Source organism: Elaeis guineensis, chromosome 1 (genome assembly GCF_000442705.2).
Source record: "Elaeis guineensis isolate ETL-2024a chromosome 1, EG11, whole genome shotgun sequence".
Taxonomy (NCBI): domain Eukaryota; kingdom Viridiplantae; phylum Streptophyta; class Magnoliopsida; order Arecales; family Arecaceae; genus Elaeis; species Elaeis guineensis.
In genome coordinates, this window is record NC_025993.2 from 183,790,171 (window position 1) to 183,862,259 (window position 72,089).

The following is a 72,089-nucleotide window of genomic DNA, read 5'->3' on the forward strand; positions in this document are numbered from 1 at the left end:
GATCAAAAAAATATGCAGTCAAATCACAGTAGCCTCACTATGAATAACTGATCACCGTAGGCTAAAGGATTACTCACACCACTGCAGCGTCGAGAAGATCACTGACGAGTGAGTAAATATCTAAATAGATTTTCATATTGATCATGCTCAGCATAAGTTGTTCTCTAACAACCACCTGCACTCTCACCCCAGTGTCTCAACACCATAAACTTGAGACTCATTGTCCAAAAGAGAGATGATCCATGAATCAATCTTAAATAGATTGATTACTATCCTCCGTGATAGTCCTTCGATTGGGAGCATTTAGAAACTAACAAATAATAATGTATGTCTCAAATTTTTAACACTTTGAAAATATACAAAATCATCTTTGCTAATTTTAAGGACAAATCATGGACATATAAATATGATTGAAAATAAAAATATTTTTTATTAATAATAAATATTTTATAAGTATAAAATTAAGTTTTAAAATTATAAAATGTGTCGGCTAACAATTGGCTTCTAGGGCACACATCTAGCAATGAAAATGGTTCTAGACCGCGGCAATCCACAAGAAGCGCATGGACCATGACTCCTCCATGGGTGTATAGTGGACCGTGCATGCACCACACAGAATGCTGGGCCGCGCTCGCATTGTAGGCCCTGCTAGGTCGCGTGTGCTGTAGGCACCACTTGGGCCATGTGCATTGTAGTGGGCCTGGGCGCCCGTAGGCCAGGCCTACGAGCCACTCCTTTAGGCCGTGTTTCCAAGCCTGTGTGCCATGAGCTTCTATCTTGGGCCTGGTCTGCTAGACTTCTTTACAGTGAATCAAATTTGAGATGCCAAAACTCAAGAATCTCTGCATCGACTTGACATTCGGCCTCCACGTAGCTTTGAGAGCTTTTTGATGATCTTGCCCCCATGCCTTGGGGCATATGCCTAATTGTTCATGGATGGGCAAATATGAAAGTCGAGCCAGGCCACTCAATTCCATCTCCATCATGTGTCGTGACCCGTCTGCTCTGAAATCTGCTCGAGGTAGCCATCTGTGGTAATAGGAACTTCATCCTATGACATCATCTGTCATCCTCCCTAGTCTCTCATCTCATATCCAATCCATCTGTACCTGGAGTTCCACCTCGCTTTAAGCTTCCACTGGCTCCTGAAGCTCTATCTCACGCTGAGCTCCTTGCTAAGAGATACTATTCTACATACCTCTTTCTCTTCAACACAACCCTATTGCAATGCAAAACCTTCAAGATTCTATCCTCAGTTCTCCATCTGTACCTACTTGAATCCAGTTTGCTCAATGAAATCAGATTATTCTTAAAATTAGATATGTATTAGATCTCACTCAATTTCTTCACTGCTCCATCATGACTCTGTTAGCGAACAGTCCCAATGCCCTTGATGGCATAACTTGATTCATCTGACAAATGAACAGTTCCCCCACTGCCCTTTAGAAAGTCAAACAGTTCTTTTCTATAACAAACATAATACAAACCTGCAGAATCTAAAATCTACTATGGAGAAGAAATAGATATCTCATCAGATATCAGAAAAATATCATCACTTTCATTTATATTGCTACCTTGGATTGCTGCCATAGTAACCCTCGTCTAATCTCTGAGCTATGGGAAATCTTTAACTTGATGCTCCAACTCATCATATCAATAATATCTGATCTTACTGTAATCCCTTGACTTAGATCTGGACTGCCCACCTTACAATCCTCTACCACCACCTCCTCTAGTTACTGCTATAGCTGAGTCACCACCTAAACTTGAAGCTCGATTCTCCCATCTGAGAATCTCGTTTTGAAGAAGTACTGAAGTAACCTCATCCATCTTGATGGTGCTCTTCTTCACTAGAAGAGCAGTTACCAAAGACTCAAATGAAGGGAGAAGTGACGAAAGCAAGATCAACTTCGGATTTTCTCCTCAACCTTCTCACTAATGCTATGGAGATCAGTAAGGATATTCTGAAAGTTGCTGAGATGCTCTTACATACTCTGCCTCTCATTCTTTCGAAGCTGGAGAATTGCTTTTAGATGAAGAAAGTGTTGATGAGCGACTTTGTCATGTACATCTTTTTGAGCTTCATCTACATCACCATCGAAAAAGTCTCGCTAAGCACATGGATCACCACATCATCCATCAAGTACAAGCGGATCATACTCACATCTGCATCTAAAGCTGCCTTCAATCCTTTTCCTCCATGGTAGTCAGCTTCTCCTTGTGTACAAGAGCATCAATCAACCATTGTTAGATGAGCACAACCTTCACCCTCATTTGTCATAGGAAGAAATTACTTTTCTTATCATACTAGTTGATCTCTATCATGATTGAGCCTATCTTCTCTATCTTTTTCAATCTCGATCAACACCACCATAATCTAGACAACTGCATGCTTTGATACCACTTGTTGAGAAGGATCCTTCATGAGTATGAAATATGGATCCCCCATCCAAGATTACTAATCTGGATGATGATGTCGATACTGCAACAGAAAGAAAGAAGAGATATAAAAAAGGGCACCATCAAATACGTAGATCAGCCCAAGACTTATCTCCATAGGACATGCAAGCTTCATTATGAAAGAAAGAATAAATACAAGAAGAGATCATACCCTCTCAACTCTCATACATCTCTATCTCTCAACGAGAAGCATAATCCTTATAAAAGTTCTTACAAAAATCTCAAAGGAGACCCTCTATCACTCCACAGACTCTCTGGCCACTACCTTTGCCTCTATCTACTCTCTATGGCTTCACTATTGCCCATAGGCCATCAGGCTTCTTTTAAAGACCCTAAACCTAGTCCAAACCAAAATTAGAGTTTTAATAGGACTTAAGAAATCCCTACAACCATTAAATCAACCCCACAAGTATCCGTAGCCATCCGATCATGCAAAAATAATCCATGGATCATGCATAGATTGTGCACACTGGACCCTCACTGCACGTGCAGCATGTCGTCTTCTCGTCCATGCATGCGTGAGCTGCGTGAAAATAGTTTTGGACCATGGCGGTCCACAGGGAGCACGTGGATCGTGACTCCTCTGTGGGTGTGTGGTGGACTGCACTTGCACCATGAGGAATGCTGGGTTGCACTCGCACTGTAGGCCCCACTGGGCCACCCATGTTGCAGGCCCCGCTTGGGCTGTGCACGCTGCAGCAGGCCTAGGCACCCACAAGCCTGGCCTATAGGCCTACGGGCCATGCCTCCGGGCTACGTTTCCAAGCCTGCATGCTATGGGCTTCTGTCTTAGACCTGGTCTGTTAGGCTTCTCCACTATGGGTCGAATTTGAGATACCAAAGCTCAACAAAAAGAAAGACTCCCAATAGGAGTCTTCCTCTTCTCCAATTTCGGTTGGGAAGAGGGAACTGAGGGGCTAGGATTTTGATCTATAAAAAAGCTTCTCCTTCCTCTATCCATCACACCCCAAGACCTCATTCATCAATGGTGATAATCACTTTGATTTTCCTTGGATTCCATCGACATCCCTCAATGATTCGCCATCAATTTCTTATCGAAGATGAGGTAAGGACCACTTCTTCTCTCCTTTCTAGTTTCTAACTTGTCTCTATTGCTCATTGTCAAGGTTGGAGATCGCCGGATTTCATGGTGGATTGAGTCTCCTCTATTTTTGTTCCTTCTTTCCCTCCCACGGGACTAGCTGCCCTTGCCAAATAGCCTTGGTCACCCAAGGGTCTGAGGCTGTTGAGGGTCCACCATTATTAGAGGCCGTCACTCATCAAGGGCTACCGCTAAGGCGGTGGCTAGCCTCAAATTTCCCCCTGCCCCTATTCCAACAAAGAAAAAAGAAGAAAACCAAAAAAAAGGGAAAAAGGAAAGAAAAGAAAATGAAAGAAAAAAATAAGAGAGAGGTTTCTTTCTCTTTCCTCTCTCCTTCTCTCCACTTTCTCTTTCTATTAGTTTCTCTCTATTTTCTCTCTCTAAAATTTTCAAAAATTTCTCTCTCTAAAAATTTTATGAACTAGTAGAGGGTCTAGATACTTAGGTAATCTAGATCAATTGGTTGATCTTAAGAGAAGTCCTGGACTTATGATATATATTTAGGTATTCATCCATAATTTTTCTGCATATGATTTTTTATGTTTGATCCTGATCATGTAGAGGTGTGACCATCTGCACAAGATATCGAGCGGAACATCTTAGTTCATAGATCAAAAAATTCATCGATTTTTATGTTTGGATCAATCACCAATAGAGGTAAAGGTTCCTAGACAAAAATATTAGTATATATATATATATATTTATTTTTATATTATATGATTTGATTTCTTATGGCTGATATTTATTTTATATTTGTTAGTATGATTATTTATATATTTTGTATCATATGTTTGTATCGAATAACGATGGTTTTTTGGATGTTCTAGATTATGTTATTGGCCATTGAGAATTTTGAAAATAATATAATATAATATAATATTTTTTCTCACATAATTAAGACTTAATAAATTGGTGATCAAGAAAAGGATATTTGAACTAGCCATGTTAAATTGAGAATAGTTTCACTATGAGCAGGAACGTGGTACTTGAATTTATCATGATGAGTGAAATTGCAGATATTCTAGTTTGCCACTATAGATGGGATCGTGGATATTATGGTTTGCCAGTTATGTGCTAGAGTGTGACCATGATTAGTCTATGACCCTAAAGATAACTATTGATCGATTTAGATCATATTAATGAGATACAGATGAGAAGGCATAAAATCATAATTAAGTAAAATGAGTTTTACTTAATGATGTATGTGTGGTATATCACTTTTGAAAAATATAGTTATTCGATGGTGTATAATATATGTTTGTATATATTGATATTAAGTTATAATGGATACTTGACATGAGATTTTATGACTTATATTTTTTTTTGATACTGTTTATATGTTATTTTCAAATTATATTATTATATTGATGTGAGTGCATAGGAATTCTTACTAGGCTATAAAACTTACCTTCCTTCAATTCTCTTTTCTTTCAGAGTTCTGGAATGCATAGCTGGTTAGGTTGGGTGTGAAGTTTGAGTGCTAGATTTGCTAGTTCATTAGTTAGTTAAATTTTTGATACCATAGAATATTTGAAATAATTGTATTTGAACAAGTTGGCTTTTTACCCTCATGAAATTATTTAATTCAGATGTTTGATTTTTATTTATTAATTCTGAAAATATTAAATTTTATTTTAATTTAAGGCTTTGCATGATCTCTAGAGTGATACTCTAGGGTTCATATGGCCGTTTATGTAACCGAACCAAGTATTGGGTCCGGAATGTGACAGGTATTACATGGATTGATGGATCGATAGTCAGAGATCTACTGAGGATTAGATACTTTTGGAACAAAGGCAATAAAAGTTCATTTTCATGAATTGGGCATAGAGCAAGATGTAAAGGTATGCTTGACAGCTCGAACAACATCATTCTTGACAACCGACCTAAAAGTTTAAAAAAAGAAGAAGGAAATCCATCGAGACCCAGAGCTTTATCAGGGTTCCAAGATTGGACCATTGATTCAATTTCCTCCTCAGTAAAGGCAGCAAGCAAGACCTCATGTTGGATAGAAGAAACCTTAGTAGAAATAGGAGGCAGCCAATCAAAAAGAGATTGCTCATCAGAACATGACCAACGAAGCTTGAAGTGATCTAAAAAGAGATCCTGAATCTATGTAATATCCTCTACCTTGCATCCAGCAGGAGACTGAATGCAAGAAGTTAGCAAAGATTTTTCAATTAAAAAAAAATAAAGGAGATAAGCATATTGAAAACTAATCCATCCCCAAACACCCCAAATTGGAAAAGATTAAACCAAACCAATGTGCAACTTCATTAATCCATTTTGAAGTTTTATTCTCCAAAAATAAAAAACACGCTACACTAGTTTCACAAAATAGGCAATTATAGAATCTTACAAAAGAATTAAAACATTATCACACTAGAGCTCAATAGTTAACTAAACCAGTCCAACTAGATTTAAAAAATAAACTAGATATTAAACTAGTCCAAAGTGGACCAGGTTCGACGGACTAGCTTTATCAACTCAGCTGTGGAGGCCCACTGTACCAAACCATGCATTCGAGCGGCAGCTTGAAAAGAGGACAAACCCAAGAGAGAGACATTTAAGACAAGAAAACTCAAGATGGCCTTCCTCTCGAAGGGAAAGAAAAAAAAGAGGGAGAGTGACATTTGAGACGAGAACTCAAGATGGGGAAAGAAAAGGAAGATGAAGGGAAAATATCTCCCGATAAATGCCCCATATCCTTCTAGGGTCTCTCGGGGTCTAGATCCGTGGCTCTGGCCAATGCCACAGCTATGACAATGGAGGTGGCAACGACAATGCTGAGGCGAGAGATGCAGCAAACATGCCCCACCCAATTATTCGACCAGTGGCACTTCCTATCCATCTAGATCGATCACATGTTATCATGTCCTACATCCATCACCCAGATCAGCTATGGCTATAGCAATGCCCTAAACATGATATAAAATCTATAGGATGAACAAAATTCACAATAATAACATTAGAATAATTAAATTAATTATAAAATTTATCCATAATAGTCTAACTAAATAAATCTATCATTAGAAGAATTTATTCAATTATAAAGATTCAAATATTCAACTGGTATCAGAAAATCAATTATCTAACTCACAGCTTCGATGCTTGAACTGTACATCTAACCCATCCGAGCCTAAACGTCTGGCAACTCTAAAAGCAAAAAAAAAAGATTATATGAGCTTGTTGCGGCCAACTTTCCGTCGCCTGTCGTCAGGAACGAACACCTGCAAGACAGCATCCGCACTGACCGGATTTGTGTCCGACGAGGACCCTCCGATGCTTAAGTTAGAGAGAGAAGTTGGTGAACAGTAGATTTCAATATTCAGGGTAGCAGAGCTTTGGCCAGAAGTGGCTTACCAGTGCTGTTCTCTTACCCCTTTTTATAGATGAGGTTGTTGTAATCGTCAGATATGGTCTCACATTTTATGGTACTAAATCATCGGCCCATAATCATGTAGTGGGTCATTAATTTCCACTGATTGCACCGTGATATGCGGCTGGTAATCGTTCATGACGGTTACAGCATATTGAGCAGATTAGCCGACTATATGTCGGTAGTAGGTATGGCCGTCAGTTGATAATTCTGCTGTATCATCAGTCGGTGATATTTGTTCAATCGATTGGTGAAGAGTCGGAGTCGTCTGTCGTAGAGTCGAAGTCGGAGGTTGACCGTCGATTGAGAACTTTGAAGTACCGACGGTCGAAGTAGTTCGCTTTCAGGGTCATGTCTGTTTGTAGGACCAGAGTCGGGTGTCGGTCGGTCTGTGCTGGAGATCGATCGGTTTATGGAGGTTGGTTGGTTTATCCCAACAGTTGCCCCCCTACTTCTGAGTCCAATGGTGAGTTGCCGCGTGCATCGCCACGTGGTCAGTTGCCTTGGACGAAAAGAGTTGTTGTCTGTCATGTCGAATCCCGACTCTGCCATTATATTCTCTGAAGTATAGCCGATCAACCACTTTGTTGTCTTTGAGCTGTCGTATCGGTAGGAAGATTTGGTGTCAAGCGTCATTTGCAGAAGGTGAGCTAGGTATTATATCGAGAAGGCAAACCGACGTCGTGCGATTTGATTCTGGCATATAGATTTCCACCACATGTCGGGATGTTATTGGGTCAGAGCTGTACACGCGGATGGAGGTGACGTGGTTTAATCTGATGCAGGTGCATTGAATCGTTGGGTCGATGACGGGTCCAACTGCTACAACATGTCATCATCCGGCGTGGTCTCGATCTAATTGCTTTCATCCAGGCCGTTGGACGTTCCTTTATATAAAGGACTGCCGTTAGCCAGGTATCCATCCCTCATTTTGTCTCTTTTGGTGGGAGAGCTCTGCCAGAGAGCTGCTTTCATGCGAAAACATTTCTTGTCGTTTTCTTTTTGAGTTTCTTTGGATTTTTGATAGTTCTTCTAATGGGTGAGATTCCTGCAGGGGGTGGTTGGTCGGAGGTTTCGACCAATGACTCCCTATCGGGCTCGGGAGTTTTTTTATTCTCGGACCTGATTGTTGGTCGGTTTCGGAAGTGGCATTGCACTTTGGGCCGATGTCAGCTTTTCACTCCTGGTGCCGATGGTGGGGTCAACAACCCATTACCGTATATCCCACGTCTCCGTCTCAGCTGCACGATCAAGGTTATCTTCGGTGGTGGACAAAAATCTGAAGCCCTCCTTTAGCTCTTATACGAGGAGGGTATGGTCGTCGACCGGGTGAGACCCTCTCTGTTTTCGTATGAGTGGGTCAAGCTGTTGATGTGGTTGGCCGAGTAATGTGATCAATCAATCATCTTCACAGCTCAACTTGAGTCGTACCATCTTTCGAGCTGGAAGATGGAGTTTGTTGAAGAAGTCGATTCAAGATGGGCCTGCCGATTCTTCAGTGGAGCAAAGGGCGGCGATGAAGATTAGTCAACATTTTCTTTGGTTTCAATTTTGTAAAGAAAGATGTAATCGGACTTCGATTCAATTTTATAATCTCTCTTTTTTGATAATGAAAGAAGTACTGCTATTCTGAAATGCTCCTCTGTATCATCGAGTCTGTAATATCTATTTATAGAATAATCTTTGAATGTAGATCGTAGATCCGATCATTTTGCAGACTTTGTAGAATGTGCTAGTCACGTAGTTTCCGACATATTTAGTTAAAATAATGATGGTAAGTCGAATATCCATTACCCGAAGCTTGATCGGATTTATACGTCGTATTATTTGATAATCAGTGGCAAGTCGAATATCTCTCGACTGACCGTGGCTATGTCGGTATAATTTCAATTTGATCTTGTTCGTGTTGGCATTTTGTCTTTTTTAGTTGATACTAAGTCGACAAATTAGCCAGCTGCTTCGATGGAGAGCTGACTATGAGGGTAGCACGGCTTTTGTGGAGAAAGTCTACGTCACCAATGCTGGCCTCCAGTTGTAGTCGGTGGGTCAGTTCTGCGAGGGAATCAGAATGTAGTCGGTATCGAGATAGTCAATCTTCTGACTTTTACAGTGAAAGCTGAAGTATATTCGATGTCGATATAGTCGATCTTCTGACTTTATAATGAAAGTCGAAGTATATTCGATGTCGAGATATTTGATCCTCTGATTTTTACAGTGAAAGTCGAAGTATATTCGGTGTCGAGATAGTCGATCCTCTGACTTTTACAGTAAAAGCCGAAGTATATTCGATATCGATATAGTCGATCTTTTGGCTTTTACAGTGAAAGCCTGTATACTTGATGTCGCTTTAAAATCACAGTCAAGATGTTGATTTTTGCAAGAGGACCGAAATATAGTCGACACTAAAGCAGTTGATTCTTCGAGTAGTTGCATTCGGAAGGAAGTTGAGTAAAATAAAACATCCATCATGCTTTTATTAGCTAATTGTTGAAATAACAATAGCATCATCGTGAGGAGTTTGTATTTCCTAAACATCCTCTTTCGAGAAAGTTATTACATTGAGTTATTATCGTTTCGCCTACTTTTCTTCGAAAGTCACCCTCCAGTTCGGTCATCCGGAGATCATGTTGATCACCCCTGCGGTCGGCTGATTATTTATAGCTTCCTCAATCGGCTGAAGTCGTCGATCGATAGGAAGTTGAATTGGCAGATCTCTCCGATATTTTTTGAGGTAGTCTCATCGAATCAGGGCCTCTATCTCATCTCTGAGTTGAATGCACTGTTCGGTATCATGATCATGATCATGATAGAACCGATAGTACTTCTTTCAATCGTGGCTCCTCGATGGCACTCTCATTGGTGGAGGGTGTCATAGGTATTCTACTCCTTCGATCTCCATGAGGATCTGTGCAAGAAGAGTAGAGACTGTCATAGTTTGATCTCGGACTCCATCATCGAGGTGAAGTTCATTCATCGGTAGGTGGCCATCTTAATTCAACCGGAGCTTCTTTTTTCTGTTTCTTCTTCTTCTGACTTTTGCCTTCTATTTGGCGTCGGTTAGAAGCTCCTTCGTTTATGCACATGTATTTGTACGCGTGCTCCAAAAGTTCAGCATATACCCGAGAGAGAGTCTTATCTAGTAAATACGTAAATCGAGATCCCCTCAGACCTCTTTTCATGGCCAATATGGCCATATTTTTGTTGAGGTCCTTGGCCTCGAGCGTGGCTGCGTTGAATCAAGTCACAAAATCTCGAAGTATTTCAGTCTCTCCTTGTTTGATCAAGAAAAGACTATCCGAGGTTCGCAGCGGCCTCCAACTGATGCTGAAGTGGATCACGAAAGAATATTCTAGCTGCTCGAAAGAATATATGCTTCCCGACCGAAGCCAGAGTGTCAGGCTCGAGCAGCTTTTCAAAGAGTTGTCGGGAAGCCGATGCATAAGAGGGCATCGGTTGCCCCATGAATCGTCATGAGAGCCTTGTAGCTCTCAAGGTGGTCGATCTGTTTGGTGGATCCGTCATATGGCTCCACCTAAGGCATCTTGAATCGAGATGAGATCGGTTGGTCCAAGACGTGCTGAGAAAGTAGCTGGGCGGTGTGGAAGTCGTAGTTCTTGGAGGACTTCCGATCTTCCACTTGAAGCTAAGTGAGTTGGCGATTGATCTCTTGAAATTTACATTAATAATCATCTAATCACCATTAGAAAACTCCTGGGGTAGAACCACCCGATGAATTTGAAGGAGGTGGAGGGTGTTCGCGGTTGTTTCTCCTTCCTAATACTGTTGAGATGAGAAGGAGAGGAGGAACGTTGGGAACGATGAGTAGCACGTCGAGAGTGTCAAGACTGTCGTTGTTCATCTTGATGGGGAAGTCGAGACGGTCGCTCCGAAGAAGGAGACGGTGATCACTGTGGATGATGGCGGCTACGTCTGGATGGCACCGATTGAGCCACCGATTGCTCCGTCGGTGGCTGTTGCTCTTGGGTTTATTGCTGTTGGAGGCTTTTGGCTGCCTCCATGAGGACATTCATCTGCTGCATGAGTGCAGCGATCTGGACGTCCGTAGCGATCACAGGACGTGAGAAACTAGGCTCTGCTACCAGAGGAGGGGGAGGAACCTCTTTCCGATAGGAAGAGTGTCCTGCTGATCCGATTGCAGTCGAATGCTGTGCTCTAATTTTTGTCATGATGAATATGATCTTCCCCCTATATGGCATGCCAATCTGTTATGGCCAACTCTCCGTCGTCTGTCGTCGGAAATGAACACCTGCAAGACAGCATCCGCATTGACCAAATTTGTGTCCAGCGGGGACCCTTCGATGCTTAAGTTAGAGAAGAAAGTTGGTGAACAGTAGATTTCAATATTCAGAGTAGCAGAGCTTTGGCCAGAAGTGGCTTACCGATGCTATTCCCTTTTCCCTTTTTATAGACGAGGTTGTTGTAACCGTCGGATATGGTCCCACATTTTATGGCACTAAATCATTGGGCCATAATTATGTAGTGGGTCATTAATTTTCACTGATTGCATCGTGATATGTGGCTGATAACCGTTCATGACGGTTACGGCATGTTGTGCAGATTAGCCGACTATATGTCGGTAGTAGGCATGGTCGTCTGTTGATAATTTTGCTGTATCGTCGGTCACCGACTATAAGTCGGTGACATTTGTTCAATCAGTTGGTGAAGAGTCAGAGTCGTCCGTCGTAGAGTCGGAGTCGGAGGTTAACCATCGGCTGAGAACTCTGAAATACCGACGGTCGAAGTAGTCCACTTTCAGGGTCATGTCTGTTTGTGGGGTTAGAGTCAGATGTCGGTTGGTCTGTGCTGGAGATCGGTTGGTTTATGGGGGTCGGTCGGTTTATCCCAACAGAGCTTTATAGCCCATTGAAAATTTCCACACACCCACATCATTATAATAATAATAAAAGAGATACTATCAAATAATTGTTACTTATATAAATTTCATACCACAAAATACTATAATTATAAAACATGTGTAGCAAACATATACATTTTGTATAATATAAATTTCATACCACAAAATACTATAATTATAAAACATGTGTAGCAAACATATATATTTTGTATAATAAATTACATCAAACAATTATCTCAAATTAGTATATATTAAATCTAATAATATTTAGATCCTCAACTCTAGATTATCACAACCATATTTTCGATCCATAGTGGGGCAACAATACCACATTTCAGCTTGCGGTGGGGCATCTATGATACCCGACCTGATGGCGAGGCATCAACAAGTTCTACAATTCTGTCCGTAGTGGGGCATCAATAATATGGCTAATCCAAAATACCATAACTCATCATTCATATGTACAATTCAAGTACATGCTTTTTATATAAATATAAATCAAAAGCATACTCTTTTGCAAAACTCGATGTATGCAACCACTAAAGTCCATACAAATCAAAATCGGTAATGTATGATACACATATTTAGAAAGAATTACATATACTTAACAAATAAGTATATAATGAGCAGCTATCAAATACCACGCACAACAAAATCACTAATATATGAAAATAACTTATATATATATGGGTGATTGATATCCGAGAATTCTTATACAAATTCAACTTACTCTCCACCTGAGGATATACAATACAGACTGCACGATGCTTTCTTGCTCATATACTGCTCCCCTACAGAATTAAATTCGAATATCAAGACTATAAAAAGAATAATCGATGGCCCGATACCTTCATCAGGGTCCACCACGAAATCTCTTGAATCCTTTTCAGTCAACCGTCGAAACAATTGGAGAGAGAAAGGAAGAAAGAGAGGGAAGAGAGAGGAAACAAGAGGGCTATGAAAGCTCTCTCTTAAAATAGAAGAAGGCACGGGAAGCTCAGTCCAGGTGGCCACGGCCAAGGGTGGCCCAATCCAGGCGGCGGAGTCGCGGAATCACTAGCGATGGTGGTCGGTCAGCAAAGATGAAATGGCGGAAAACGGGCTATGAGGGGTTCGGCCGTTTTCTTTCTTTCTTTCTTTCTTTTCCATGACCGGCAGTCCACACATCGGAGCAGGCAGGGAAGCGGGGAAGGCCGGCCCAATTTGGCGGCCGACGGCAGTGGATGGAAGATAGGGGAAAGAATCCAGAAACTGGGGAGAGCCTATTTCAAAAGAAATCCGGCAGGCAAAGAATCCAGAAACAGGGGAGAACCTGTTTCGAAAGAACTCCGGCGGGCCCTTGATTGGCTTCTCCCACTGGAATCGCGAAGGAGCAAATACACTCCCTATTTACAACAAGTTCTTTTACAAGAAGAGATCATCTGGAAGCAGAGATCTCGAGTAAATTGGTTAAAGCACGAGGACAAGCATACCAAATTCTTTCAAGGATCAAGAAAAGCATATTGATAGTCAGGTTCAGATCAAAGAAGTTTTCCACAAATTTTATTCAAGTCTACCGGGCACAGAGGAGAGAACCTCTATTAAACTAGACTGGAACGATTTATTCCCAGAACCTGCTGAAAACCTTGGTGAACTTGAAGCTCGTTTCACAGAAGAAGAAATCAAAACCGCATTATTTAGTTTGGCAAAGGACAAATCGCCAGGCCTGGTGGTTTCTCAATCTCATTCTATCAACACTTTTGGAACATTATTAAGGAAGATCTGATCCAGTTCTTCTCAGACATGCCTAATAATCAACGACTCCGACACCGCGCTGGTCCCAAAAAAAGCACAAGTAAGCGATTACAGAGCCATCAGTCTTCTTCATGGAATTCTCAAGATCTTTACAAAAACTTTAGCAAATAGACTCTCAAGATTCATGGGTCGTATGGTACAGGATTCTCAATCAGCTTTTTCATCAAAGGCAGGCAAATCCCAGATTGCTTCCTTACTACCATGATGATCATCTCCCACTGCAGTAAAACAAAACAGGGGTTGATTTTGAGAAAGCTTTTGACAAGATAAAACTGGTCCTTCCTTTTCTCACTTTTAGAAGCTAGAGGCTTCGGGCAGATGTGGAGATCTTGGATCACAGAACTCCTGACATCCCGCAAAATGGCTCTACTGGTTAACGGAGAACCAACACAGTGGATACAAAAAAAGAGAGGATTAAGGCGGGGCGATCCCCTCTCCCACATGCTCTTCGTGTTAGTTACAGACACCCTTAGTCGTCTCCTCAACCTTGCAGCATCAAACAATTTGATCACGGGGATCGGATTAAATGACACAACCCAGAAAATTCTGACTTTACAATATGCGGATGACAGTCTCCTGATGTGTAATGCAAACAGGCAACATGCTTCCATCCTGAAGTTTATTCTCTACGCTTTTGACCTGTCCTCGGGCTTAAATACTAACTTCAAAAAAGTAATCTGTACACCTTGGGAATTCCAGAAGGACAAAGCAAAATCTTTGCTCAGATTATGGGCTGTAATTTGTCATCTTTACCAACAGCATACTTGGGACTTCCTCTCCTCCACCGCAAACCAACAGCAGGCGACTGGAGATTTCTTCAAGAAAAAATTGATAGGAAGTTGGCTGCATGAAAAGGCAAGGTACTCTCAATAGGAGGACGACCTACCCTTGTATACCATGTTCTTAGTTCGATTCCAATTTATTGGATATCTTTGCTGCTGATTCCTCAAGAGGTCATCAACAAAATAGATAAAAAACAATGGAACTTATCTATGGAGGGGAGAAAATCAATGCAAAGGTATCCATTGTCGGTCTTTTTTTTTTTTCTGATGAATTCAGAGGCTGAGAAATCAGCCACCTACCAATTTATTAATGCAGAATTAAAACCGAGAACACGGGAGGACTGCTAAAAAGACTGTGCTAAAGTGAGCAGAAAACACAAACAAAAGGGTAACAGATACAGTGGCATGGGTATTACAGGGAATTTCTGAAAGAAACAGGCCCGAGCAGGGTTGCAGCCTGCCAACAGAGAACAGAATCTGCAATTCAGGCACCCAAAAGGTTGTCTATTCCACTGATCTTACAGAGAATGCTAGAATGCTCCGCAATGCACCTATCCGAACAGAGCACAGACCAGTCAGAGAACAGTTGCAAAGCCTTATGTCACCGTGCCACTCTTGAGAAGGAATATCCTTGAGTTCCTCTCAAACCAACATGACCAAGAGAAGGCGGCTATTAGCATTAGACCAGGTAGTAGGGCATTTTTTCTGAAGTTTCTGAATCTCCAGTCCATGCAGAGGCCTTCAATGGAGCTGTGGGAGGGCAGAACACCTAGCAAAAGATAGATGAATTTCCAAATAGCATGGAAGAAAGGACAATCTGAGAACAGATGATCAACCGACTCAACTGAATGTTGACAGAGTACGCAACCACCCAGGTATTTAGCAATCCTACGGCCAATGAACTCTCTAGTGTTGAGCCTTTTCTTCCAAGACAACCACAAGAAGCATTTAAGCTTAAGAGGTAAAGGCGTACTCCAAAGAGATGACGCAAAACGACACCATACGCCTCTAGAGATGATGCATTGGTAGTGAGAAGCGGTAGAGAACTGATTGCTGGGGTTGGCCTTCCAAACGACTTTATCGTCATCATCACTTAATAGTAATCGAAGCCAGCAACAAGAGCAGGTGATCCCGTTTGATCTGTAGACTAGATAAAGAGGAGGAAGAGAGCTGGAGTCTCCAAGAGCGAGTAGATTGATTGAAGAACTCAGACATGGTGCCATTCTTCTTAGTGGAGTGATCAAAGAGATCTGAAAAAAATCAGATTCAGCGGAGCATCCAACAGCCAGCTGTCCTTCCAAAAGGAAGTAGATTTACCATTCCCAATATCGAACCGAATTCTGTTCTAGAAGGTAGGGAGAGAGTTAATGACATTTTTTCAAAGGTTGGAACATCTTTTGGGAGGCTTCCAGCAGCTCGACAGCTTCACTTTTTTGTGATAAACAAACTCTATTTGTCTATGCCACATACCCTTACCACTGGTGATGAATCTCCAACCCCATTTAAGTAAAAGAGCCTCATTAAGAGTAGTAATGTTAGTAATGCCAAGACCCCCTTCCTCCTTCCCCCTTCCTCAAACAAACTGTATTCCAATTTACTTTGCACGACAGGCCCGAAGGAGGGGTGGAAGAACCTGCCCAGAGGAAATCCCTTCGATGCTTATCGATTCTCTTGATCACCTAAGCTGGCAACTTGAAGAGACACATCAAGTAAAGGGGGATAGAGGCGAGGATGGAGTTTACTAAGGTGAGCCATCCCCCAAAAGAAAGACACTTCGTATTCCGAGAAGCCAAACGGAGTTCCATCTTTTAGCGTTGGCTTGTAACCTAGGCAGGGGCATGCAGATGGTGGAATGGTGGGTTCTGTTTACGGGGCCGGGTGTGGTTGTGCTCAAGTCTGGCCTGCCCTTTCCAAGTTGGGCAGTAAGTCATCTGATTCGAGAGAAGGCCCGAGTCGAATGGCTGCTGAAGTGGAGGGCACTGCATCAGGCTGGCTTCTTCTCAAAAATAAAGTCCTAACGGCAGAGACTCTGCAGAGAAGAAATGTTAGAACCATGCATGGTTGTCCAATGTGCAGCACCTTCCCTGAATCAACCAGGCACCTCTTTATCACATGTTCATATACAGCATTAATTTGGCAGAGACTGACCTCCAAGCTCGATATGCTGGTAACACCATCAACTATCGAAGATCTATGGGAAGGCCGCCGTGAACAACTACCAACTAAAGCTATTAGGGAAGCATAAGATGTTATCGCCTGAACCACCTGCTGGCTGATCTAGAAAGAAAGGAACAGAAGACTATTTAAGTTTGAAGCCCTTACAGCAAATACTCTCCATCAAGAATTAACCAAACGCTGGTTAGCTGGTCATCCGTTATCGAGGACAAATCGAAGACAGGCATTCACAGAATTATCCAAAAGCTTCAGTAAGTCTCGAATCGTCGGGTCACCCATTCTCTGTCAGCTGCATTTCTTCTGAAACTGATCTTTCCGGACCTCTTTGACCGCTCCACCAAGAAGAACCGCACTGTCTCGGAGTTTTTCACTCGATCAACTCGTTCTTGGAGACTCAGACTCTCTTCCTTCTCTTCGTCGAGTCAGCAGAATCAACAAAATTACCTACTCTCGTTGCTGGCTTCTATTACTGTAAACGATGATGATGACAAAGATGTTTGGAAGGCAAGCTCCAATAATCTGTTCTCTACCGCCTCCCATTACCATTTCATTATCTCTCGGGGAGTACGATGTGGTTTTGCATCGTCTCTGTGGAGCACAACCTTACCTCTTAAGCTTACATGCTTCCTGTGGCTGGCTTGGAAGAAAAGGCCCAACACTAGAGAGTTTATTGGCCGCAGGATTGGTAAATACCTGGGAGGTTGTGTGCTCTGCCAACATTCAATAGAGTCAGTTGATCACCTTTTCTCGGATTGCCCTTTCTTCTCTGCTATTTGGAAAGCAATCTGCCTGTCGCTAGGTGTTCTGCCTTCACATAACTCCTTTGAAGGCCTCTGCATGGATCGGAGAACTAGGAACTTCAGAAAGAATGCTCTCGAGCCTGTTCTGATGCTGATCGCCGCTGTCTCTTGGTCATGTAGGATCGACGAGGATTGTCCTTCACAAGAGTAGCTCCTTGAAGTCGGTTGGTCGTCTGGCTTTGCACCTCTTTTCCGACTGGTCCATTCTCTGATTTGACGGGTCTATTGCTGAGCATTCTAGAATTCTTTACAAAATTAGCAGAATAGACAACATTTTAGATGGCTGGAATTGAAAAACTGTTTCCTGTCGGACGGCTGCAACTCTGTTCAGGATTGGGCTTGTTCAGCATTTCTCTGTGATACCTGTGCCATTATCTCTGTCTTCCTTTGTTTGAGTTTGTGGTTGACACTGGCACGGTTTATATAGAACACCCCATTTTGTACTCTGTTTTATCTTTGCATTAACAAAATTGGTAGGTGGCTGCTTTCTCAGCCTCCGAATTCATCAAAAAACTTACCTGAAAGCTGCAAGCATCCTGTTAACCTGTTTAACTCCTGAAAACCTGAAATGAAAACCCGAAAACCTATTAACTCCCTGCTGAAACCTGAAACCTGTTAACTCCTGAAGCGGAAAACTTGAAACCTGTAACCTGTTAATTCCATGCTGAAATCCTAGGAACCTGGAAACCTGAAAATAGGTTTATCTACAACCTGCAACCTGTGAACTCGACCATTTTGCTGGTTGACCAAAGTCAACCAAACCATCTTTGTATTCAAAGGCATGGTTCTATCTTTAATAATATTTCCGGGTGGCAACACCTCCCGCTTTCATATTAAAAAAAAAAAAACTCCCTGTGCACGCGAAAATGGGCCACATGGCCGGTTCAGACCAACACCGGGCCGGACCGGCTTCTCACACACGTGCGGTCAAAACGGAATCAGGGGCAAGTGATTGTGGTCTGTTCTTTCATCAAAAAGGAAAATTGTGGTCTCTTCTTTCAGGGAACGGATCCTCCGCGGTATGTGTCCATCAAAAGATGAGTGTCCTCGCACACTTACGCGTATATATTAAAATATTAAACAAAAAAGAAATGGATGTACCTCAAGGATGCTTGAATAGACGACCAGTCACCCTTTGCTGAAAAGGATAGCTGAAGCCCTCTTTCCTTGCTTGCCGTGACTGCTCAGAACAAAGAGGAAACCGAGATTGTGCAATGGCGAGCGCTTTCCTCTCTTCCATCCTATCAAAAACCAGCCAAGTATCGCGCTCTGTTCGGAGATGGGCAGCCTCGCCGTCTTCATCATCGGATCCACGTAGCAGTATCTTGAAAGATCTGAAGAAGCTGGAGAGAACGTTGGAAAGGATCCAGACAGTGCTCCACGACGCGGAGGAGAGGGACATACGAGAAGAAGCCGTCAAGCTCTGGTTGAAAGAGCTTAAAGAAGTGGCTTATGATGCAGAAGACGTGCTGGACGAGTACCACTACGAGGAACTGCGAGCCCAAGTGGAAGCCCGAGCTTCCCGCAAGAGGAAGCGAGTGGAAGGGGACGATGAGGAAGAGGTAAGTAATTCTCTTTCCACCATAGTTGTTTCAATTCCGGTTGGCATGGGGGATAGAATCAGGGAGATCAGGGAGAGGTTCGATGAGATCTCGAAGGATCGGGAACGCCTGCGATTAAGAGAGGAAGATGGAGAGCGACGGGTCTTCGGAGCTGTGTGCCCACCATCAAGCAGCCACATGGTGGATGAGTCAAGTATTTATGGAAGGGAACATGACAAGCAGAAGGTAATTGATTTGCTGTTTTCTGAGGGTATGGGAAATGGTATCTCTGTCATTCCGATTGTCGGCAAGGGAGGACTGGGAAAAACCACCATCGCTCAGCTGGTCTACAATGACTCCAAGGTAAAAGAACGTTTTGATCTCACTGGATGGGTTTGTGTATCCGATGATTTCAATGTTCCAAGGCTAACAAAGGCCATCATCGAGTCTATTACAGAAGAATCACGTGATCTTACAGAACTCAGCCCACTTCAAAATTCTCTCAAGGAAAAGGTGGAGGGAAGGAAAGTATTGCTCGTGTTGGACGATGTCTGGAATGAGCAACAAAGCCGTTGGGAGTCCTTAAGAATCCCTTTGGTTGGAGCAGAAACAGTAAGAATTATCATGACCTGTAGGAACGATTCGGTTGCGGAGATCATGCAGACAGTGCATCCTTATCATCCTGGCTACTTGTCTGAAGACGATTCTTGGTCATTATTCGAGCATTATGCATTTGCTGGCCGAGAATCTGAAGAACAATCACGCTTGGCAGATATCGGTAAGCAGATTGTCGAGAAGTGTTCCGGTTTACCATTGGCGGTGAAGACAATGGGAAGCCTTCTAAGACACGAGATAGACGAAGACAGTTGGATGGATGTCTTACAAAGTGATCTATGGGAACTAGACAAGGACAACGAGACTTTGGCATCTCTTAGATTAAGCTACAATCGCATGCCACCACATCTAAAACCCTGTTTCATTTACTGTTCCATGTTTCCAAAGGATTATGTGTTTGACAGAGATGTTTTAGTCAGATTGTGGATGGCACAAGGTTACATCCCCCCTCAAGGTAGGAAAACAATGGAGGACATCGGAGATGAATGTTTTAATGACTTACTAAGAAGATCATTCTTTGATTCCTTTGGTCGTAGATTTAAGATGCATGATATGATACATGATCTAGCGAAATTAATTGCAGGAAATGAGTGCTACACAATTGTGGACAACTGGCTATCCTGTTTCCCCGATGGGGTTCGCCATTTATGCATACAAGGTCAAGAGGAATTAGTGAAATCACTATGCTCGCAAAATCTTAGGGCCCTACGGACCTTCTTACTATCGGCTCAGTGTGGGTGTGTGTATAATATGATAAAAGAAGTAACCCACTTTCCACTGCTTCTACTAAGGACAGAATGCTTACGGACTCTAAAATTTGTTTGGAAGAGTGAAGATGAGTTGCCCGATTCAATCAGCAACCTGAAACACCTACGCTACTTGCATATCACATCCAAATTTGTTAAGAGGCTCCCTGAATCAGTATGCCTCCTTTACCACCTACAGACATTGATTCTTGATTGTGATGGTCTTGCAAAGTTACCAGATGGCCTAGGTAACCTTATTAACCTACGATACTTTAAACTACAGACATATTGGATTAAAAGGCTCCCTGAATCAGTTTGTCAGCTGAGCAACCTGCAGACTTTGGATCTTCATTGGTGCAAGCAACTTAAAGAGTTACCCAGTGGCATAGGAAGCCTTACAAACCTCCGCTACCTAGATACTGTGCGCGCTCAAAGTCTCTGTCTGCCAGCTGGAATTAAAAAACTAACAAATCTTCAGAGATTGCATGGATGTTATGAAGTGCAGGGTGGGATAGGAGTGTTAAAGGACTTGGTGAACCTCCAAGGAGATCTCTGCATCTCAGGGCTCAGGAACTTGGTCAGCATAGGGGATGCGAAGGATGTTGGTCTTAAATATAAGCATAAACTTGAGCAGTTGTATCTATTTTGGGATGCCAACTGTGAAAATGATTGGCATTATGAGGGCGATAATATTGGACTACATCTAAAAGTTTTTCTAGAGGAAAATAAGGATGTCCCAGCTGATGAAAAAAGGGAGGAAGCGCTGCTTGAGTATCTCCAACCTCCCACTAACCTCAAAAAGTTGCTTATAAGTGGGTATGGTGGTTCCAAGTTTCCAGAATGGGTGGGAAATCTTTTATCCTTTGCATCACTTAAGGATATTGTTATTATTGATTGTGAAAAAATAAGGTCCCTTCCTCTATACATTCATGACTCTCTTGGAAAATTGGATGCATCCATATCAAAATCTATGCTTGAGAGGGTATCCATTTATGGTTGCCCAAAACTCACATCCATAGGAGGGCTGCATAATCTCCACTCACTTAAACAACTGAAGATATCCGTTTGTCCTCAGCTCCTGATATTATCAGAGGAAGGACTGCCATCCAAGCTTCAAAAGCTGCATAATGAGGAGTGCCAATGGTTGACATCATTGTCAGGGATGCAAAACCTTACTTCTTTTGGAGCATTAAATATTTATAATTGTCTTCAACTCTGGCTCTTATCAGAGCAAGGACTGCCATTCAAGCTTCAATATCTGCATATTGAGGAGTGCCAACAATTGACATCACTGCCGGGGATGCAACACCTTGCTTCTCTTAGAGCATTAACCATAACAAAATGTCCTCAACTTCGGCTTTTATCAGAGGAAGGACTGCCATCCAAGCTTGAATCACTGCATATAGAGAAGTGCCAGCAGTTGACATTGCTATCGGGGATGCAAAACCTTACTTCTCTCAGAGCATTAACTATAAAAAATTGTCCTCAACTCCGGCTCTTATCAGGGGAAGAACTTCCATCCAGTCTTCAAGATCTGCATATTGAGGAGTGCCAACAGTTGATGTCACTGCAGGGGATGCAAAACCTTGCTTCTCTTGAACTATTAACCATAACAAATTGTCCTCAACTCCAGCTCTTATCAGAGGAAGGACTGCCATCCAAGCTTCAATATCTGTATATTGAAGAATGCCAGCAGTTGACGTCACTTTCGGGGATGCAAAATCTCACTTCTCTTGGAAAATTAACCATAAGAAATTGTCCTCAACTCCTACTCTTATCAGAGGAAGGACTGCCATCCAAGCTTGAAAAACTGTATATAGAGAAGTGCCAGCAGTTGACATCGCTATCGGGGATGCAAAACCTTACTTCTCTCATAGCATTAACTATAAAAAGTTGTCCTAAACTCCGGCTCTTATCAGTGGAAGACCTACCATCCATTCTTCAAGATCTGCATATTGAGGAGTGCCAACAGTTGATATCACTGCCGGGGATGCAAAACCTCACTTCTCTTGGAGAATTAACCATAATAAATTGTCCTCAACTCCAGCTCTTATCAGAGGAAGGCCTACCAACCAATCTTCAAGATCTGCATATTGAGGAGTGCCAACAGCTGATTTCACTGCAGGGGATGCAAAACCTCACTTCTCTTGAAGCATTAACCATAATAAATTGTCCTCAACTCTGGCTCTTGTCAAAGGAAGAACTGCCATCCAAGCTTCAATATCTGTATATTGCGGACTACCAGCAGTTGACATCACTTTCGGGAGTGCAAAACCTTGCTTCTCTTAGAGCATTAACTATAACAAATTGTCCTCAACTCCGGCTCTTATCAGAGGAAGAACTGCCATTCAAGCTTCAAAGACTTTTTATTGAGAAGTGCCAACAGTTGACATCACTGTCGGGAATGCAAAACCTTACTTCTCTTGATGCATTAACTATACAAAATTGTCCTAAACTTCAGATCATAGCAGAAGAGCAGCTCTCATCTATGCCTAAATATGTGGATATTATTGATTGCCCTGGATTGGTCAAGTGGTGCGAAGTACAAAAAATCAACTGCATTCAGGTACCCTCCATCCTAAATTTGAAGTGCTCCAATTGATTACTCAGAGACTTACACAATTATACATTCTCTGATTGTATGTTTGAAGCTTCTGTATGGAACACATGTGCCAACAGAGTTCTCTTATTCTTTTTTGCTAATGCACCAGGTCGTTTCAGGCAACAAGCTGACTATATCGAACTCATGGGGGAAGATAATGCATGGGTTTGATGATTTGACATCCATTGAGCATCTTTGTTTCAGTAATTCTTGGAAATTGTTTCTGGAAACAATCTCCATAAGCATACTTGAAGAGCTGACAATATGGGGTTGCACGCACGTCCCATCTATAAGGTGCCTGCCTGAGGTCACATCTCTCCGAAGCATGGTAATAAAGGACTGTCCTGGAATCCAACACATGGCAGATCAAGCGCTTCCATGCACGCTTGATTCCTTGGTAGTTGATAGTTGCGAGGACCTAAGGTGTTTACAGCTGGCACTGCAGAACCGAGATGCACTTAAGGAGCTGCAGATTGTGAACTGCCCCAAGCTCACGATGGTGGAAGGGCTGAATTGCATTTTCTTCCTAAGATTATTAAGAATAGAACAATGCCCTAAAATCCAGCTTTCCCCAGCTGATTTGCCACCATTTAATTTTCCACGTGTCAAAATTGCATTGGTATTGCAAGAGAAGTTCAATCCTCCACAATCAGGTAGCTCCAGTTTCTAATTATTAGTCTGCAATTTTGCTTCTCTTTTAAATGAGCAACACTTGTATTTTGGCTATTTGCCAAATTAATAATTGTAGGGGTATGAACTGCTCTGTTTTTGTTTATGTGTCTTTGCAGAGGAAGCAGAGAACAGAGAAACAATTGATGATAAAACCCTGGAGAAACGAGTGATGAGGTGTGTGGTGATTGAACATTTTAACAATGCTGTATCTCCGATACTTAATGCTGCATCTGATTGCAACACGGGTCAAATCCTAGAGGGGCTTCCTTCTAGTAGCACCTCTCAGTCCCTGGTACAAATCGTTGCAGAACCATCAACATGGATCAGCATGTTGCCGATTGAATCCATTTTTAATTATTTTTGGCCGGTTGAATCTATTTTTAATTATTTTTATCTAAGCCAAAAATAACTAAGTTTTTATATTTCTTTTTTGCTTCAATACAAAATTGAACATGTGCTGGCACGACACACACACACATACTGCACAAACAAGTGTTGGGCATGGGTATGAGCAATGATATTTAAATCCTTGGTCAACATTAACCAAGTCTGATTTCTGCCATCTTCCTTGAATGTATAATGTGTCAAGAAAAAAAATAGTTTCTTGGCAGTATCCTAACTTGATTGTTTATTTTTTTGGCAGTATCCTAGCATCAATTTTTTTTTATTATTTTTTGGAAATGATCTTGGCATCAATTCCTAAATGATTTTGACTTGTAGCACATGCAAAGGGGGTGGGTTCATAAATAGTCAACAACAGTACGGTAGGTTCACACCAGAAGCATCTCTAGTTATGCTTTTCCACAGTTGTGCTTGTGTTTGCTGGGAACTAAGGTTTATAAAAAAGACTTGTAGATTCTGATCGCTACTTTCTGTGTTCTATAGCTTGCAAATTGATGATAAATCTTTTGTTTACGGCATGACACACATATACTAGGCATGAATGCACCTTGAGTTTTACATGATTATATAAAGGTCAGAAATTTTAAGCATTCTTTAAACCTATTCTGTATTTCTTTTAAATGAAATTCTTTGAACCCATTCATGAGGAACTATATTAGTACTTCTAGCACCACTGGCACCTAAATCAATTTGAGCACTTAGTTGTTCATAGTAAGTGACAGAATCCACCAATCAGTAATGGGATCTAAATTACAGGCAGTACATGAGCATGAAAGGATATAGAGAAACTTGGAATAACTTCAGAGACAGTACTAAATAAGAATACTTGAAGAATGAGAATCCATAAAGCCAACTTATAATAGTTGGGAAAAGGCTTGATGATTATAATGATTGTGGCATTTGGATAGGTGCAATAACCAATGCTACAAGAATTTACAACCTATCAAAATTTGCTAACCTACATCTACAAGTATATATTTGACAAGAATGGATCTTAGTGTGGGTCTTAAAATAACTGACATTCTAGGTGTCAACACATCATGTGCATTTAGATTTTCTATTTTTTTCCAGCATTTTGCATACCAGAATAACAATCAGGAGAAGTCAGACTTGTCTTATATTAACTAAACTTATTTAAGTATCAAGCCACTCTGCAAGATTCCTTAAACACGGAAAGAACTTAGATTCAAAGAAGAAATCAAGATTGATGCCAAGGACTGCTGCCTTCTCAGAAATCCGTGAAAAACAAGATAGAAAGGCTGGCATATGATGAATCAGAAAAAGACTCACCGCCAAATACATTTTAGGTAGAATGTCTCCGGTAATTTTTTCCAGTTCTGAACCATCCAGTGTTTCCCACAGATCATTTTGTTCTGGGGAAGATGATAGACTACTCCAGGATAGAGGGCGAACAGCATATTATGCTGCTTCTCTTCTGAACATGAAAGATGTATACTTACTGGGTCCCAGTCTGTAACAATATGTATATTTCTTCTATAACATAATAAGATGCACCACTCATCCTAAGTCACATACATGCCATAGAGCTACTGCCCCAGTTGCATAGTAAAGAAGGTAATATCTTTATTGAGGATAATTTCTGATTCTTGCATTTCATTGTTCTCCAATAGAAGTATATATAGATTACAAGGTCTAACTATTGTAGCAATTACAAGAAGAAGGAATATCTCGATTACATACTAAGTAAAGAGAAACCAAATGTAGAATAGCTAAACAAGGAGAAAGACCAAATAGGAGTGCCAGCCAAATATGAATATGTGTTGACTTGCTAAACATAGAAAACAGCCAAATAAGAGTGCAAGCCAAAATAGAATGTTGGGTTGGAATGAGTGTGTGCTGATACACCCCCTCAAGATGAAGAATTGGGAGCACGAATCTTCAGCTTGTCCCTTAGGAACCTAAAACGGGAGGTACCCAAGGGCTTGGTGAGAATATCGGCAAGCTGATCTTGGGTGGAGATGAACTGAACAGATAGTTGATGTCTTGCAACACGTTCACGAACGAAATGAAAATCAATTTCGACATGCTTCGTGCGAGCATGGAAAACAGGATTGGCCGACAGATAAGTGGCCCCAATATTGTCACACCATAGAATCGGGGGACCATGTAAGGGATGGCCAAGTTCCTGAAATAATGACTCAAGCCAGATAAGTTCAGCTGATGCATCTGCTAAGGCTTTATATTCAGACTCTGTGGACGAGCGGGCAACTGTTTTCTGTTTACGAGATGCCCAAAAAATGAGGTTGGGGCCGAGAAAGATTACATAGCCCCCAGTGGAACGCCTATCAGTCCCACTACCCACCCAATCTGCATTCGAGAAACCTTGGAGAGAGCGAGAGGTGGATCGGCGAATGTGTAACCTATGATCAGCTGTAGCTTGAAGGTACCGTAAGATGCATTTGACCATAATCCAGTGATCAGGGGAAGGCGTAGCAAATCTCAAGTTGATTGGGCAAGGCATTCTATTTGCAAGGAGTAATCTTTTTTTGTTCGGAACAATTTTTAGAAACAGGAAACCATTTTCTAAGGACCGGCAGATTTAGCAACAAGTTATAGCCCTTTTAAACATTTCATAATTTTAGCTTCAGCTTGACCTTTCAAAAAGTAACGTAGAAGGACCTAACACATCAAGAATACTACTATTTTTTTCCCCAGGCAATAAAGACTACTAAATTCTTTTTTGCGTTTGCTCAAACTATTATATTTTCAGCTTTAGAAATTCACCCAAATCTTTTCTAGTCGCTGTAGCTGGGATACAATGCATGATAAGACAAACTTATTTTGATAATACGAGGCAGTCCAGTTTTTCATATATTCTATGGTGTCGAAGCAGAACATTATACAATCAATCTCCAGAAATAAAGATAAGAGGAAATCCACATGACAACTGGTCAAATAGAAGGTAATATAGCCAACTAATTTAGCCAAGCGGCCTTTTTGATATAGCATTGTCACAATTTTTGATTACTCAAATATCAGATACAGTCACCGCAAAAAAAAAAAAAAAAGAAAGATAATTTTTAATCAGCAGGGTCATTAAGGAAAATATGAATTGATGCTCAGGACAAAGATCTAATGCAAATAAGTTGCGCATCACTTTGGGGAAAATGTTGAAATGGATGCATGTTAAATTGTGGAATAACATGACCTGAATTACTTGTAGTGTTGGGTATTAAGATTTATCAATTGAGAAACATAATTAGAGTATCTGCTTAAACAATGTGGAGGTGCATAATAATAAATTGACGATAGCATGGCAAGAAGAGGAGGTGGGGCAACTTTGAAAGACCAACTACTAAAGAGTGGCGATTGTATCACCTCTTGCAACTTGTGCTAGAGTTCAAGGGTTTGATTTCATTGGAGTCATCCCCTAAGGATGGGGGTGCGTTTGTGTTAGGAAAGGAGGGGAATAGCACCTCCCAGTGTCAAATATATATATATATATATATATATATATATATATATTATATATATATATTAAACAACCATGCCATCTTAGTAAAAATAAATGGAAGGCTCTAGTGATGTAAAAAATAAAAATGATTGTCGTCTATCAAAAGAAATAAAAACAATGTGTAACATACCTTGTAAGGTAGGGCTGGAAATGAATCAGATGGATCGGATACTAGTATATCCATATTTGTTCATATGGATCCAAATTGAGTGTGTCTATAGTCATTCCAAACAAAAATGAATATAAGTTGGATATTATTTGTATATATATTTTGATATCTTAATATAAATTTAAGTCAGATACTATTTTGGATATAAAACAGATTTTAGCAGAATTTAATGATAAAAAAATATTAATTAATATAATCAAAAAGGATAGAAATAGAATTCACCATGTAGATTGCATAGAACACACAAGTAGCTAAGAATCTAAGGCATGGTTATTAAAGCTGCACAGAGATTGACCTTGTTAGGGGTGAAAATCATCAATCTGTCTGGGATTGTATTAACATATTAAAAATAAAAAATAATCATGAATTATCTATTTTTAAAGTGCTTGTAAGAAAATTATAAATAAATACAAGAAACTCATAGAAGTTATTAATATTGTTATTTTAAACAATAAAACTTTGAAAATATCAGAAAGAACAAAAGAAAACATATTCATTTCATTTTTTCCAAAAAGAAACGGATTTTTATAAAAAAATAATGATTAAAATATGAAATGTCACAATATACATCAACGATACTTAAGGATAAACAAAATAAACTACTTATGTAAAGTAATAATCATGTTGTCGCATGGTGGTTGAAGGCTTGCCATTCAAAAGAATCAAACCAGAGAACGTTAGCTTGAATCTTGGGTTATACAATTTATTTTATAGTATTTCTTACCAGATACTTGTATCTGGATTGGAAGAATATGTAAAATCAAAATCTGTAAATGCATATCAGAATTTGGATGTGGCTTGATTGGATATTAAAATTTCTAATCTGAATCCAATCCCATTTGGATGGCCTGATTATATCTGATGTATTTCAGCCCTGCTCCAAGGCTTGTGTGTCTAGGATATTGCTTCTTGAATATGGTAGTCTAGTCTCAATGCTCTTTTCCTGATGTCCTTGGCAGTCCTTTGATGTTTCTCTAACTATTTTTTTAAATTTTTTTCCGTTATGTGAAGTTCTTTTTTTTTAGTTGTTTTCTTACAACCAAAAAGAGAAAATTCTCTAGCTTCCTATTTTAAGTAAGAGCATATAAGTAGTGAGATATAGAGACAAGCACATAACTAGAAAGAGAACCCAATGAAGGGCTCATACCTGGTGGTTCTAATTCTACAATGTTACTTTTCCAGTTGGAAGACAAGGAGATTGTGGCAATGATGATTGGCGGGATGGAAGACAATGATTGCCATCATGACAAGAACCCATTATAGGATAATTATCCATCCTCCCCATTCGATGTTGGTTAATCATCTAACAGCATGGATGGAGCCTATGGGATCAAGCAGCTCCAACCGAATAATTTACTGTGCTATATCCATTACAGACTCAGCTCCTTCAAGGCCATGGCAGCTGTGACTAGCTGAGATCCCCATGATCTGCCTTCGGCAACAGGATTTAGCCATTACCTTTCCAGATTCTCAGCCATTCAAGCCTACTTCAAGGCAGTCTGATGCTACAGTAGCATATATTGAACATGAAAACAGTGCTGTATCTCCAATATTTGATGGTGCAACTGATTGCAATATGGGTCAATTCCTACACTTGGGCTCCCTTCTGCTTGCAGATTGCAGTACCCAATACATAAAAATGCAAAACCATCAGCATGGATCAGCATAGCACTATTAGATATATTTTTAATTATTAGCTAAGTTTTTTTTTTTTTTTTTCTTTCTGTTGCTTGTATACAGAATTGAACATGTGCTGGCATGGTGCACACACTGTCTGCCAATAGGTGTTTGGAAAGGGTATGGGTACTGATATCTAAATCCTTGGTCAAGATTAACCAAATTACTGTCATCTTCCTTGAATGTATCATGCATTTAAAAATTTGGTTTCTTGTCCAACTTGATTGTTTATTTGTGGGCATTATGTTGGCATCATTTTTTTTTTTTTTTCGAAAATGATCTTGTTTCAGATTCCTAAATGATCTTACCAACTAGCACCTATAATGCAATGGATTCAGGCCAAAAGCATCTGTTAGGTATCATTTCTACACTATTTTGGATGTGTTTGTTGAAAAGTAAGGTTTATAAACCAGACTTGTAGCTTCTGAATGCTACTTGCTGTGTTTTAGAGCTTGCAAATTGATGATAACACAACCAATCTGTTTTTTGGTCATGACACATATACAAGCACATGCATGCACCTTGATTTTAACATGCTTATACAAAGATCAAAAATCTTAATTGTTCTTTTGTGTCCACTCATAAGTAAATATTGGTAGTTTAAAGCACCATTTGCATCTTATCCAATTTTAGCACCTTCCATGGTAAGTGATAGAATCTGCCAATAACTAATAGGATATGCTATATAGTTTAAGCTGAGTTTCTTTAGCTTTAAGAACAATGTACAACCATGGTAAGGATCTTCAGTTATGTCCAATATATGACTTTACCAAATAGTTGAGAAAAGGCTTGATGATTACGATAATTATGACATGAGCTTGTCAGGATACATACAGTAACCAATGCTCAAGAATTTAGAACCTGTCAAAATTGGTTAACATGCATCCACATGTGCACATTTGACAAGTGTGGATCCTAGGATTGGTCTTAGAATGACTAACATTTAGCTATCAACTCAAGATATCCCTTACCATACTGAACTAGGTGGTAGAGAGGATACCATACGATACCAGTTCAGCACCAATATATGGTACAGGGTGTGTATTAACACTCGATACATAGAACTGGCCCATACTGCACAGTACTAGGGTATATCAGTATGGGGCTGGGTAACGGAACGGCATACCTTTGTCAACTTATCATGTTGGTGCTTTAATCTTTTTCTTTTTCTCCTAACATTAGGATATTAGAATAACCAGGTTTGATCAAATTGAGACTTGTCTTACATTTATAATTAACTAAAAATTCATGTAAGTGCTGAGCTGCTCTTCAAGATTCCTTAAGCATCGAAAGAACTCAGATTAAAAGAAGAAATCAAGATTGATAACAAGAACTACCACCCTCTCCGAAATCCATGAAGAACGAGATAGACAGATGTATGATGCCAACATTGAATTGGAAAAAGATGCACTGCCAATTACATTCCATGCAGAAGAAGGTCATTGATTAAACGTGTTCCAATATTAACCCCATCTAGTGATTCCTGCAAATCATTATGTTCTAGGGATGACATAATGTGATTTTTCTGCTTCTTCTATAAACATGCGAGATGTACACTTGTTGAATCCCATTCTGTAGCAAAATGTGTTTTCTTCCTATGACATAATGCAATGCACCAGTCATCCTTACATGGTTACATAGATGCCATCTAGCTACTGCTGCAACTGCATATGAGATCTTAAGTTGATTGGATGAGGCATTTATTTGCAAGAAGGTTATTTTACTTTTGCAACAATTTTCAAAGACAAGATTCCTCATTTTTTAAGGACAGGTAGATTTAGCAAGACCGTCCAACATAGATGGACAAGAGAGAGAAATAACTTATAACCCTTTTCACTATTTCATAACTTCAGCTTCAGCTTGACCTTTCAAGAAGTTATGTAATAGGACGTAATGCATCGAGAATACTACTATTTTTCCCCAAGCAGGACAGTACTGCTAAGTTCTTTTCTGCATTTCCTCAAACTCCTATGTTTTCAACTATAGAAATCAACCCAAATCTTTTCTAGTAGCTCTAGCTGAGATGCAAGATGTGATTGGAAAAACTTATTCTGGTAATGTAAGGATCTACTTTTTCATATATTCTACGATGTTCAAGCTGAACAATGTACACAATCTCCAGAAATAAAAATAAGAGGATATACACACAAAATGTGGTCACATAAAAGGTTGCATAGCCAACTGATTTAGTTAAGTGGCCGTTTGATATAGCATGGTCACCATTTTTTATTACTCATGCTTTAGATGCAGTAGCTTCAAAAAATTGATCACATTGGATCAGCATGATCATAACTAGCTTCAAAAAATTGATCGCATTTGATCAGCATGATCATAACTAAAATATTACTTGATGCTTCATGTCCTAACCACATGACAGATTCAAAGCAAATAAGATGAGCATCTCTTCCTGGAAAAAAGTTGAAATGGATGTATGTTAAACTGTAGAATAACATGACTTGAATTCTGTGCAGTATTGGGTATACAGATTCATCAATTAAGGAACATTGTTATAGTATCTGCATAACCAATGCAAAGGCGCATGATAAAATTCTGAGGATAGCATGATAAGAAGAAGAGCTGAGACAAGTTTGAAGGATAAATTACTAAACAGTTGTAACACCAAGCGCTTGCTCGGATAGCATCATCTCTTGCCATTTGGGCAAGAGGTCAGGATTTCACTTGTGGTTGGAGTCAGCCCCCAAGGTTGGGGGTGGGTAGGGTAGAAAATGTGGGAAGTTAGCCCCTACTAGTCTTGGAAAACTAAACAGCCGCGCCATCTAAGAAAAAATAAACAGAAAGCTCCAGTGATGTAAAAGATAAAAATGATTAAATGTATAAGATACCCTCAAAAGCTTGTGTGTCCGGGATATTGCTTCTTGAAGATGAGATTCTAGTCTCCATACCCTTTTCCGGACTTCCTGAGAAGCCCTTCAATGTTTCTTTAGCTGTTTTTCCTTTTTCTTTCTTTTTTTTTTTTTTTTCTTGTGAAGTTTTCTAGTTGTTTTCTTGTGACCAAAAAAAAATTGCTCTAGCTGCTTATTTTGAGTAAAAGCACATAATTAGTGAGATACACATGCTAGAAAGCGAAACCAATGAAGGGGTCATACCCGTGGTTCTAATTCTGCAGTCTTACATTCCGAGTTGGCAGACAAGGAGCTTTAGACAATAAGAGAGGCTGATGCTGTCAATCTACAGTTACCTCCTCAAGAATGGATTTGAAGTAAAGACTTTGTTGGTGCAGTGCTGTGAGTTACGCAAGGAAAGGTTGGCAGATTCCTTACAGTTGTTTTACTGTTTATGTTAGTGGTGTTTGCATGAACTGTAAAATTTTATAAGCAAGACCCTGTATATACTCTATGATATGCCAAATATCACTGCTGCACTTTACAATCTTATAATACTAGAGTATGGCATCTCTAATGCATGTGCTCTCGGATATGCACAGAATGGAGCTTCATAAGTGCATTCCATCCATGGAGTCAGCAACTCTGACCTTTTGTAGTTAGTTGTATGAAACCTACCGTATATGCGGTTTTAAAAATGAAGTGGAGATTTCTGAGGTGGGAATTATCTATCGCATTGCTGCTGCCTTTAAGCACAACAAAGGAGCTTGAAAGCTAATATGATATGCTACATGCAGTGTATCCCAAAGGTATGTGGTTAAACCAAACATATATAGTGCGATCTTTTTATCAGTTCATTAACAATGGCGGTTTTCTTTGTCCATATTATGTTAGAACAAATACTTAAAATTTAGATGTGATTAAAGAAAACTAATAAAAATTTATATTTTATAGTAAGAAAATTATAAATAACAAGAAATATACTTGGTCAAATCAGAAGCATGCGAGACACCATCCTAAGCCATATTTCTATCATTCATACAGGAATCCCAGCAATACCATCTCAAGATACGACCGATATCCCTCTATCTGTAAGTACGATCGTGGAAAAAATTGATGAAGACTCTTTTAGCACTCAGAAAGAGAGAAAGAAAACTCAGAAAAAAAGAGAGAAAACTTTTAGAAAGAAGAAAAGGAGAGGCTTTTTGAATTGCCATTGGATTAGGTTTCAAGGAGCCTTTTTATAGCCAACCAATATGACCGTTTATAACCGTTGGGATTTTTATTGACCCATCAAGATCTTTAATAAAAAGTCCAACAGTCAGAAAATAAACACAAGAATAAATCCATATAACCATTGCTAACTCATTAGGGCTTGTAATTAAGAGTCCAACGGTCAAAAATTAAAATCATGATAATTAAAATATTTAAATAATAAAATTTTAAAAAATAAGATTAAAATATTTGGAAGAAAATCTTAAAAAAATTTTGAGTTTTTCTTTTGGATTCTCTCTAACAATTCCCCATAAACCTCAAAATTTTTTCAAAAATTATAAAATAAAATAATACAAATTTCTGGATACTTTTACTATGTAATGGGTAAGGTGACTTAACCTTACTTAGTGTGAATAGTTTCTATTCAAAGAAAATGGAGTCAATCAGATCTTGAACCATGTTCCTTGAAGCCAGACTTCAACTACCACATACATAGTACAAAGTTTTTTCATCACTAGTCTGTGCATTAGTGATCCTGCACATGTATCTTGATTTTTCATTAGAGTTACTAGAGATAGCTCAAATCTCATATCTGCGGCTATGTATGGATACTCTCATATAGATGAGCTCCCCCAGGAATGTGTGTAGAGTTACATCTCGTGAAAGTCCCATCTCCCTCAATGACTTTAGGATCTTGATCTTATTTAAACTTTTTGTAAGGTAAACAAATGAACAAGGTCTCCCCCACAATTTTTGAGATACTTAGATCATGGCATTGACTATATTCCATAGTTGTTCAGTCATATCATTAAAAGTATCCAGAAACATTACTTGAAAAACTAAGCATGGATTTCAAAATATGGACTATATAACTACTTAGGACATTAAATCGTCAAATAGAGCATGAACCAAATACATCATACATATTATATTTTTTCCTTTTATGCAAATTGTATGGTATTAAGTATTTCTACTTAATTATAAAAGTGTATTTAAATAACAAATGGAAATAATCTAATATCAAATAAATCTATAGATAAAATTTTAATGAATTTGTGTTAGCACGACAGTATTGGCATGATAACAACCAAAATTATAATACTAAAAATAAAGCTACCATTAGCATAATAATTCGGCTGTTTCGTATAACAACAATGACGAGGCATGGATTTCAGATTAAAAGAAAATTAATCTGATTCAATAAAATTTAAATTAGATACCATTGCTTATGCTAACTGCCGGTGACAACATCCAATTTATGCTATTACATATATCACTATTATCAATGGAATAAAAAATAATAATAATTTTTCATGATGCATAGAATGCTCAGAGTAAAATTTAAAATATAAGTTTAGGTTATTCTATTCTATGCAAAAGGCTCAATAAGGCTAAATATGTGACTTTAAATTAAGGCAATATTGTCATAATAAATCAGAGTAGTGTGTACAAAACTACAAACCATGCGCATTGAAGATAGCAAAAGGAGTACTATACATATAAAAAAAATAAAAGAATCATTAGGAGCTAGTAGCAGATGGCACAGAGCTGCATTCAAACCACTATAGTATCAGGAAAATCAATTAAATCAAAAAGTGAACATCTAGCTGGTCGTATTTTACTCCGTAAAAGAAGGTCATGGACTCTCGAGAATGGTTAGGGGCTTTTGCAGAAGTATGATCCTTTCAAATTTACAGTGCTACAGAGATCAAACAGAGTGTATCTCTTCTGATTTGCAAAGGCATATCTGAAAGATATTATAGGTAAATGCATCTTTTGTCTCAAACTATTTTTTCAGTAGCGTAGTCTGTGCTCTTAAAGATGATACTTGGCGCCATTATATACCTCTGATCTGATCTTCTGACAGTTCTCTTATGTGCTGCATGATGATGTTATGTTAAAGACTATCACTGCTGGATGTAAAAGGAACATGATTTACTACGCTAGTATTTGAACGAACTTCATAGATAAGGAAATGCCATTCAGGGCTACAGATATTTTGTTACGTAAAGATAAAATTAGGCATTAAGATAATGTAATACCCGACCCATTTGGGCCCTGGACCAAGCCCAAAAGCCCAAAGCCCATATAAAAAAAAAAAACAAAGAAAAAAGAACGAAGAAGACTCCCGCTGGGAGTCTTCTTCCACCCAAATCACCGGAGGAGAAGTCAAATCCGAGGGGGATTCGACCTCCCCTCCACTCCATAAGACCCCCCTCTCCCCCTCCTAAACAACCCACGATGATCACTGGTCTCTCTCTCCTTTCTCTTTGTTTTCTCCAATTGAAGTTAAGTCCTCCCGTACTCGTGCTCGCCGGAAATTGGAGCCGACGATGCTGTTAAAGCTTGAGGTAAGCCCTTCTCCTCCTTCCTCTCTTCCTTCCCCTCCTTTCCATGGCTTCGTGCACCCTCACCGGCCTTCGAAATCGTCGAAAAATCCATGAAAAGGGTGAATCCTGTTTTGCTCTGTTTCGATCGGACCCTTTCCTCTCTTTCCGGGCCACCAGCACCGTCAGTTGCGGCATCTCATCCTTAGGATAGGACCCTCATCCCTCTATCCCTCTTCCTTGAAGGTCTTGACCGTCGGTGACTGGCCAATGATCGAAAAATAAAAAGAAAAGAGACAGATCCCCTGTTTTTCAAATCCTTTAAATCTCCCATCGGCCGAACCTCATCGTCGGCCATCTTTTGCTCCATCGCCGCCTCCACCTGCTGCTGGACCTCCGACGAAGCCGTCGCCCTCGCCGAAGTCAAGCTGGAGCCCCTCGTCCATCCCCTGTTTCGGCCCAAGGGAGGTCGTGAGAAGAAAAGGAAAAAGAAAGAAGAAAAAAGAAGGAAAAGAAAAAGAAAAGAAAAAGAAAAAAAAAAGAAAGAAAAATAAAAATAAAAAAAATAAAATAGAAAAAAAAGAAGAAGAGAGAGAAATTTTCTCTCTCTCCTCTCCCTCCTTTCTCTCTCTTTCTTCTCTCCTCTCTCTACCTTCTCTCTATATTTTCTCTCTCTAAATTCTCTCTCTAGACCTTTCTCTCTTTATGAATTTTATCTCTCTAGTGTCTTCTCTCTCTGATTTCATCACGAATTTAGCATAAAATTGATATGAAAATATGATGACCTGAGATTGCTCCAAAATTCATGCAGTAGATTAGATTTCGATCCGATCTTTATTCGAAATTGATAACATCAATCATGGTTAATCCATATTGAGTCATCCTGATATGACCTCTGATGATCTCGACCATGATTGCCTCATCGAAAGGATACGAAGATTCTCTCCTCACTTTCTCTCTCTAAAATTTTTTCTATCTTCATGGATTTTCTCTCTAGAAGTCTTATGGATCAGTGGAGGATCCAGATACTTAGACAAATCCTAATTTTGGTTAATCCTGAGAGAAGTCCCAGGTTTGTGTTATTAGGATTGATTATCGGATAATTTTTTCTATATATGATTTTTATATTTGATTAGGGTTATGAAGAGATGATTGTCTACATATAATATCGAGTGGAATATTTTGTTAAAGAAATTCATAAATCAAAGAAGAACATTGATTTCTGTGCTTGGATCAGTCACCGGTAAAGGTAAGAATCTCTGTACATGATCATTATTATATATGTTATTTTATCATTGGTTTTATCTCATTGATTTTGCATCGTTAGATTTGAGATCGATGAATTTGTTATATCTGAGATACTGTTATTTATTTATGTGATTTTGAGCATGAGTATGTTATATCAATACATATGTATCAGCGATTGATGGCATGATTATATGGGTATGACATATTCATTACACTGTAAAATTTGAATTGATTAATGAAGTCAAATATTATAATTTCATGAAAATGAAAAGAAAGAGAAAAAAATATGGTTTGGACTGGTCTTATCATGTGGAATAGCCTGCCAGGAGCTTATGCCTGGGACAGCCCCCACAGGCTTATGTGTGGAAGAATCTGATTCAAGAAAGATCATGAATGATTTGATCTGAGAAAGATCATGGCCACTTTGATCCGAGAAAGATCATGAATATTTCGATTCGAGGAAGATCATAGAAATCGATCCGAATAAAAGATTGTCACATGATCCTGGTAGTCCAAAGTCAAAGCCAAAAAGAAAAGGATTAAAGACGATGTGATAATAGAAGAAAATAGAAAGATAAGACATGAAACAATCGTTGAATAAAATTATTTCACTTATTAACATATGATAATGCATCTCTTTGATAAAACATATAATCTATAAATGTTTGCAGTATTCTGGACAGTGAATATCGACTTTTATGTGTTATTGCTTATTTTTATTTTTAGATTATATTATTATATTGATATAATATGAGAATTCTTACTGGACTGTAAAGCTCACACCCCTTCATCTTTCTTTTTTTCTCAGAGTTACAAGATGTCCATGGTTGGCTATGGTATGGATTTGTGAATGAGCGAATGCATAGATAGAGTACCGTTGATACCTGATCAGAGGATTGAAGGAATATTAATTGTAATTATGCAAGTTTTATGAATTATTATTGAAGTTAAATATTATGGTTGATAAGGTTGTAATGATTTAATTTGGCCTTGCATATTCTTTAGGGCTTGCTCTAAGGAGTGTACGGCCATCACGTATCCGATCTGAATGTTGGGTTCGGGGCATGACAGAATGGTATCAGAGCTCAAGTTATGATCACTAAGGATTATAATGTAAGTGATTTGAATATTACAGAGTGATATCAGAGAATATGATAGAATAATATTAGAGCTTAGATTTAAGATCACCAGAGATTATGAAGAGATATTAAAATTTTATGTAAGATCAATAGGATGTGACAGAGTGATATCTGAACTTAGAGCTTAGGTTATGATCATTAAGGATGTAATAGAATGATATTAGAGTTTAGGTTATGATCACTATAAAATATGATTTAAGTGGTATTTGAGTTTAAGGTTATAATTATTCAAAATTATAATTTTAGTGATATCTGAACTTAGGTTATGATCATGAGGAATATGATAGAAATAAAAGAGAAGATTCAATATTTAGATTTTGAATTAATAGATATTAAGATAAAATTTATGCATAAGTGGCATATAATATCTATAATAGAATTGACGAGTTATATCTTGGATTTCAATTAGTAGGGTGGCCTGAATATAAGAAGAGTTGACCCTGGAAGAAAGTGGGAGGTATTGATATGTTATGTTGAGTATACTCAATGATTTTGGAATACTAAACTTATATGAAAGGAAATCATGATAACTTTTCTGATTTTGATGTTAATTATCTGAGCATTACAAATTTTAAATTTACCAGAAGGAAGTTAGGATATGGTCTAAGAAGAAATTTCATCGTATAAGAGAGAAATATTTTTGAGCATTGAACCAATAAGAGGATCATATATGAAACTCAATCTTAGATGAAAAAATATATTTAAATTTTATTATGAGAATATGAGATACACATCTTGGTGAAATCTTTGGTTACTCAAAATATCATATTCTGAATATGATTCCTTGATCTTTTAAGTTGAATTTCAAGTCAAAAGTTTATTTTTCTAAGTGGATCAAAAGTATTTTGATATTGTTATTAAATTAAAGAAAAAAATTTATTTTGTCAGAGTATAATATATAGGTTATGATGAAATCTTTAATAATTTGTATTACTATTTGTGGATTAGTTTTTTTTTTAAAATTTTTCTTGTGATCGTTGAAGATGGTGAAGTGTATTAATTATTTAAATCAAAGTTTGAATTTTTTTTTAAAATTGAACTAAGACATCTTGCTAGTGTTAAATTTTGAATGACTTATACAAGGGACAAGATTTTGTATGGATTTATTGATTAATATTAAGGGTTGTGATGAAGGGAGCTCTATAAGAAATAATCAAGTTGATTCTACTTAAGGATGTTGGCTTGAGTTCTTCTAGTTTGTCAAGTTAGAATTAATTTTTTTAAAAAGAAAGATTGATTTAGAAATTATCTAAATGATTGTAAGGTAAATCTAAGGTTAACTCCAATTGATTCTAGATATGTTGGATTCTTAAAGAGTGATGAAACTTATGCAATGATTTCAAACATAGGAAGTGGATCAAGATTTAATTTTTATATGCTATACCCAAAGGTAGTAAAGATAAAAAAACTTAAAATTTTGCCCTAAGTCTTATATAAAATTTAAAGGTTGGATTTATCCTGGATTGATCTAACATATAAGGATATTTTTATCTTTGATAGACTTATATAATTTGATAAATTAATATCAGAGTGTGCAGCAAAAGCATGATGGATTAAATTGATTAGAAATATTAATCTTTTAAATCAAAAGATATTATGATGAAATACATTAGTTGCAAATAAGGAAGGATTTTATTGATAATGAAAGGATGCTATAAATTTTGATCTAATCTGATCATAACTGGATAATTTTTGTCAGTAGATTGCTTCATTGTAGATAATACCAAAAAATTTTAGATATCTCAAGTTTATTAACAGCTTGATAGTTCTGATATTAGTTCAAACTTAGAATATCCTGACATAGATCTCATATTTTTTTTTAAAATTTAATATTGTTACTTGGATTATATAGAAGATTGAGGTTTTCTTAAGATGAGAGTCTACATATAAAATTTATTGGAAGGTCAAGAGAAGAAAGAAATCAATGATTGTGAAGAGTGTCCGATGTTTGACCTTTATTTATTTTTCTATCAAGGGTAGTCTGAGATAATTATGAATTTCGAGTGGAATGTATTAGACAAATAATGGTGGTATATTAATACAAGTCCAAAATGTTACAGTTCTTCAAAAAGTTGAGAAATCAATAAGAGGAGATGAATTTAAAATTTCAAATAATTTTTGTTATAACAAGATCATGAGAAATAAATAATATATAAGATATTATCGTAAGCTTGAGAATGACATAAAGAATGTATACTTTAAAATATGTATCTTGAACGACATAACTTAATTTCAAGGATAAAATTATTTGAAGGAGGGGAGAATGTAACACCCGGCCAATTTGGGCCTTGGACCAAGCCCAAAAGCCCAAAGCCCATATATATATATAAAAAAAAGAAACGAAGAAGACTCCCGCTGGGAGTCTTCTTCCACCCAAATCATCAGAGGAGAAGTCGAATCCGAGGGAGATTCGACCTCCCCTCCACTCTATAAGACCCTCCTCTCCCCTTCCTAAATAACCCACGATGATCACTAGTCTCTCTCTCTCCTTTCTCTTTATTTTCTCCAATTGAAGTCAAGTCCTCCCGTACTCGTGCTCGCCGGAAATTGGAGCCGACGATGGTGTTAAAGCTTGAGGTAAGCCCTTCTCCTCCTTCCTCTCTTCCTTCCCCTCCTTTCTATGGCTTCGTGCACCCTCGCCGGCCTTCGGGATCGTCGAAAAATTCATGAAAAGGGTGAATCCTGTTTTGCTCTGTTTCGGCCGGACCTTTTCCTCTCTTTTTCGGCCACCGGCGCCGTCAGTTGCGGCGTCTCATCTCTAGGATAGGACCCTCATCCCTCTATCCCTCTTCCTTGAAGGTCTTGGCCGTCGGTGACCGGCCAATGATCAGAAAATAAAAAGAAAAGGGGCGGATCTCCTGTTTTTCAAATCCTTTAAATCTCCTGCCGGTCGAACCTCATCGCCGGCCATCCTTTGCTCCACCGCCGCCTCCACCTGCTGCCAGACCTCCGACGAAGTCGTCTCCCTCGTCAGAGCCAAGCTAGAGCCCCTCGTCCGTCCCCTGTTTCGGCCCAAGGGAGGCCGTGGGAAGAAAAGGAAAAAGAAAGAAGAAGAAAGAAGAAGAAAGAAGGAAAAGAAAAAGAAAAAGAAAAGAAAAAGAAAAAAAAGAAGAAAGAGAAAAATAAAAATAAAGAAAATAAAAATAAAAAAAAGAAGAAGAGAAAGAAATTTTTTCTCTCTCCTCTCCCTCCTTTCTCTCTCTCTCCTCTCTCTACCTTCTCTCTATATTTTCTCTCCCTAGATTCTCTCTCTAGACCTTTCTCTCTCTTTATGGATTTTATCTCTCTAGTGTCTTCTCTCTCTGATTTCATCACGAATCCTAGGATAAAATTGATATGAAAATATGATGACCTGAGATTGCTCCGAAATTCATGCAGTAGATTAGATTCCGATCCGATCTTTATTCAAAATTGATAACATCAATCATGGTTAATCCATATTAAGTCACCCTGATATTACCTCTGATGATCTCGACCATGATTGCCTCATTGGAAGGATACGAAGATTCTCTCCTCACTTTCTCTCTCTACTTCTCTCTCTAAAATTTTTTCTCTATTCATGGATTTTCTCTCTCTAGAAGTTTTATGGATCAGTGGAGGATCCAGATACTTAGACAAATCCTAATTTTGGTTAATCCTGAGAGAGGTCCTAGATTTATGTTATTAGGATTGATTATCGGATAATTTTTTTCATATATGATTTTTATATTTGATTAGGGTTATGAAGAGATGATTGTCTGCATATGATATCGAGTGAAATATTTTGTTAAAGAAATTCATAAATCAAAGAAGAACATTGATTTCTGTGCTTGGATCAGTCACCGGTAAAGATAAGAATCCCTGTACATGATCATCATTATATATGTTATTTTATCGTTGGTTTTATCTCATTGATTTTGCATCATTGGATTTTAGATCGATGAATTTGTTATATCCGAGACACTGTTATTTATTTATATGATTTTGAGCATGAGTATGTTATATCAATACATATGTATCAGCGATTGATGGCATGATTATATGGGTATGACATATTCATTACACTGCAAAATTTGAATTAATTAATGAAGTCAAATATTATAATTTCATGAAATGAAAAGAAAGAGAAAGAAATATGGTTTGGACTGGCCTTGTCATATGGAATAGACTATCAGGAGCTTATGCCTGGGACAGCCCCCACAGGCTTATGTGTGAAAAAATCTTATCCGAGAAAGATCATGAATGATTTGATCTGAGAAAGATCATGGCCACCTTGATCCGAGAAAGATCATGAATATTTCGATCTGAGAAAGATTACAGAAATCGATCCGAATAAAAGATCGTCGCATGATCCTGGTAGTCCAAAGCCAAAGCCAAAAAGAAAAGGATTAAAGACGATGTGATAATAAAAGAAAATAGAAAGATAAGACATGAAACAATCGTTGAATAAAATTGTTTCACTTATTAACATATGATAATGCATCTCTTTTGATAAAACAGATAATCTATAAATGTTTGCAGTATTCTGGACAGTGAACATCGGCTTTTATGTGTTATTGCTTATCTTTATTTTTAGATTATATTATTATATTGGTGTAATATGAAAATTCTTACTGGGCTGTAAAGCTCACACCCCTTCATCTTTCTTTTTTTCTCAGAGTTACAAGATGTCCATGGTTGGTTATGGTATGGATTTGTGAATGAGTGGATGCATAGATAGAGTACCGTTGATACCTGATCAAAGGATTGAAGGAATGTTAATTGTAATTATGCAAGTTTTATGAATTGTTATTGAAGTTAAATATTATGGTTGATAAGATTGTAATGATTTAATTTGGCCTTGCATATTATTTAGGGCTTGCTCTAAGGAGTGTGCGGTCATCACGTATCCGATCCGGATGTTGGGTTCGAGGCGTGACAGATAAGAAGTCAAATGGTGGTTACTTTCAAGGTCTTATGGTTACATCCTGCGTTTAATGAAGTCAAATTTTGATTTCCTTGTTAATTCTATGTTCTCCCATGATGTTGGAGCAGCTATGATTGGAAAACAGAGAAAAAAATTTTACCAACGATCATTCAAAGAGGGGATGGACTCTACTGAAACAAATGCCTCCTTCATTTTATTCACTGAAATGAGGGGGAAAATGATGTTTAGCATATTCTATGAATGCATGATAATCATTGTTATTGAACAAGAATTCTGTGCTCCTCTATTCTAAGGTTATTACTGGGATATGTCATACAAATTTTTTGTTTAACATAGAAAAATATGAACTCTAGCTAGTGAATCCTTGAATTGGTTACATATGCATGCAATTTGTAACTTCTTTCTCATCCAATTGGCTTATATATAATTTTTTTTTCAATTGATCCTTGCTTTAAGACCACTAATAACTGCCAGTTGTAAATAAAACCATAGAACAGATGCATTATTATGATGATGGGCATGTCCTTTTTCAGCACCGCGTATACGCATATACTTCCAAGCCTTTTTTTTTTTTTTTTTCGTGAAGCTTTTAGTTGGGTGTGGGATGGGTCCGATGGGAAGGTGGAAAGTGGGTGTTGCCTTTACGTGGATGGTATCTGCTTTTCGCCTCATTGACTTGACCTCAACCACTGCACGGAGAACGAAAGGAAGGCAACTTAGGCAAGAATCATCAGCTGTATGATCGGCAAAGTCCAGTTAAAATTATTTTTATTTTTTAAAAAATATTTTATATTTTTTTACTTTTTTTTACTTTGATACAGAATCAAACATGTGCTTGCACGATGCCCACATGCTATGCTGGCAAGTGTTTGGCATGGATATCTAAATCGTTGATCAGCATCAGCCAAGTGTCATTGCTATCATCCGCCTTGTGAAGCGTGATGTATGTAATGCAAAATTATTTTCTTATCCCACTTTATTGCTTAATTGTTGTCATTATTTTGACATCAATTCTTTTATGATTTTTCAGAAAATGGTCCTGGCATCAATTTGTAAATGAGATCTCACCAGGTAGCACTTTGGAAGGGAATGGTTTCTCAAATAGTCAACAATACTGCACTGGCTTTAGGCTCGAAGCAACGTTAGGTAAGCTTTTTCCACCATTGTGATTGTGTTTTGTTGAGAACTAAGGTTTATATAAAAAGGGCTTGCGGCTTTGGATGGCTGCTCGCTTTGTTTGCAAAGTAATAATAATACAAGCAATTTGTTTTTTCGGTCATGATGCGCATATGCAAGCACATGCATACATCTCGATCTTTACATGCCTATATTCAGGCCAGAAATTTTAAGCATTCTTTTGAACTCATTCGTTAAGGAATTATTGGTAATTTAAACCCTCAATGTGGCTAATTCAAACTACCACAATCCACCATTATATGTACAATTCAACTACATATTTTTTATATAAATACAACTCAAGACCATACTCTTTTTCAAAATTTGATGAACGCAGCTACTAAAATCCATACAAATCTGAGTTGAAAATATATAATACATATATTTATAAAGAGTCATATATACTTAACAAATAAGAATATAATGAGTAGTTATTAAATATCATATAAAATAAAATTATTAATGTATGAAAATAATTTATTTATATAAATAATTAATATCTAAGAATTCTTACCTTCGTCAACGACAAACTTAACTTATTCTCCATCTCAATTAAAGAACTGAGGATTTCTACACGATGATTTCTTGCTCGTATACTGCTCTCCTGCAGAATTAAATCCAAATGTCAGGACTAAAGCTTTAATTGAATAAAGCTGGATGGCTCTGTTTTTCTGAGCCTTCCAATACAACATCAAAAAAAAAACGGTTCGGATGCTTTCAATTAAATTTAATGGATGCGACTTTTTTTTTTTTTTGACAGAAATAACTCAATAAACAGGCTACGGGCTCAACTCCGCCTGTCCTCGCTGGATCTCAAGATTTAAGAAACAAGCGATGGCCAAATCCAGTAATTTTTGTAGGAAAAAAAAAAAAAAAAAATCCTGATTCCACTTGGAGTTTCCCTTTTGCAAGAGGAAGCTCTTTTATGTATATAAAAGGGAGAGGGAGGTCAAGCCCGAACAGGATAAAACAGAGGCCTAATAAAACGTAGGCCCACTACGTTCCGCCATCAAGAAACATTTTAAGCATTTCAAAAATGGCATTGAAGATTTTGTCTTCAATATCCATTATCTGTTCTATAGCAAAATTTATGATATTTAGTTGGTCATTCATCATCTTATTATTCGTGTTATTATTTGGCATGTGATGCATTGTGATCCACTCAAGCAAACAATTATTTGATGGTAAGGATATTTGACAATAACATGTGAATCTCGTTGAGCCTCACTCTTTTGAAATTGTATTATAATAGTAAAAGTGAGAGGAGAACTTGAAGTATAAAGAGAAAAAGATAGATAATAGGTGTTGGGATATACCGATCGGTCCCTCTCACGCCGACTCATCCTCGATTCTGTCTAACCGGCATCCGACTCTACCGATCGACGACTGCCGACACCGTCCGACCGAAGGTATGTCGGTCGGACACACCCTTTCCGTTCCCGACTGGCCGAATGGCGAAGCTCGATGTTTGACTCCCGCAACGTGCCAGACTGACTGTCGAAGGGTCTCTGGGTCTTCACCCGACATCGCACAACCAAATGCCGACGTATGGTCGGTCGGCTCCCCCAAAACGCCGTACGACTGCTGAGGCCCGCCGTCCTGACAAAGGCATGTGGCATAATCGCTCTGGGACATTGTCCTGCCAAGTACATAGATTAATCCCAGCGATTTGACAACCCATGGTGACTTGACAGTCCGCGGTGACTCTGACAGCATCCGACGATTTGACAACTCCCCCAGTTGTCTGCACCATTAATGACGGCACCACGCCGCACTCTACTATAAAACGGGGAAGGCAACAGTGCTGCGAGGAGGTTCTTTCGAAGTCCCTAGACTCATTCTCTCTAGTTCTCACACTCTCTCTCGCTGAGTTCCCCTGATTCTTTTCTACTGTTGCCTAGTCTCCTCTCTAACTTGACCGTCGGAGGGTCCCTGCCGGAGGCATCTCTGATCAGTGTGGACTTCTCTTGCAGGTGCTCGTTCCCGACGACCAGGCGACGAGGGGATTGGCCGCAATAGATTTTGGCGCACCAGGAAGGGGCGCTGTTCGACCTCCACAGAGCTTGGAAAAATCCTTTCGAAATGATAAGAACCCGGGCTCAGCGATCAAGGGCCACCGGATCGGCGAGGCACTCTTCCTGTCGGGAAGAGACCTCTCCTCCACCCTCCATGGTGAAGCCCAGCTCTCTGTATCCTATGGTGACCACGGAGGCACAAATCGGGGCAATTGTGCGGCAGATGACTGTGCTGATGGATGCAGTCAAGAGCCTTCAACAACAACCAACTCGATTGCCGCACTCACCGGTGGGGCAACCGACGGCACACCCGATGCCCTCCAAGAGCAGCTATCGATGCCCACGTCGGTCTCCGTCTCCTCCTCAGGAGCAGCCGTCACAGCACTCCCACCGAGAGGGGGAGAGGCGGACACGGCATGATACCCATCGATCCCGACGACCCTCTCCTTCCCAATTGGAACGAGCGAAGAAGGAGAAGCGGCCGCAGACACCGTCCGCCTTCCCCTCAGATTCGTCGGGAGACTCGACCCCCAAAGTCTCCCAGCACCGACAGGCCGACGACTACGAACGCAGGTTCGAAGAAATCGACCGTCGGCTCGTCCAGCTTCAGGTGGACGGACAGAAGTCTTCGAACGATGTCGACTTCCAGACCGCCCAACCTCTCTCCTGACTCATCTTCGACGAGCCGATCCCTAGTCGGTTCAAGATGCCTCACGTGGAGCCCTACGACGGCTCCACCGACCTAGTTGACCATCTGGAGAGCTACAAGGCTCTCATGATGATTCAAGGGGCAACCGATGCCCTTCTCTGCATCGGCTTTTCCACCACACTTCGCAAGGCCGCCAGGGTCTGATACTTCGGCCTCCGCTCAGGAAGCATCCACTCCTTCGGATAGCTCGAACATGCTTTCGTGGCCCATTTCAGTACCAGTCGGAAGCCCCCACGAACTTCGGACAGCCTTTTTTTCCTCAAGCAGGGAGAAAACGAGATGCTCCGACACTTCGTGACGCGATTCAATGCGGCCACGCTCGAGATTCGGGACCTTAATGAAGACATGGCTATCTCAGCCATGAAGAGGGGGCTAAGGAGGTCCCGATTTACATACTCCTTGGACAAGACCCTCCCCCAGACATACACCGAACTGCTGGAGCGCGCGTACAAATACATGCGCACAGACGAAGGAGCTTCCGACCGGTGCCTAACTGAGGCCAAGGATCCGAAGGAGAAGCGAAGGAAAGGTCGGGCCCCTATCGAGCCCAGCAGGCCCCCGATCGACAAACAGGTCTCACCCCAGCGATGGAACCCGAGATCGCCTCGACGGTGGAGTTCGAGGTCGATGCATCCCAGGTATGACTCCTATACTCCCCTCTCTACTCCTTGTACATAGATTTTGATGGAGATCGAAGGGGAAGAATATTTATGACGGCCTCCGCCTTTGAAGGCAAAGGGCCTCGACCGGCAAAAGTACTGTCGATTTCATCGGAGTCATGGCCATAACACCGAGCAGTGTATCCAACTTAAGGATGAAATCGAGGCCCTCATACGTTGAGGGTACCTCGAAAAATTTTGAAGAAAATCGCTGACTCGACCCCTCCCCGATCGATGACCCCAACTGACTGAGGAGGCAGCGAACAATCAGCCCACGACCGGAGTCATCAACATGATCTCCAAATGACTGGATCCGGAGATGACTGCTGGAGGGGAGTCGACGAAGAAGCTACGCCAAGACGATGTAATTACTTTTACAGACGAGGATGCTCGGGGAATCCAAACTCTTCATGACAACGCTGTTGTTGTCTCAACAACAATAGCAAATTATGATGTAAGAAGGATCTTTGTTGATAATGGAAGTTTGACTAATATTTTGTTTTACTCGACCTTCTCCCGAATGCGACTGTCGGCTGATCGGCTCGAAAGAGTCTCCACGCCCCTGGTGGGTTTCCCCGGAGAAGCCGTCACGGTGGAAGGAGAAGTTACTCTTCCCGTGACATCTGGAACCGAACCACCACAAAGCACCGTCCACCTAACCTTTGCAGTCATCCAAGTACCTTCAGCCTACAACGTCATACTTGGAAGACCCGGACTAAATGCCCTCAGGGCAGTAGTCTCGACCTACCACCTGCTGGTTCGGTTTCCGACCAAGAACGGAGTCGGGGAGATGCGGGGGGATCAACAGCTCGCTCGATGATGCTTCCAAATCTCTGCTCGAAGTAATGAAGCAAAGGACTCCCTGACGGCCGACAAGTTGGACCAGCAGGGAGAGGAAGAACGGGGTGAACCGGCCGAACCGCTGGTTTCCGTCCCGATAGCGGAGAATCCCGAATGAGTGGTCTGGGTCGGATCCTAATTATCCGACCCTGAGCAATGGCAGCTAGTAGAGCTGCTGAAGGCCAATACCGACGTATTCGCTTAGTCGACAGCAGATATGTCCGGCATCCCCCCGGAGATGATGACTCACCGACTCAACATCAACCCTGGAATGAGGCCGGTGAGGCAGAAGAAGTGGTCCTTCGCCCCTGAAAGACAGAAGACCATCGACAAGAAAGTGAACAAGCTACTCGAGGTGGGCTTCATCAGGAAAACCACGTACCCCGATTGGCTCGCCAATATTGTCATGGTGAAAAAAACCAACGGAAGGTGGAGGATCTGCATTGACTATACCGACCTAAATCGTGCCTGCCCGAAGGACAGCTTCTCACTTTCAAAAATTGACCAGCTGGTAGACGCGACGTTCGGACATCGACTGCTCAGCTTCATGGATGCCTTTGCCGGATACAATCAGATCCGAATGGCGCCCGAAGACGAGGAGCACACAACCTTTGTGACCATCAAGGGCCTTTACTGCTACAGGGTAATGCCCTTCGGACTGAAAAATGCCGGGGCCACCTACCAGCGACTCGTCAATAAGGTCTTTAAAGATTAAATCGGGCACAACATGGAGGTGTACGTGGACGACATGCTGGTGAAGAGTGCGCAGGCCTCAGATCATGTCCAAGACTCGAAGAAACTTTTCGCACTCTTCGACGACATCGAATGAGGTTAAATCCGACTAAATGCGCCTTCGGGGTGACTTCAAAAAAATTTCCTGGGTTCTTCATTTCTCAACGAGGAATTAAGGCTAACCCTGAGAAGATAAAGGCAATCATCGACATGCGGCACCCGGACACCAAAAAGGAGGTACAGCAGCTTAACGAAAGGATCATCGCGCTCAGCCGATTCATCTCTCGGTCGGCAGAGAGATGCCTCTCGTTCTTCAAGACCCTGAGGCAGATGAAGGATTTTTCTTGATCGAACGAGTGCCGGCAGGCCTTCGAGGATCTGAAAAGGTACCTGGCCTCCCTGTCATTGCTTGTACAGCTGGAAGTTGGAGAAACACTGTACCTCTACTTGGCAACCTCTCCAGAGGCGGTTAGCTCGGTGCTCGTCCGGGAGAACGAGAGCCAAATTCACCAACCCATATACTACACCAGCAAAGTGCTCCACGGAGCAGAAGCTCGGTACTCAAAGATGGAGAAAATGATATTCGCCTTGATCGTGTCTGCACAACGACTCCGTCCATATTTTCAAACGCACGCTATCGTGGTCCTCACCGACCAGCCCCTGAGGGTGATCTTGCGCCGCCCCGATACATCGGGATGACTGGCGAAATAGGCAATGAAGCTGATTGAGTTCGACATTCAGTACCGACCACGACCAGCCTTGAAAGCCCAGGTCTTGGCCGACTTTATCACGGAGTGCCCGACAACCGACCAAGGATCGGAAGGTGGGAGCTTCGGAGAAGTTGCAATCTTCGAACCTGACCCCGGGTCTACCTGGGTGTTGCACATCGACGGAGCTTCCAACGCTCAAGGGAGAGGGGCCGGGTTCCTGCTCACCAACTCAGAGGGAGTGGTTACCGAGTACGCCCTCCGGTTCGACTTCAAAGCCTCCAATAATCAAGCCGAGTATGAAACGCTCCTCGCTGGCTTGAGAGTAGTGAAGGAGCTCAGGATCGGCAGCCTCAAAGTCTTCTCCGACTCCCAGCTGATCATGGGGCAAGTTAAAGGCGAATTTGAGGCGCGAGACCCGACCATGACAAAATATCTCCAGAAGGTGAGAGATCTCATGGTACACCTCAAGTATTTCGAGATCTCCCATATTTTCAGGTCGGAGAATGCTCGGGCCGATGTACTCTCCAGGCTTACGACATCAGCCTACGACGTCTTGGGTCGGACGTTGGTGGAGAGTCTCAAGCAGCCAAGCATCGATAAGGCCAAGGAGGTGCTGCAACTGACGATCGAACCAAGCTGGATGGATCCGATCGTTTGGTATCTGACCGACGGAACCAGCCCTGAAGACCCCACGAAAGCCAAATGACTCCGATGGGTGGCCTCCCAATACGTGATAATGGATGGCCGACTCTACAAAAGGTCGTTCTTCCTTCCCTTACTCAGGTGCTTGGGACCGACTAACGCAGACTATGCGCTCAGAGAAGTACATGAAAGGATCTGCAAAAATCACTTGAGGGGCAAATCTTTGGCCTACAAAGTCCTATGGCAGGGTTACTACTGGCCCACCATGAGAAAGGATGCGGCTGAGTTGGTTCGGAGGTGTGAGCCATGTCAGAAGTACGCCAACATACAACACCGACCAGCCAACCAAATCACTCCTATTGTCACCCCGTGGCCCTTCGCTCAGTGGGGAATCAACATACTCGGTCCTTTCCCTCCGACGTCCGGCCAAAGAAAGTTCATAGTCGTCGCAATCGACTACTTCACTAAGTGGGTAGAAGCCGAACCTCTGGCATAAATCACCGAACGAAAGATAGAAGACTTCGTCCAGAAGTCCATCATCTTCAGGTTCGGGCTACCGCACACTATTATTACCGACAATGGACGATAATTCAACAATCGAGACTTTCGGGAGTTCTGTGCGAGATTTCATATCACGCACAGGCTGACCTTGATCGGGCACCCACAGTCCAACGACGAGGTCGAGGTAACCAACCGGACTATTCTGCATGGACTCAAGACCCGACTGAATGAAGCCAAGGGCCTCTGGGTCGAGGAATTGAATTTCGTTCTATGGGCGTACCGAACGACTCCCCATGTCTCGACCAGAGAATCTCCTTTCAGCTTGGCCTATGGGACAGAGGCGATGATCCCGTTCGAGATCGGACTACCATCGACTAGAGTCGAGCAGTACTGCGAGCCGGACAACTCCGAATGTCGGAGAGCCGACTTAGACCTCCTACCCGAACTCCGACGGGAGGCTCAACTCCGCATGGCTTCCTATCGACAGAGAGTAGCCCGATATTATAACGCTAAGGTTAAGCCGAAGCTTTTCAGGCCTGGGGACCTGGTCTTAAGAAAGGCAGAAGTATCGAAGCCTCTAGACCAAGGAAAGTTGGCTCCAAACTGAGAAGGACCCTACAAGATAGCGGACATCTACAGGCCAGGAGCTTACCGACTGGAGACTCTAGAAGGAAGCGCCATTCTCCGAACTTGGAATGCCGATAATTTGAGGTTGTACTACCAGTAAACTCTATGTGCCCTTGTTCGGAATACAAACTCAGCTTCAAAACTTCAGAGTCTAAAATCTCAGCTCTCCAACGGTGCGTCGGTGCTCGCTAGTAGTACGAACCCCGACGCCACGATTTGGGCCCAGCATTCCATTGAAAATCTACGGTCCAATCCCCGATGGTGCGTCGGACTCTTACGACGACCGACATATCTACGTTGGTGGAAGGCCGGTGATAGCGACGAAACCCCCCCTAAGTGTAAGCCGCGCCCCTTCCACAGCCAGCTCCCGAGCAAGGTGACTGGCTAAATTGTCGACTTGGCTCCGGCCAAGAAAAGCAAAATGCTAACACGACCAACGTCGCATTCGCGACATACCGACCAAGTCACGATCGGTCGAAGGGTATTCGGCTTACCATCGTTTATCGCATGTCACGACGCATACGCCCGACAAAGAATCGGGCAATGGATGACCAACTTGTCATCAACTAAATGCGTCGGGCACTATTCAACTATCGGACTCTACAAGATGATCGGGTCGAAGAGCTATGCCCGAAGGACGAACGACGCCCGACTCGACTTAAGCTCTCGACTGTCGGGTCATACGACAGTCGGGAGGTCGATCTAAAATTGGAGCTCGCTCTGCCTTTACCATGGTGCGCGCTACCGACTATTTCAGACAATTACCTGGGATCCTACCAAACGTCCTAGCTAGGTACGTCGGGCCTACGACTTATACGCCCGAGGGTGTTTCAGCGAAACATGCATTCCAAGATACATTTCAGATACATAAAAAGAAAGAAGAGTTGAAAAATATTCAATTTCATTCAAACTTGAACTGAGTTTACAAAATTAGGCCGAAGCCCGATTACAAGTACACTAAACAAAAGCAAAAATAAAACATGCTCCGACTACTCACCGGAGTCGGCTTCCTCTATTGGGAGAAGTCCGGGGGCGGTCAGCGTATCCACTCGGGCCGAGGCAGCATCGGGGGTCGGAGCCGCCTCGCCTTCGGCAGTCTGGTCTGCATCGGCCTCCTCCACGGCAGTGCGATCTTCCGACAACGGGTCGGCCACTTCTTCCGTGACTTGATCTTCCGACCCTGGGGGAACGACGCTGCTGAGATCAAGCTCTGGATATAGACCTTGGACTGTGCTCCGGGCATCCTCGTACCCCACTCGGTACGAGAGGAAACTGCTCTCCAAGAGTTCCTCCCGATATTCGTCGGAGCCGCGGAAGTCCTCCACGGCCCGACCTATGGCCTCTTTCGCCGACTCTGCCTCCGTCCTTGCTATGTCTGCATCGGCTTGAGCGAAGGACAGATTCTCCTTGGCCTTGGCAAGATTTTCCAAGCTTATTCGGAGCTGCTTGCGTTTGGCTTTGAGTTCGCCGACGTAGTCATCCCGCTCGCGGTGCAGCCATCGAACAGTGCGAGACTTTCGCTTGGCTTCCTCGCAAGCCGACTGTAGCTCGATCCCCGAGGCGGTCAGGGCACCGGTAAGGCGGGAGACCTCCTCGGTAAGGCGGGAGATCTCCTCTTCAAGTCGGGCCTCACGGTCGACCCACTGCTTTAGCTGGTCGACCATTACCACCTTCTCGGCCTCGACGGCCATGGCCTTATCTTTTCAGGCCGCCTGGAGATCATCGAACCTCCGATATTCGACCTCCAGCTCGGATATGTTGTAAATCAGCTGCAAACAACAGACCGACCATCAGAAGACTGAATGGATAGAAAGCGACAATGAAAATGAAAGGTGAAGGGGAGAGACTTACCCGGATCATTATTGGGTAGAAGGAAGAAAGCATGTCGGATACCCGCTGATTCTTCATGACCTCATGATCGGCCGGAAGGATAACCGCCTGGCATAACCTCTTGGCCAAGTCATGGTTGGCCAGGGCAGATGCTCCTTCGGGAAGTGGGGCATCGGACGACGCACCGCGGCCGGCCGACCTCCTGTCATCGCCTGGCGCCATCGGGGCCTTCCCTCGTTCAGACACCCAGGCCCTGACATCAGAAAAAGAAAGGAGGCTCAAGCCCGACTGGGTCCCTCCCGAGGCCGCAGCGGCCACCGACGTAGGTTGTTCGAGCTCGCGTGTCTCTGCCCGAACCTCGCCAGCCAGCTGCACGACCGGCACATCTTCGACCGCTTCCTCGGTCGCTCGTCCCTCGGATGGGGTTGCTCCCTCGGTCGATCGTTCCTTGGATGGGCTTCAGAGGGCACCGTCGGCACCGACAGCACGATTATCGGCTCACGGTCCGACGCCCGTTCGGAGCCGAGCTACACTCCCGTCGCCGTCGGCTCGCTCGGTGGTGCTACTTGAGGCCTCTTGGGAGGCTGCGATGGTTCGGCTCCGTGCGCCGGCCTCTTCCGCACCGCATGTTGTCGAACGTCGGCTTCCGTCAACCTCACCCTCGGTGGCATGCCTGCAATTTCAACAGAGGATCAGCACCAGCAAAAAGAAGAAGAAGAAGAAGAAGAAGAAAAGAAAAGAGAAGAAAAATAGATCTAGACGAGGAACCGAGCTCAGACCGGCGTCATACAGGGCTTGCTTGGTGACGAGCTCCCTCTGCTTCGGCACCGAGATGTCCTTCAAACGGTGAAAGTCCTCTCGGTCTCCGTCCTCCACCTGACTGTTCTCATTTAGTTGAGTTCGGGGGTCCCCCCAGCGGGAAGGGAACCCCCAAGGAATTGGAGAAGAGACAAAGAAGAACTGGTTCTTCCATCCATGGATTTACGACGGAAGACCAGTGATGAAGGAAAGACCCTTCCGAGGGTTGAAAAACCACCACCCTTGGACTTTAGGGTGGGTCGGAGAACGAAGAAGGCTCGGAAGAGGAAAATATGAGGATTGGTCAGCAAAAGCCGACACAGCAAAGCAAAGCTGACTACCAGTCGGATCGAGTTCGGCGCAAGCTGCGTCGGACAAAATCCGTAGTAGTCCAGCACGTTCCAGACAAACTCCGAAACTGAAAAGCAAAGACCGGCCCGGAGGTCCTCGACGTAGAAAGCCACCTGGCCCGGGGATGGGTTGTTAACCCGACCGTCGGCCCCAGGGGCGAACAGCCGAAACTGCTCCGGGATGCTGTACTGCTCCCGGAGCCGATCGACGTTCGGCCCCGAAAGTGAAGAGACCTCCACTTCCGGGGTCGATCGAGAATCGTCGGTCGGGTTTCCCGACCGACTTCCTCGTGGGGAGGTTCTAGCCATGATGCGAGAACCGAGGTCGAAGAATGAAGAAGAAGAAGGAGAAAGAAAATTCCAAGGAAGCAAAGAGAAAACGAGAAGATAAAGGCGGAGACTCCTGGAAAACTTTCTAAGGAAGGAGGCGGGGACAACTACCTGAGACAAGGGACCGCTTGACCAGGGTCTCGGCAACAGGTTTGAAAAGTAGAATTTTGGATGCAGGTGACCCTATATATATAGTGCCCCTCGACGGTCAGGATGAGAGCACGCCCAACGAGGGTCTCCCATATCGTGACATGTGGCAGCATCTGGGCCTTCCCTCGATCCGATGATTCGACGCACCTACCCCAGATCAGGCTACATCGCCTCCATCCACCTGAATGAATTCGGCCCAATGGCCCCCTACCACGTGGCAGAAAAACTGTGACGGTTCGCATTCCCGAAGAGACGGTGGAAACGGCGGTTTCTATTCTCGATAGGACATCTGACATCGATGGGATGCCTGACACCCATAAGACATCTGGCGTCGGACCGATCATTGGTACGGTCGTCAGAGTCGGAGCATGATGCGGTGGATATCCACTCCTTTCGCCCGAAGCTGCCGCCCATGCGAGGACGCTGGCCAGCACGACATTCAACTCAGGAGTGGGCGGCAACTGTTGGGATATACCGATCGGTCTCTCTCACGCCGACTCACCCTCGGGCCCGCCTGACCGGCGTCCGACTCTACCGACCGCACCGACCGACGACTGCCGACACCGTCTGACCGAAGGTATGTCGGTCAGGCAGACCCTTTTCGTTCCCGACTGGCCGAACGGCGGAGCCCCATGTCCGACTCCCGCAACACGCCAGACTGACTGTCGGAGGGCCCCTGGGTCTTCACCCGACATCGCACAACCAAATACCGACGTATGGTCGATCGGCTCCCCCAAAATACCGTACGACTGCTGAGGGCCGCCGTCCTGACAAAGGCATGCGGCATAACCGTCCTGGGACATTGTCCTGCCAAGGACATAGATTAATCTCAGGGATTTGACAATCCACGGTGACTTGACAGTCCGCGGTGACTCTGACAGCCTCCGACGATTTGACAACTCTCCCAGTTGTCTACGCCATTAATAACGGCACCACGCCGCGCTCTACTATAAAACGGGGAAGGCAACAGTGCTGCGAGGAGGTTCTTTCGAAGCCTCTGGACTCACTCTCTTTAGTTCTCACACTCTCTCTCGCTGAGTTCCCCTGATTCTTTTCTACTGTTGCCTAGTCTCCTCTCTGATTTGACCGTCAGAGGGTCTCCGCCGGAGGTATCTCCGGTCAATGTGGACTTCTCTTGTAGGTGCTCGTTCCCGATGACCAGGCGACGAGGAGATTAGCCGCAACAATAGGTATCTCTGACAATTACGTTCTTTCTTTTTCCAAAAATAGGGAAGAGACCTACTTATGCCATAATTATCCAAGTTCACATTTAGCGAAGATGCACCTCTTAAGAATCAATGCAAGAACTTCTAGTTGCTCAGCAAAAGATGTTACCATTAGCACAAGCTTCAGTTCACCTACGTTGGTAAAATCTTTAGCTGGCTATTATTGATGATATTGGTATCAGTACCTTAGCAGCACGGCCTCTTCTTCAAAACATGCTATCCTCGAATAACATGATCAAACTTCCAAACATTCTTTATTCTTATCAAAAGTACTAGATTCCAATTGATAGGTTTTGCTTTTTCATATGATGCATGATCTCAAGAGGGCACAGTCTCAATGTAGTTGGCAAGGTTCTTGGATTTGATAAAGTTTAGTAGATTTTTCGCATCCTTTTAGAAGATTGTAATCTTGAAGGAAAACCAACTCACTGCTTTTTATTAAACTTGTGCTGAGCTTGTGCAATGTATGTGAGAATTAGATTGGATGACTATGGCATTCTTATAGTTCAAAATGTTCATATTAGATTGTGGATCTGTCGGCAATTTGGAGGATACAACCTCTCCTGCTTGTCTTATGCAAAAGATAAAGTTGGAAGAGAGCTTAAGCAGCTAGCCAAGCAACATGTGTTCATATGAATTCATTTGAAAAGGACACATGCATATGAGAGCTTAGCGAAGATATTTCAATTTTTAAAAAAAAAAAACAAAGGAGATGAGCATATCCAAAACTAATCCATCCTCAAGCACCACAAGTTGGAAAAGATTAAACCAAACCAATGTGCAGCTTCATTGATCCATTTTGAAATTTTATTCTCCAAAAATTAAAAAAGAAATCTCTACACTAGTTTCACAAAATAGGAAAATTGTAGAATCATTACAGAAAAATTAAAACATTATCACACTAGACCTCAATAGCTAATTCAACCAGTCCAACTAGATTTAAATAAATAAACTGGATGTTAAACTAGTCCAAAGTGGATTAGGTCCGACAGCCGTGGAGGCCCACTATACCAAACCGTGCATTCGAGCGGCAGCTTGAAAGAGGACAAACCCGGAAGAGACGTTTAAGACATAAAAACTTGAGACGGCATTTCTCTTGAAGGGAAAGAAAAGAAAGCGAGAGAGAGACGTTTGAGATGAGAAAACTCGAGATGGGAAAAGAAAAGGAGGATGGAAGAAAAATATCCCCCAACAAATTCCCTATGTCCTTCTAGGGTCTCCCAAAGTCCGGATCCACAGCCCTGGCCAGTGCCTCGGTTGCCATGACAACGAAGGTGGCAGCAACGATGTTGAGGCTGAAGATGTAGCAAGCATGCCTCACCACATTGTTCAACCAGTGACACTTCCTATCCACCTGAATCGATCACATATTATGATGACCCATATCCATCACCCACATCGGCTATGGCTATCGCAATGGTGATGCCCTAAATATCATATAAAATTTATCGGATGAACAAAATTCACAATAACAATATTAGAATAATTAAATTAGTTATAAAATTTATCCATAATAATCTAATTAAATAAATCTATCATTAAAAGAATTGATTCAATTATAAAAAGATTCAAATATTTAATTGATATTAAAAAAATTAATTATCTAATTAACAACTCCGATGCTTGAACTCTACATCTGATCCATCCGAGACTAAACGTCCTACAACTCTAAAAAAAAAGAAAAAATTATATGAGCTTTCCAGTTAGATGAAAATTTCTACTCATCCACATCATTATAATAATAATAATAATAATAAAGGAGATACTATCAAATAATCATTACTTATATAAATTCCATACCGCAAGATACCATAATTATAAAACATACATCGCAAATGCATATCTTTTGTATAATAAATTACATCAAATAATTATCTTAAATTAATATACATTAAATCTAATAATATTTGGGTTTTCAACTCTAGACTGCCACAACTATATTTTTGGTTCCTGGTGCAATACCAACAATATCATATTTTTAATTTATGGCAGGGCATCTATAGTATCTGACCTGATGGCAAGGAATTAATTAGTGCGATTTTTCCTATGACATCAATAATGTAACTAATCCAGAGGACCACAGCCCACCATTCATATATATAATTCAATTACATGTTTTTTCAAGATCATATATTCTTTTGTAAAATTCAATGTACACAACCACTAAAGTCCATACAAATTAGAATCAATAATATATGATATATAAATTTATTAAGAGTTAAATATATTTAACAATGACAAACTCAACTGATTCTCCACCTCAATTTAAGAATTGAGGATATGCAACATAGACTACATGATGCTTTCTTGCCCGTATACTACTTCCCTACGTAATTAAATCCAAATATCAAGACTATAGAAAGAAGGGAAATCTTTTGCGCACCGCACTCGGTGATTCGATCGCATGCGAAGCCAGCAAAAAAAAAAATTTTTTTCTCACCAATGTCTCTGGATCTGCGTATGAGCGAATCATCATGTGCGGTGTGCGGTTTCTACACCGCACATGATGCACAAAGAATTGCTCTAAAAAGAATAATCGGTGGCCCGATATCTTTATCAAGGTCCACAATAAATCCTTTGAATCATTTCAATCAACTCCTCGAAATAATTGTAGAAAGAAAGAAAGAAAGAGGAGAGAGAGAGAGGAGAGACAAAATGAGAGAGTTGTGAAACCTCTCTCTCTCAGACTCGTTTGGTTTGTCGAAAGAATTTTTCTTCCCAAAAAGTTACTTCCTGGAAGAAGATTTTGGTATATTTGGTTGATCATGAGAAGTTGACTTATTATAAAATAGCTTATGTTTGAATGAGTACTTATTTTTTTGAAAAATTATGTAAAATACCTATTATATCCTTAGTAGATATAAAATCAAATATTTTTACTCATAAACTTTATATAAATATTAATATTATATTTATATTAATATAAATATAACATTAATATATTATAATATAACATTAGACCATAATAATTTATTGTATTAATATAATACTAATATATTAATATTATATTAATATAATATGAATATTTTAATATAATAAATTTATTAATATAGATATAAATATAATATTATATTAATATAAATATTATATTAATATTAATAAAAATATTATATTAATATAAATATTAAAATAATATTAAAATATAATAAATATTAATATTATATTTATATAAATATTAATATAATATTAATATAATATTATATTACTATTCCGTATTTCATTCTAACCCTCCATTGATATTTTACTAAATTTTAATTATAAATTTTAAAAAAATATTTTAAAAAAATATCATTATTTTTTTTATCATAAAAAATACGAAAATTTATTTTTTTTATAAATTTTTATTTCTCATAAAATATAAAAAATATTTTTTTATAAAAAAAATATATTTTTTTTTAAAACTTCAAACAAACAAAAAAAACTTTTTCGGAAAATCTCTCTTCCCCTTGCACTTTCCGTCAACCAAACGAATCCTCAAAATGGAAAAATGGCACGGGAAGCAAAGTCAAGCACGCGTGCGGCTAAACTGGAATCAGGGGCAATTTCATCAAAAAAAAACTCGTGGTCTCTTCTTTTAGCGCCGTTGATTTGGACCCCTGCTTAAAGGAAAGCCAAAGCCTTCTTTCCTTGTTGCCTTGTCCGATCAGAGAGGAAACCGAGATTGTGCGATGGCGAGCGCTTTCCTCTCTTCCATCCTATCAAAAACCAGCCAACTATTGGGCTCTGTTCATAGATGGGCAGTCTCGACATCTTCATCATCAGATCCACGCAGCAGTATCTTGAAAGATTTGAAGAGGCTGGAGAGAACGTTGAAGAGGATCCAGACAGTGCTCCATGACGCGGAGGAGAGGGAGATACGAGAAGAAGCCATCAAGCTCTGGCTGAAGGAGCTTAAAGAGGTGGCTTATGATGCAGAAGACGTGCTGGACGAGTACCACTACGAGGAACTGCGAGCCCAAGTGGAAGCCCGAGCTTCCCGCAAGAGGAAGCGAGTAGAAGGGGACGATGAGGAAGAGGTAAGTAGTTCTCTTTCCACCATAGAGGTTTCAATTCCTGATGGCATGGGGGATAGAATCAGGGAGATCAGGGAGAGGTTCGATGAGATCTCGGAGGATCGGGAACGCCTCCGATTAAGAGAGGAAGATGGAGAGCGACGGGTCTTCGGAGCTCTGCGCCCACCACCAACCAGCCACATGGTGGACGAGTCAAGTATTTATGGAAGGGAACATGACAAGCAGAAGGTAATTGATTTGCTGTTTTCTGAGGGTATGGGAAGTGGTATCTCTGTCATTCCGATTGTCGGCAAGGGAGGACTGGGAAAAACCACCATCGCTCAGCTGGTCTACAATGACTCCAAGGTAAAAGAACGTTTTGATCTCACTGGATGGGTTTGCATATCCGATGATTTTGATGTTCCAAGGCTAACAAAGGCCATAATTGAGTCTCTTACGAAAATTTCATGTGATCTCACACCACTCAGCACACTTCAAGTTACTCTCAAGGAAAATGTGAAGGGGAAGAGAGTGTTGCTTGTGCTTGACGATGTGTGGAATGAGCAACAGAGCCTTTGGGAGTCCTTAAGAATCCCTTTTCTTGGAGCAGAAACAGTAAGAATTATCGTGACCTGTAGGAACGATTCGGTTGCGGAGATCATGCAGACAGTGCATCCTTATCATCCTGGCTACTTGTCTGAAGACGATTCTTGGTCATTATTCGAGCATTATGCATTTGCTGGCCGAGAATCTGAAGAACAATCACGCTTGGCAGATATCGGTAAGCAGATTGTCGAGAAGTGTTCCGGTTTACCATTGGCGGTGAAGACAATGGGAAGCCTTCTAAGACACGAGATAGACGAAGACAGTTGGATGGATGTCTTACAAAGTGATCTATGGGAACTAGACAAGGACAACGAGACTTTGGCATCTCTTAGATTAAGCTACAATCGCATGCCACCACATCTAAAACCCTGTTTCATTTACTGTTCCATGTTTCCAAAGGATTATGTGTTTGACAGAGATGTTTTAGTCAGATTGTGGATGGCACAAGGTTACATCCCCCCTCAAGGTAGGAAAACAATGGAGGACATCGGAGATGAATGTTTTAATGACTTGCTAAGAAGATCATTCTTTGATTCCTTTAATTACGTTGGTCATAGTAGATTTAAAATGCATGATATGATACATGATCTAGCAAAATTAATTGCAGGAAATGAGTGCTACACAATTGTGGACAACTGGCTACCCTGTTTCCCCGATGGGGTTCGCCATCTATACATACAAGGTGAAGAAGAATTAGTGAAATCACTGTGCTCACAAAATCTTAGGGCCCTACGGACCTTGTTAGTCTCGGCTCGGTTTGGGTCTATCTATAGGATGATAAAAGAAGTAACCCAATTTTCACTGCTTCTACTGAGGACAGAATGCTTACGGACTCTAACATTTGTTTGGAAAAGTGAAGATGAGTTGCCCGATTCAATCAGTAACCTGAAACACCTACGTTGCTTACATATCACATCCAAATTTATTAAGAAGCTCCCTGGATCAGTATGCCTCCTTTACCACCTACAGACATTGATCCTTGAATGTGATGCTCTTGCAGAGTTACCCAGTGGCACAGGTAACCTTATTAACCTACGATACTTTAGACTACAGACACATTGTATTAAAAGGCTCCCTGAATCAGTTTGTCAGCTACGCAGCCTGCAGACTTTGGATCTTCATTGGTGCAACAAACTTAAAGGGATAATGAGTGGCATAGGAATCCTTACTAATGCTCAAATTCTCTGTCTGCCAGCTGGAATCAAAAAACTAACAAATCTTCAGAGATTGTGTGGACGTTATGAAGTGCAGGGTGGGATAGGAGTGTTAAAGGACCTGGTGAACCTCCAAGGAGATCTCTGCATCTCAGGTCTCAGGAACTTGGTCAGCATAGAGGATGCAAAGGATGTTGGTCTTAAATATAAGCATAAACTTAAGCGGTTGTATCTATTTTGGGATGCCAACTGCGAACATGATTGGTATTATGATGGACTAGATCTAAAAGCTTTTCTTGAGGAAAATAAGGATGTCCCAGCCTATGAAAAAAGGGAGGAGGCCGTGCTTGAGTATCTTCAACCTCCCGCCAACCTCAAAAAGTTGCTTATAAATGGGTATGGTGGCTCCATTTTTCCAGAATGGGTGGGAAATCCTTTATCCTTTGCATCACTTCAAGAAATCCATATAATTGGATGTCAAAGCGTATGGTCCCTTCCTCTATTCATTCACGACTCTCTTGGAAAATTGGATGCATCCATATCAAAATCTATGATTGAGAGGGTGTCTATTTCTTGTTGCCAGCAGCTCAAATACATAGCAGGCCTTCATAATCTCTACTCACTTAAAGAATTGAAAATATCCGTTTGTCCTCGGCTCTTGATATTATCAGAGGAAGGACTGCCATCCAAGCTTCAAAAGCTGCATATTGAGGAGTGCCAACGGTTGACATCATTGCCGGGGATGCAAACCCTTACTTCTCTTCAAGCATTAATTATAAAAAATTGTCCTCAACTCCGGTTCTTATCGGAGGAGGGACTACCAACCAATCTTCAAGATCTGCATATTGAGAAGTGCCAAAGGTTGATATCACTGCGGGGGATGCAAAACCTCACTTCTCTTGAGCTATTGACCATAATAAATTGTCCTCAACTCCGGCTTTTATCAGAGGAAAGACTACCAACCAATCTTCAAGATCTGCATATTAAGGAGTGCCAACAGTTGATATCACTGCGGGGGATGCAAAACCTCACTTCTCTTGAACTATTAACCATAATAAATTGTCCTCAACTCCTACTCTTAGCAGAGGAAGGACTACCATCCAAACTTGAATCACTGCATATTGAGGAGTGCCAACAGTTGACATCACTGTCGGGAATGCAAAACCTTACTTCTCTCAGAGAATTAACCATACAAAATTGTCCTAAACTTTGTATCCACGTAGAAGATCAGCTCTCATCTATGCCTCACCATGTGGATATTATTGATTGCCCTGGATTGGTTAACTGGTGCGAAATACAAAAAATCAACTGCATTCAGGTACCCTCCATCCCAAATTTGAAGTGCTTCAATTGATTACTCAGAGACTTACACAATTATACATTCTCTGATTGTATGTCTGAAGCTTCTGTATGGAACACATGTGCCAACTGAGTTCTCTTATTCTTTTTTGCTAATGCACCAGGTCGTTTCAGGCAACAAGCTGACTATATCGAACTCATGGGAGAAGATAATGCATGGGTTTCATGATTTGACATCCACCGAGCATAGATTTGATGAGTCATCTACTAGCAGAGTTGCATTGCTACAGCCTAGATCACATCTTTTTTTTAGCAATTCTTGGGAATCCTTTATAAAAAGACCCCAAGCCAAACTTGAAGAGCTGACCATATGGAGTTGCATGCACATCCTGCCACTAGAGGGCCTGCCTGAGCTCACATCTCTCCAAAGATTGATTATAAAGGACTGTCCTGGAGTCCGACTCTTGAGAGATGAGGTGCTCCCATCGATGCTCAAGTCCTTGGTACTTGATAGTTGTGAGAACCTAAGGTGTTTGCAGTTGGTGCAGCAGAACCGTTATGCACTTGAGGAGCTGCAGATTGTGAATTGCCCTGAAATCGTAATGGTGCAAGGGCTGGATCGCCTTTTCTTCCCCAAATTCTTAACAATAGAGCGATGCCCTCAACTCCTGCTTTCACAAGATGATTGGCGGCCATTTATTCACCCATGTGCTGAAATTGCAGGAGAATTGGAGATGAAATTCAATCCTCCACATTCAGGTAGCTTTAATTGCTGATTATCAGTCTGCAATCTTGGTTCTCTTTTAAATGAGCTATACTTGCATTTTGTCTACTTGCCAAATTAGTAACTGTGCTGGCACCAACTGCTCTATTTCTTTATCTGTCTTTGCAGAGGAAACAGAGAACAAAGAAACAATTGATGATGGAACCCAGGAGAAACAGGTGTTGAATTGTGTGATGATTGAACGTCCTAACAGTGTTGTATCTTCAAGATTTGATGCTGCAGATGATTGCAACATGGGTCAATTCCTACAGCTTGGGCTTCCTTCTGGTTGCAGGTCACAGTGCCCGGTACAAAACAATGCAGAACCATTGGTATGGATCAGCACAGGCCTATTAAATCCATTATTAAAATTTTAGGGTTTTTTATTTGATTTTTGCTTCAATAAAAAATCAAACATGTGCTGGCATGGCACATAGACATACTGTGCCAGTGGGTGTTTGGCATGATTATTGTCACCAATACTTAAATCCTTGGTCAACATTAACCAAGTTTGATTGCTGTCATCTTCCTTGAATGTATAATCTGTCAAATAAAAAAAATCAGTTTCTTGTCCGACATGATTGTTCATTTGTGGGCATTTTCCTGGCATCATTTTTTTTTTTTTTTGGGAAATGATCTTGGCATCAATTCCCAAGTGATCTCACCTGCAATTGGAGGGGGTTTTGCAAATAGTCAACAGTAATACTGTGGGTTCAAGCCAGAAGCATCTTTGGGTTGCCTTTTCCACTGTTATGTTGTGTTTGCTGAGAACTAATGTTTATAAAAAGGACTTGTAGCTTCTGATTGCTGCTTTCATAGCTTGCAAATTGATGATAAGACAAGCAATCTGTTTTTTTGGGTCATGACACATGTATACAAGGCATGAATGCACCTTGATTTTTACATGCTTGTAGAATGGTCAGAAATCTAAGCATTCTTTTATTCATGAGGAACTATTAGTAGTTTAAGGACCATCGGCGAGTAATCCAATTTGAGCAGATAGTTGTTCATAGTAAGTGATAGAATCTAACAATAAATAATGTGATTCTCAATTATGAGCTGTACATCAGCTTGCCAAGATATGGAGAAACTTGGAATAACTTCAAAAATAGTCCTAAATAAGAATACTTGATGAATGAGGATCCATAAAGCTGACCCCAAATAGTTGGAAAAAGGCTTGATGATTATAATGATTATGACATCTGGATGTGTTCAATAACCAATACCACAAGAATTTGGAACCTGTCAAAAATTGTTAGCAGACATCTACAGGCATACATTTGACCAGCGTGGATCTTATGATTGGTCTTAGAATAATGGCATATTCTAGGTGTCCACATGTCATGTTTGTACATTTTTTTTTTCCCCAGCATTTTGCACGCCAGAATTACAGTCAGGAGAGGTGAGGCATATCGTATGTTAACTAAATTTATGTAAGTATTGAGCCACTCTTCAAGATTCCTTAAACATGGAAAGAACTTGGATTAAAAGAAGAAATAAAGATTGATACCAAGGACTACTACGTTCTCAAAAATTCATGAAAGAAAGATTGAAGATGCACTGCCAATTACATTCTACGCAGAATGTCACAGATAATGTTTTTCTATCTTGAACTCATCAAGTGTTTCCAGCAATCATTTTGTTCTAGTAAAGATGATTGACTCCTCAAAGATAGGGGCGAACAGCAACATTATGCTGCTACTCTTTTGAACATGCGAGAGGTATACTTACTGGGTCCCATTCTGTAACAATATGTATATTTTTCCTATAACATAATAAGATGCATCACTCATCCTAAGTTAGTTACATACATGCCATTGAGTTACTACTGCAGTTGCATCATAAATCTCAAGTTGATTTGGGCAAGGCATTCTATTTCCATGAAGAAGTCTCTTTTCTTTTGGAACAATTTTCAAAAACAGGAATCCATTTATCAAGAACAGGTAGATTTAGCAAGACTTGTCCAACTCACATGGACAAGAGAAAAGAGAAACAACTTATGACCCTTTTAACCATTTCATAATTTTAGCTTCAGCTTGACCTCTCAATAAATGATGTAATAGGACCTGTTGCATCAATATTACTACTAATTGTTTTTCCTGAGTAAAAGGGTACTACTAAATTCTTTTCTGCATTTGCTTAAATTACTATATTTTTGGCTTTAGAAATTAACCCAAATCCTTTCTGCTGCTATGGCTGAGACACAAGACATGATCAAAAAGACTTATTTTGATGATATGAGGCAGTCCAGTTTTTGTTATGTTCTATGGTGTTTGCTCATAACATTGTACAAACAATCTCCAGAAATAAAGATAAGAGGATTTACACATGACGTGGTCAAATTAAAGGTTGCATAGCCAACTGATTTGACTAACTAACTAGCCTTTTGATGTAGCATTGTCCCAATTTTTGATTGCTCAAATATTCAGTACAGTCATTGGAAAAATAGATCATATTTGATCAGCAGGGTCGTAATGAAAATATGAATTGATGCCTCATGTCTTATACCACAGGACAAAGAACCAGTGCAAATAAGATTAGGATCACTTCAAGGAAAAAAATGTTGACATGGATGCATGTTAAATTGTAGAATAATATGCTTGAATTGTGTGAAGTGTTGGGTATGAAGATTTATCAAATGAGAAACATTGTTAGAGTATCTGCTTAAACAATGTAAAAGCACATAACAAAAATTTGAGGATAGCATGGTAACAAGAGGAGGTGGGGCAATTTTGAAAGATCAACTGCTAAAGAGCCGTATGACCAAGCACTTGCTTGGAAGGCATCACCTCTTGCAACTTGGGCTAGAGGTCAAGGGTTTGATTTCAGTTGGACTCATCCCCCAACATGGGGGTGGGTATATGTTAGGAAAGGTGGGGGTGCAGGCCCTCTTATTGTCGCAAAAGAATATTAGACAATCATTCCATCTTAGCAAAAATAAATGGAAGGCTCCAATGATATAAAGGATCAAAATGGTTGTCTATGTCTTAAAAAAGACAAAATACATGTATATGACACCTTGTGAGGTAGGGCTGAAAACGAATAGGGGATGGATTGGATATTGGTATATCCATATTTGTATCCATTTTTTTCAATAAATATGTATACGGATATGGATACTAAATGGATTTCAAAATTAGTATCCAAATTTGTTCTAAATGGATATGGATACAATTTAAAGTTAAGTGTATCTATAGTCATTCTGAATGGATATGGATATATGTTGGATATTATCTGTATGCATATTCTGATATCTTATTATAAATATGTCAAATACTATTTGCCTATAAATCAAATTTTTAGCAGAATTAAGTGATGGAAATTAATATTAATTTATATAATCATAAAGGACATGAATAGAATTTACCATGTAGATTGCACACAATACATAGGTAACTAAACATTTAAGGCCTGGTTATGTATAAATCTACACAGAGATCAACGTTGTTAAGGGTCTAGATCATGAATTATCTATTTTTAAGAAGCTTGTAAGAAAAATTATATATAGATATAGAAAATATATAGAAGTTATTAATATTGACATTTTAAACAATAAAGCTTTAAAATAATGATAAAGAATAAAATAAAATATATTTCATTTTTTTATCGAAGAGAAAAGGATTCTTGTAAAAAATAGTGAACATACATTAAATGATACTTAAGGATAGATAAAATAAACTACTTACATAAAGCAATAATCATGTTGTAGACTATTGGTTGAAGGTTTGCCAATCAAACTAAAGAATGTTGGCTTGACCCTTGGGTTATACAATTTATTTTATTATATTTTTTACCAAGTACTTGGATCTAGATTGGAAAATATTTAAAATCAAAATATGTAATTAGATATCCAAATGTGAATCTGGATCTAATTAGATATCAAAATTTCTAATCTGAAGCTGATCCGATTTGGATACGGAAATGGTTGCTGTCAGATTATATCGGACTTGTTTTCCACCCTACTGTAAGGCTTGTGTCTGGGATATTGCTTCTTGAAGATGGAGGTCTAGTCTCAATACTCTATTACTGACTTCCTGGCAACCCTACAATGTTTCTTTAACCTTTTTTTTTAAAATTCTTTTCCCTTGTGTGAAGTTCTTTTTTCTAGTCGTTAGAAATTTTCTCGAACTGCTTATTTTGAGTAAGAGCATATAATTAGTGAGATACAGAGAAAAGCACATAACTAGAAAGAGAAACCAATGAATAGCTCATACCTGTGGTTCTAATTCAGTAATTCTACAATCTTACTTTTCCAGTGGGTGGACAACAATGCTGTATCTCCAATGTTTGATGATGCAGCTGATTGCAACATGGGTCAATTCCTACAGCTTGGGCTCCCTTCAGGTTGCAGCTCGCACTCCTTGGTAGATAACAATGTAGAACCATTGGTATGGATTGGAACAACCCTATTAAATCTATTTTAAACCTTTTAACTAAGAAGAAAGGCTAAGTTTTTGTGTTTCTTTTTGGCTCCAATGCAAAATTGAACATGTCCTGGCATTGCGCACACACATACTGTGCCAGCAGTGTTTGGCATGGGTATGGGCACTCATATTTAGATCCTTGGTCCAAATTAACCAAGTTCGATTGCTGCCATCTTCCTTGAATGTATAATCTGTTAAATAAAAAGAAAAATCAGTTTCTTGTCCAACTTGATTGTTTATTTGTTGGCACTATCCTGGCATCAATTATTTTTTATTTTGTCAGAAATGATCTTGGCATCAATTCCTGAATGATCTTAACTGGTACAAACTGCAGAGGGAGTGGTTTCACAAATAGGCAACAGTAATACAATGGGTTCAGACAGAAGCATCTTTAGGTATGCCTTTTCCACTGTTGTGCTTATGTTTGCTGAGAACTTAGGTTTATAAGAAGGACTTGTAGCATTCATTACTACCTGCTCTTGTAGATTGATGATAACACAAGCAATCTTTTTTTGGGTCATGACACACATATACAACAAATGAATATGGCCAGATTATATCCAACCTATTTTCAGCCCTACTCCAAGGCCTGTGTGTTTGGGTTATTGCTTCTTGAAGATGGAAATCTAGTCTTAATACTCTTTTCCTGACTTCCTGGGCAGCCCTTCAATATTTTTAAAAAAATAAAAAATCTTTCCCCAGTGTGAATTTTTTCTTTTCTCATTGTTTTCTTACAACCAGAAAGAGAAATTTTCTCTAGCTTCTCGTTTTGATTAAGAGCATATAATAAGCGAGATACAAAGCTAAGCACATAACTAGAAAGAGAAACCAATAAAGGGGTCATACATGTGATTCTAAGTTTGTCCCAATGAAGGGCTCATATCTGTGGTTCTAATTCTACAATCTTACTTTTCCAATTGGCAGACAAGGAGCTTGTGGCAATGATGTATTACGAGATGGAAGACAATGATTGCAATCATCAAAAGAGCCCATTATATGGTAATCATCCATTCTCCCATTCTGTGATGGTTAATCATCTAACGACATGGATGGAGACTATGGAATCGAGCAGCTCCAACCGACCCTGTTTTACATCCATTACAGATCCAGGTCCTTCAAGGCCATGGCAGCTATAGTTAGCTAAGCCTCCTATGATCTGCCCTCAGCAACGAGATATAGCCATTGCTTTTCCAGATTGTCAGCCATTCGAGTCTACTGCAAGGCAGTCAGATGTTACTGTGACATATATTGACCATGACAATAGTGCTGTATTTCCAATATTTGATGATGCAACTGATGCGTAGTCGTTGATAGCACCAAAAATAACTCTACTCACTACGTAGGTAGGATGAGTCGAGATCGTATCCTCAGGGATCTTGGGCTAAGTTGAGATTAAAAGACAGAAGCGTTGTTTTGATTTAGAAAATAAATTATCTTAAAATTGATGTAATTAGAAAATAAAGAGCTCGGGAGTTTTGAATTAATTTTGCACTAGTAGAGTTGTATCTCTTTTCTTTTAATTAAATAGATGCGATTAATCTTAGAAAAAATACCTATCTTTCCTCGGCACGCCCCGTACCCGTAGATCACGGTGCGTCTCCGGAAAGTACTAGGTAAACAACTCTTCTTTCCTCGGCACGTCCCGTACCCGTAGATCACGGCGCGTCTCCGGAAAGTAAAAGTTGTTCCTAATATTAATCTAACAGGAAAACATAAATAAAAGCATATGAAAGAGAGCAAATAAAGAACTCATAACGATTTAAATAAAAAGCATAATCTTTATTGCATATAAAGGAATACAAGAAAGTTTAGAACAATAAAACCGCTCTATGTCGTTACAAAATTTCTTCTCCACTCCCAAGACTGCTAGCCTAGTTGCTCATGGATTAGTCCCTTTCTATTCCTCTATGCAAGGCTCTAGAAGAATTTCTGGGCTCCCCCTCCAATGGGAGTACAAAAGCTTTTTTATAGGTGTTAGGAGAGAGAAGTTTTACATGGTTTTTCGATGTGGGACTAAAGAAAATACTAAAGACTAAAAGATGGATGGATGAGATGGAAATATCACAAGCAGATAAAGAAAATACAAATTCTTTCTCTTGAAGCATTTTCAAGAATTAAATTTTTTCCTTTAATTTTCAGATCCCTCGCCATTGTGTCCGCCATGCCAAATTCCCCGCGAACCCGCCGTCCCGCACTTGCCACGCCCGCTGCCGCGATGCTGCGCCCGTGCGTCCGCGCCCGCCAGCGCGTCCGCCCACGCGTCTGCTCCTGCCCGCGCGCTCGCCTGCGCGACCGCGTGAACCCATGCCGCATGACATTAGCTGTTTACGCTCCAAATTACAAAAAGAAACTTTTGTTTCTTTAAAATGACGCCTATATCCTTTTTGGGTTCCTTGCATAGTATCTTCATTTTCTATAATACCGTATGCATCCTTCTTTTATTTAAATTTTATTTTAAGTCCAATTTTTTTCAAACTTGAGTCTTTTTTATCTGCAAATCGGACTCTTTGTATCGGTGATCACCTTTCCTGTAAAACATAAAAGGAAGTATTAAATTTTTAATAAATAAAATAAATTAAATATGATTTTCTGCTTTAAATGACTTAAATTAAATGTTTATCAGCAACTGATTGCATCATGGATCAATTCCTACAGCTTGGGCTCCCCTTTGGTTGCAGCTTGCAGTCCTCAGTGAATAACAATGTAGAACCATTGATAAGGATTGGCACAGCTCCATTATATCTATTTTTATTTTTATTTTTAGTAAGAACAAATTTTAAGTTTTTTGCTTTGATACAGAATTGAATATGTGCTTGCATGGCACACACTGTGCTATTAGATGTCTACCAAGGCTATGGGCACTGATATCTGAATTCCTGTCAACATTAACCAAATTGTTGTCATCTTCCTAGAATGTGTAATGTGTTAAATACGAAATTAATTTCTTGTCTGAGTTGATTGTTTATTTATTGGCATCATCTTGGCATTAATTATTTTTTAACTTTTTGGAAAATGACCTTGGCTTTCCTAAATGATCTTACAAGGTAGCACTTGTAATGCAGTAGGTTCAGGCCTAAAGCATCTTCGGGTATGGCTTCTCCACTATTCTTGTTTGTGTTTGTTGAAAATAAAGTTAGAAAAAAAAAAAAAAAAGTTGCAGCTTCTGATTGCTACTTGCTGTGTTTTATATCTTGCAAATTGATGATAGCACAAGCAAACTGTTTTTTCGGTCAGGACACATACAAAAGTATGCATGAACCTTGATTTTTACATGCTTATATAAAGTTTTGAAATGTTAAGTGTTCTTTTGAACCCATTCATAAGGAACTATTAGTAGTTTAAACACCACTGGCACCTAATCCAATCTGAGGAGCTAGTTGTTCATGGTAATGATAGAATCTACCAATCAATAATCGGATATGAATCATATGATATTCTGATTTATCTGAGTTTCACTAGCTTTAAGAACATTGTACAACAATGGTAAGGATTCTCAATTATGGGCAATACATGAGTTTACTAGGATATGGAGAAACTCTGAACAACATTAGAGATCACCCTAAATAAGAATACTTGATGAATGTGGATCCATAAAGCCGACTCAAAATAGT

The 72,089-nt window shown here is 40.5% G+C and overlaps 2 protein-coding genes across 33 annotated transcripts in view; both read left to right on the forward strand.

The window, feature by feature from the left end:
* The first annotated feature begins 18,489 nt into the window (after positions 1-18,489).
* On the forward strand, positions 18,490-29,012 carry LOC105040148 (putative disease resistance RPP13-like protein 1). 4 transcript variants are annotated; one of them, XM_073250684.1, is made up of 5 exons: positions 18,492-19,978; positions 20,108-22,836; positions 22,982-23,525; positions 23,661-23,836; positions 28,773-29,012. In XM_073250684.1, exons 1-5 carry the CDS (start codon positions 18,583-18,585, stop codon positions 28,851-28,853), a joined length of 4,926 nt encoding a protein of 1,641 aa, XP_073106785.1. In that variant the 5' UTR covers positions 18,492-18,582; the 3' UTR covers positions 28,854-29,012. The 4 variants fall into 4 exon arrangements, with proteins under 4 accessions (XP_073106786.1, XP_073106785.1, XP_019704038.2 ...); XM_019848479.3 differs by having other exon boundaries at positions 18,493-22,836; XM_019848480.3 differs by having other exon boundaries at positions 18,493-22,836; positions 23,661-23,718; positions 28,773-28,994.
* A 30,826-nt stretch (positions 29,013-59,838) lies between these two features.
* LOC105040091 (putative disease resistance protein RGA3) overlaps positions 59,839-72,089 on the forward strand; it is a 16,209-nt gene continuing 3,958 nt past the window's right edge. For 2 of the 29 annotated variants that reach the window (XR_012137857.1, XR_012137856.1), the window contains exons 1-7: positions 59,839-63,310; positions 63,456-64,050; positions 64,184-64,386; positions 68,311-68,398; positions 68,813-68,873; positions 70,618-70,853; positions 71,520-71,566. Coding sequence is in view for 17 of the 29 variants with exons in the window: in XM_073250686.1 (XP_073106787.1) it covers positions 59,909-63,310; positions 63,456-64,050; positions 64,184-64,386; positions 68,311-68,398; positions 68,813-68,873; positions 70,618-70,843 (4,575 nt within the window). In the remaining 12 variants the exon portion in view is untranslated. Of the gene's footprint in view, positions 63,311-63,455; positions 64,051-64,183; positions 64,387-68,310; positions 68,443-68,761; positions 68,874-69,402; positions 69,772-70,617; positions 70,854-71,133; positions 71,382-71,519 lie in introns of those variants that run through there. The other 27 variants (XM_073250688.1, XM_073250696.1, XM_073250686.1 and 24 more) reach the window with 27 other exon arrangements.

What these genes read in the sequence shown, in the direction of transcription:
- LOC105040148 (XM_019848479.3), top strand. Translation starts at nt 18,583, where the DNA reads ATGGCGAGCGCTTTCCTCTCTTCCATCCTATCAAAAACCAGCCAAGTA. An exon ending in AAAAAATCAACTGCATTCAG is followed by an intron (nt 22,837 to 22,981) that starts GTACCCTCCATC and finishes CTAATGCACCAG; the next exon opens with GTCGTTTCAGGCAACAAGCT. An exon ending in GTAGCACCTCTCAGTCCCTG is followed by an intron (nt 23,837 to 28,772) that starts GTACAAATCGTT and finishes TTACTTTTCCAG; the next exon opens with TTGGAAGACAAGGAGATTGT.